At 41.0% G+C, this 72089-nt stretch overlaps 3 protein-coding genes across 5 annotated transcripts; 1 reads left to right on the forward strand and 2 right to left on the reverse strand.

Annotated features, from left to right (window-relative positions):
- Nucleotides 1–7081: 7081 nt before the first annotated feature.
- On the forward strand, nucleotides 7082–22526 carry LOC144713437 (uncharacterized). 3 transcript variants are annotated; one of them, XM_078587989.1, is made up of 10 exons: nucleotides 7082–7596; nucleotides 7885–8311; nucleotides 8912–9247; nucleotides 10621–11230; nucleotides 11322–11469; nucleotides 11838–11995; nucleotides 12107–12201; nucleotides 12582–13273; nucleotides 21047–21268; nucleotides 21978–22526. In XM_078587989.1, exons 1-10 carry the CDS (start codon nucleotides 7109–7111, stop codon nucleotides 22123–22125), a joined length of 3324 nt encoding a protein of 1107 aa, XP_078444115.1. In that variant the 5' UTR covers nucleotides 7082–7108; the 3' UTR covers nucleotides 22126–22526. The 3 variants fall into 3 exon arrangements, with proteins under 3 accessions (XP_078444115.1, XP_078444113.1, XP_078444114.1); XM_078587987.1 differs by having other exon boundaries at nucleotides 11838–12201; XM_078587988.1 differs by having other exon boundaries at nucleotides 11838–12201; nucleotides 21047–21232.
- Nucleotides 22527–23414: 888 nt separating this feature from the next.
- Nucleotides 23415–27432, reverse strand: LOC144713840 (putative potassium transporter 17). The gene is made up of 8 exons (XM_078588555.1): nucleotides 26999–27432; nucleotides 26636–26864; nucleotides 25724–25960; nucleotides 25600–25650; nucleotides 25277–25537; nucleotides 25148–25200; nucleotides 24372–24741; nucleotides 23415–24304 (listed from the first exon to the last, which is right to left on the reverse strand). The coding sequence occupies exons 1-8, from the start codon at nucleotides 27056–27058 to the stop codon at nucleotides 23493–23495; spliced, it is 2073 nt and encodes a 690-aa protein (XP_078444681.1). The 5' UTR covers nucleotides 27059–27432; the 3' UTR covers nucleotides 23415–23492.
- A 9397-nt stretch (nucleotides 27433–36829) lies between these two features.
- On the reverse strand, nucleotides 36830–40563 carry HDG11 (homeodomain GLABROUS 11). Its single transcript, XM_078588301.1, has 10 exons — nucleotides 39974–40563; nucleotides 39765–39882; nucleotides 39508–39696; nucleotides 38963–39424; nucleotides 38789–38887; nucleotides 38496–38705; nucleotides 38253–38430; nucleotides 37895–38169; nucleotides 37719–37808; nucleotides 36830–37652 (listed from the first exon to the last, which is right to left on the reverse strand). Exons 1-10 carry the CDS (start codon nucleotides 40066–40068, stop codon nucleotides 37272–37274), a joined length of 2097 nt encoding a protein of 698 aa, XP_078444427.1. The 5' UTR covers nucleotides 40069–40563; the 3' UTR covers nucleotides 36830–37271.
- Between the last annotated feature and the right edge of the window lie 31526 nt (nucleotides 40564–72089).

Consider the following 72089-nt stretch of genomic DNA (forward strand, 5'->3'; position numbering starts at 1 on the left):
CCAGCCTTCAAATAACACATAAGTGAACCCTGTCCCAACTTGGAAAGAGCTAATGAAAGTGAGAAAGGGAACCTAATTTTCACCAGGTCTGATTAGATGGATAAGAGTGGCATCCCAATTCTTAATGAATAGGAGGCTCTATCATCTCTTAATGAAATTAATACTCTCTCAATAATTGGCTACTTGTGCTAGATACCTCTACAATAATTCTTCCCAAGTGGTTAGGGATTACATACTTTTCTTCTCCTAGTGAATATAAAATATAGGGTAATTACCAATGAAACGAGGTGGTGATGATATGCTTAAAGGTGATTGCTATAGGAAATGAGAGATGAAAAGGATGGATGCCTTTAAGAAAGTTCCAAGAGAGATGAATGATGATGTGTCTAGGGCAATACTACTTCCAATATTTTGGAAATGGAGGCGGTACAAAAAAAAATAAATGAGGAAAAAGGTCAAGAAAGTTCTGATAAAAATGGCTGGAAATCACATGTGCACCGCATGGACAAGCACACATCATACACAGTTCATCAAGAGAGAGAATACACTTTACATCCAAAACATCATATATATTGTAGTTTTTACCTTAAGCTTATTTTTATGTCTTCTTATTTTTCTTTATTTTTGTTGTCTTTCCAAAAGGCAAGAACAAAGATGAAGTGAACTGATCAGCAAATCCCAAAAGTCAAACTGTACGCATATAAATTATGCATCACCATCAAAGAGCTCTTCCCATTGAGAAAGCAAAAATAATGGACAATAATCAGGTTTATACGTTAAATGGTGAAGATATAAAAAGGGATAACAATGAACATATCACAAGGATATCACCAAGAGGGAGATATACAAACTTCATAGATAAGCATATCATTAATATAGTGGGAAATTTTTAGACAGGGGATCCTATAGGAATTAAATCACATGTTGATGGTGTTAGTTGGGCTAGAATATGGCTGAAGAGGATATATATAAGTTTATAAGATAGGTTATAGGTGGATTATAAAAAAGGATATTGCTCTCAGGACTTGAATAAGCACCAACACATTCCATAATCAAGGTTTCATTCAACAAATGAACTAGATACACAAAGTAGGCTTGGGTTTCATTGATGCTCATCGCTCATACCCACAGAATTTCCTCCCTTTGACTTTAGAGGGACCTTTAGATGGCATTCTCTTAAGGGATTCCTCTATGTGAATGGAGATGGGTTGATGAAGGGGTTCATCTTTCACATATGATTTGGGCCTTTTTCCATAAGACATTTTATACTATTCAGAGTTTTTAAATATCTCCGCATGGGATTTACAATTAGAGCCTTCAGAAGTCCTTACCAGGCCGAGGCAGGATAGACTTGACAAATCTTTACCAGGCCGGAGGGCTGCCGAATGAATAAACCACTTAGAGAAGAAAAGTTTTGGGCTTCAGATTGACACAGTTTGAAGCTCCTGTCAAAACGGGCTTTTATAAAAGCATATGTTTTCTTAAAGGAAAACTCTGATTTCTTTCAATATCTTTTTCTCTCTTTTTCAGGCGATAACTTAGCAGCAAGCGCTGACGCAGTTGAATCATGCAAGTCCACTTGGAGTAAAACTTAATTTAATCATAGCCGTTGAACCCCCAAGACTCAGATCAGACGGATGAGGGATAAGATCGTCCTTTCCTACTCTTCACCGTTGTCTCCTTCATTGGCGACCAGATTCTGGCAATGAGAGGAAGGATCTTTGCCCATTCTCTGCCGGAAAGCAGCAGTGAATAGTCCCATATCAACGAGGAAGATCTTAGGAGCATTCCAAGTCTGTTAAATCCAAATTTTCCTGCCTCGAGCGCTATCTTTCTCACCAGATTCGAAACTGACAATTGAAACTAGAAGGTGAAGGATCGACACTTTTCTTTTCATTCCTGTCTTTATTCTTTTGGTCAGCAGTGATGACAGGACCGTGACATAAAGAGAGATCTTTGAGAGAGTGAAAGAAGAAGGGAAGAGATCAGGAGTGGAGAAGAACTCGGCGGAGAACGGGGTTTGAACCTGTTGGTGACTCCAAAAAAAGCCGAGGAATTCTGGTAAGTCTCGATTTAATTCATCTAGGCATCACTTATCGAAACAAGAAGAAAACGTAGAAAATAATGACTTAAAAATTGAATAAAAATACTTGAATCTTTTAGGCATTTCATCGAACAGTTAGTCAGCATTGATTAAGAAAGTAATTTTAATTGAATAATTTCTTAATATTTCAAAAGAAAGCAAACTCTCTATAAATACATAACATTACATTCAATTGATTTCCTAGATATAAAATACACAAAAAATCCTTTGTGTTTCTAATAAAAGTGTCATATAACTACAGTTAGGCATTTCGTCAAACATATCATATATATGGTCACTTTCAAAAGTTTACTTAGAATGTTCTGATATAACTTGAGTTATAAAAATTCAAAACAAATAACCATATACTATCATAACACAAACCTCCATCTTCGAATAAAATCACTGTGGGAAATTATCTTTATAATAACATATATAAGCTCATTTTTCTATTAATCATTTTTACAAACACCGAGTGGTGTTCTTGACTTTCTTCAACTACGGTTTTAAGTTCTTTGGTTATTTCTGATTCTCATTCCCCTAAGTACCTCTTTTTATTTTCCTAAAACATTTTTAGAGATATCTTCCCCATTTTCTAATCTGGATTTTACATAATAATAATTATAAAGTTTCTTATAAGTAGTATTATTCTAGAATCCCTACTTCCTAACTCATTAGTTAATTCTAACTCTAGAAGCCAATCCATGAGGAGTCTACCTTACTCTCTGCTATAAATTTTGAGTGATATTTCAAATTCATAAATATTATTTCATAGAAGTAAAAGTAATAACGACATTAATACACCCCATTTTTGCTCTATCACCCATTGACCAAAACTTTCTACTCCTATGATGTGTTGTAAAATCATATGATCTTTTAGCACTTTAGTTTGAAAATTCTTGACATAATGAAAAAGTGGAGACCAACAAAATCTACTTTCAACTATCTTTTAAGCAATTACCTTTGATAAGAAGTGGACTTCATCTGGGCATGAGAGGCCGAATTCAAGGATCTTAAACTGTGTTCTTCTGGAACACATCTCCTAATAATGTGGTCAACTCCTAGGTAAAATGGTTATGGTTTGCCCAAATTGCAGAATTGAATGTCTACAATGAACTCATTATTCTAGTTAGATGTTCATTAATCGAGATATTTTTCTCTGACAATAAATCTGAAAATCTGCACATACCAACCTTCCTCATCAAACTTTTATTTTTAATAAGAATACAATTTTTAGTGTGTATTATAGATAGGTGATAAGATAAAACATTTCCACATCTCTTTTTGTTCATTATATTTGTAAAAACTCTTGCAAAAAATTAATCCATTTTATTAACTTAGTTAAGAATTTTTATTCTTATGAAAAAACCTATAACGAGCATGTAAAGAAAAAAATGATTAATTTTCAACCAAAAGAACTCCTAAATTCATTATGATATCCATTAATTATTTTTTTATAACTAAAAATTTTAGGGTCTTGATATCATAATAAATATTCACAGGTTTCTTATCCTTCCTCGTCCGCAAGACTTCTCTCATACTAAAATCAGATGTTCCACACATTAGTCTAAAGGTACATTCTAGTCTAAACCAATTTGAATGGGTGCTCTAATTAGTGCATATTCAATTGCCTGAAAATAAATATTGGCATCTTTTTTAATAATAATATGAATATCCTTGGCATAAGATTAGTAAGAGGCTAATAAATTTTGGCTAAATCTTTAGTGTACCTCCCATAGAAGCAGTGTGGCCAAGGGACCATCCATGTTTTTTTAGATGAATGGGAAGAAGTAGGTTCTTGATCAAATTTACTTTGTTGTCTTGTCTGCCTCTATAACATGCCCCTTGACTCAATTTCCCAACGCTATCCCTCAACAGACCAGGAAATAAGATTTTCCAAGCTTGGTACCAAGTTATTATTAATATAAAGCATATGTGCTTGAGAGAGGTTATATAGACACGTGTCAAAATAATTTTTAAAAACACAAAAATAATCATTACACACTTCAAGACATCCACATACAAAATCAAATAATAGGGGGTCACACAGATTTTAAAGTTGTAGGAGCATTACACAAACCAAAAGGCATACATTTAAAAGCAAAGGTCGTAAAAGCACTCTTAAAAGTAGTTTTATTTGTTCTTAAAGGCGCATAATAATTTGATAATAACCTTAATAACCATGAAAAAATTAAAATAAATTATGCCCTGAATGTATTTTCAACTTTCATATACAAATGGAAGAGGATAGTGAACTTTCTTGGTGACCATAGTTGATTTCCTGTAATCAATGAAAACTCTTCGACTTGTGACCATTATATTCTGAATTTCCATTCTGTTTGATTAACCTCTATGGTTAATGAGAAGAAATTAATTCTGGATTTCCTATCAGTTTTTAGGTACCATGTGCACCGTAGTGCCCCATGATCTATCAGAAATGGCATGAATAAAAAAGCATTTAAACATGTAACGATCTCCTTTGTCAAAAATATCTACATATGGAGATTTAATTTTCACTCTCTCCCTAGATAGTTACTTCTTCAAAAAGTATTGTGTTCACATATATGAGATGGCATTCCTCTAAAATTATCAAATTCCCACTGTATAGCCAATCTATGTTCTATTATTACATTTAAGAGGTCATGCTCTTGCTAAGGGGTTAGGGATGAGGAAATGAAAACATGTAGAGATCTATTATAATTATCTAAATAAGGATATTCAAAAGAAGAACGCAAGATTTTGACAGCTAAATTTGGGACAGAGGTTCTTGATATAAATTCTGAGGAATTAGGGGATTCTTCTTATCCGTTAATCTTTGAATTGCAATAAGAGATATATGTGCTTCTACATCATTATCCTCCCCATAATCACAGGTACTAAGATCTGCATGCCTCCCCTAGGATATTTCATGAGCTTACGAATGCTTAAATTTACTTTATCTTCTCGCATCATGAGCTCAATAGTTCCTTCTTACCCATTTTGTCACAACTTTTGCTGTAGCAAGAAATAGACAACCTAAAATGATGCTTGAATGATAAATCTTTAACTTAACCACCTATTGCCTATTATCAGGTTTGAGACAAAAACTGGGTACATCAAGTGTAAATGAAATCAGTTGACCTATCATAAAGTTTGAGCGCATCAGGATGATTGAAGGGAAGAGGATAAAAAAATGATGGAAAGCTTTAAAAAGCTCATTCACTTAATGAGGCATCTAGGTACATGAGGGAACATGTACCTAGATACGTTTACAATTTTTGGTGTCAGCCAAGAGAATGGAACATCATGGTGACATCAATTGAAGGGTCAAAGGACTTGGATGAGATGCTTGTAGATGAGCTTGTAGGTTTACACATTCCCCATGACATGGACAAGGTGAAGACAAGAAGACAAATGATATCACACTAAAGAAATGATGAGCACTCCACTGAAAAGGTAGATCATCCTGCAATGTTCTCTCGCAAACTAGGCAACCTCTTCAATACGTGAGCAAAGAGATTAGCTCTTGAAAAAGAGAAGACTTGTTTTCATCACCGAAAAGAGGGTCCCACCCCTTTGGTGCTGACAAATTTGAATTCCCACCCAAATAGCCTCCTACTCAGGACCAAAACTTTGCCTCAAACTACTTGCACATCCCTTCACTACCTACTGCTTAACACCATCATAGCTAGGGTTTGACAGTCCTAGTTTGGTCCGAAATTTTAACAAAAACCTAAAACTTACCTAAACTTTGGTCCATTTCCAGTATGTTCTTGTTCGGTCCTGGTTTGGTCAGGTTGACTACTCAATGTCAATGTCAAAGTAGAAACTTATATGGCGTCTACATAGTAATGTTAAATATCCTCTACATCAAGTGGGTGTCCAGGGATGATGAAATATATGGCGTCTACATTGAACTCAATAGAAACCTCTCCGGCAAGTTGGATTTGATATTTTTAGAATTTTACAAAAAATATTAAATAAATATTTAATAACATACTTCTGGTTCTGGTCTGGTTTGTTCCTTGTAGACATGGTCGTTCTGTTCTTTTTGTGCAAATTTGTGTGAATTGTTCGTTCTGTTCGATTTTCTGAACAGAACAAAAACAAATTCGAGCTGAACATCGCATGGACCCGGGTGCGGTTCTTTAGTTCGCTTTGTGCGAATTTTGTTATAATTTTGTGCGAATGTGCGAATTTTGTTCGTTTTTGAAAAAAAAAGAACAGAACAAAGAACAAGGCCCTGTGCGGTTCTTTTGTGCGAATTTTTTGTTCATTTAAAATGAACAAAACAGAACGACTATGTCTAGTCCCTTGGATCTAAACCTATCTGACCAACCAGTCTCTGTTCGGTCCTTAATATCTACCCTAATCATATGCAGCACCACCATATAAGCTACGAAGGACATGTCACATAAATCAAATGGGCCTAATAAGGCCCATTATCTGGCTATAGTTCTGGGACAAAGAAATCGTCCCAGACCTATAGTGCTGGGACGCGGACGGGACGGTTTTTTCGTCCCCGGACGAAAAAATTGTCCCGTCCGGGGGCAAGGACAAATTCTGGGACGAAAATTCGTCCGGGGGACCGCCGGATGGGACGGTTCGCGTCCTCTGGGATGAAAAAATCGTCCGTCAGGAGGTCCCCTGACGACGGACGGACGAATCTGGACGGGAAACCGTCGGATTCACATCCGATGGTTGAGATGTTGACACGTGGCCTGGCGAGGACAATTTATAATATATTATAATATATAATGTATTTTTTCGTCTGGGACGAATTTTGGGACGAAAATTCGTCCCGGGAGGACTGGACGGGACGAATTTTCGTCCCGGGATTGTTGGACGGGACGGTTTTTTTTACCGCAGACGAAAAAACCGTCCCGTCCTTCGTCCATACTCTAACATGGGACATAGGACGAGACGCATTTCGTCCCGGAACCGTCCACATCCCGTCCCGAACGCGTCCCTGCACTATAGTTCATTGGTTAGAAAACCCTCCTACTTATATAAGTTCTTGGTGGTCACCCAACAAGCCAAGAACAAATGGAAGACGCCAGAGAAGAGCAGAGCCCAGCAGAGGTTCCCAAGATCTCTTCCTCGCTGTTTCCCCTCTCGATTTCTTCCGATCGTGCTACTGGTGCAGTCGATGGCGCCTCAGAAATCCCTCGGTGGCTCCAAAATCCAAGTTTTATCGGCGGGGGGAAGGAGACGACGGCCTTCCGAGCTTCGTACGATTTGCGCAGTGATGAAGATGGAGAGGAAGAACAGGAAGAGGGTAAGCCTGAAGCGTATGAACTTGTGGGTTCTTCTCCTTCTTCGGATGACCGTCGCTTGGGAATCGCTGGCGAGAAGAAGAGGAAGAAGAAGAAGAGGCGGAGGAGAGAGAGTGAGGAGGGAGGTAGAAGGGATCGTAAATCGAGCAAGGCCAAATTTGGAGCTAGGGCGGCAGCCCAGAGTGGAAAGCTAGTTAAAGATTATTATATTGATACTCGTGGGGATCCAGATAATCTGGAATTCGGATCCCTCTATAGGTTCGACCCTTCTTTCGTGAATTTTTATTTCAACATTTGAACTGCTGCAAGTTTTCTGAGAAAAATTTTTCACATTTGTAATATTTTTAATTGTTTTCTCAAAGTTTTATTGCTTTTCACAGCCAAATGGATGAATGTTTCCATTTACTCGCTTCTTTTCTCATGTCATTTCTTTTGGTATTTAAACGGCTGCAAATTTTCTCAAGAAAACAATTCAAACGCTTGCAACGTCTTTTAATTCTGTTCTCCAAGTTTTTTAGGTTTTCTCAGAGTGAATTTATAGCGCAGGATGAATGTTTCCCGTTACAAGATCTTCAATATTCGGCAGGCTTCTCATTCTCCTCTCAAGTCTCTGTATAAACAACTTCCACAAGACTCATTCCTACACTCTGAGAATGATCTTGACATGTTGGATGACACCTCCAAAACAGTGGCCCGTTACTGTTCAGCAAAATTTTCAGCTTGGGAACGTCAGAAGGGCTTCAAACGTCTGAAAATCATTAGTGCTAAACACTTTGGGGGTCCACCGCCGGAGTTTATACCGTTTGGTGAGCGGAAAGTTTCTCCTGAAAGAGAAGACTCTGAAATGGCTTCCCAAACAGAAGTCGAAGAGTCATGGGAGGATGAGATGCTCAGGCGAACTAGAGAATTTAACAGAAAGACGAGGGAATCTCCTGAGGTGGCAAAATTTTGGATGGAGTTTGCTGATTTCCAGGTACATTTTAACCACTTTGTTTAACCACTTTTGAGATGTGACGTTTTGATAACTGTTCCTCTTTCTTCAAATTTGGGCTGAGGTATTATTTTGTTCTCTCAGGAATATGGCATCTGCCCACCAAATTTGGAATGACTCTAGTTTTGTTTGATTTTGGCGTTCATAGTTTTGATTTCTTTGTGGTAACTCTATTTTTTCTTTAATGACTCAACTCCAATCAAGTTTTTGACTGCCTAGTAATATCTATGAACATAATTAAACTAAACGGTTCCCCACCTTCATGTATGAATAAGAATCTGAAAGACGCAGAATTACTAGAATACCCGTAGGCCTAGTGAGTGATGATGCCCTTTTTGAATTATTATTGGCCTTGATTTGAAATTTTTGTGTACGTGGCAAAACTTAGCATAAAATGAAGAAAATTTCTGGCGAACAACTGATGTAAATTCTACTCTTACTTAGCCTTCACTTGTTTAGCTTAAATAATTTTAGAAGCTTTTGCAGCTTTCGACTCTTATTCCTTTACTATTGTGTAGTGCCTCAAATCTAATCATCATATCTGTTCGATTATGTTGAGTGATCTCTTTTGGGTAAAAATAGGATCAAATCATGAAGAGACAGCCGCAAAAAGCTGCTCGGTTGCAGACACTTGAGAAGAAGATTACTATCCTTGAGAAAGCTGTCGAGTTGAATCCTGAAAATGAAGAACTCCTGCTTTCTCTTCTATGCGCTTATCAGAAGAGAGATAATGGAGACGTTCTCACTGAAAAATGGGTGCAAATACTCTCTCGGCATTCTTCAAGTTATAAACTGTGGATGGAATTCTTACACATGAGGGAATCAGATTTTTCAAGATTTAAGGTGTCTGACATTCGGAGAAGTTATGCGCATGCTATCCAAGCCCTATCGTCTGCGTGCAGCAAGCTCAGTAGGCAGGTTCTTTTTTTCTCCTTTTGATCAGGATTTAATTACCTGGTGAGAAAATTATTTTTGATTAATAATTTTCCGTAAAATATGCTCAGGAAAGTAATTTGAATCATTTTCAAACTTTGCTCAATGGCTTCATTCAGTTTTTGTTTCGTTGATGAGCATATACTCTTTGATCTTTCAGATGATAAATCACAATCTATTTAATTATTCATAAACTTACATTGAAACCATAACTGTCAGTAAATTATGCCGAAGGAACTTGTCTGATCTGTCTCCAATCTTTAATGATTTATTTTAATCTTTCTTTCCTTGATGATCATCTACTTTACATTGATATTTCCAATGTGATATCAGACTTTAATTAATTATCTATTAAGTTGCTTTTTACGAATCATTGTTCTGGAAATATGCTGAAGGAAATAATGCGACTCATCATCAGTACTTAAAATGTTTTGATCCACTCCTTTGTTTGATGGTCATTAACTTTAAATTAACCTTTTGAAGCAGAAATCAGGATTTAATTAAGTGGTGATAAATTTACTTTTGAGAAATCTTTGTTCATAAAATATGCTGAAGGAACTGGTCTGGCCCATTTATACGATCCCGGATCTAGGCTCGTATCGGAGGGACGGTAGAGGACGAGATAAGGTAGAAATTCCCGGGGTAGAGAGGTGAAACGGGAAGGATCAGAGAAGAGGCCAAGCAGAGGGGGTAGGGATTGGCTGAGGTCGAGCCGTCTGAAGATGCGGTGAAGCTGAGACAATCACGAGGACGGGGATTGAGGAGGAAGACGGAGCATGGATATAGAAGAGACGAGGGGAAAGGGAAACCAACTATCACTTAAACCTCAAACATTCAGTCTGCCCTCCTCAAGGGAGGGCTGTGCTATTTAAAGGAAACATAGACGATAATGCCCCCAACGCATCTGGGGAAACCTATCACCCATCTCCAGTCTTGACTCAAGGATTCGATTTCATGTTTCTTTCTTTTATGATTATTTGTTTTACATATATCTTTCGAATGCAAAGTCAGGCTTTAATTATTTGGTGATAAACTTGGTTTTGATAAAAGATTGTCTGTAAAAGAGGCTGAAGGAAAAATGTGACCCATCTCCAGCCTGTACTTAGATGTTCCAATTTGAAATTTTTTCTTTGGTGAATATTTTATTTTTCGTTTAGCTTTCGAATTAAACATCACTCTTTAATTATTTAATGATAAAGTTGCTTTAGATAGATCATTGTCTGTAACGTATGGTGAATCTTTACTCAATATATCAATCTAACCTTTCTTTTTCAATGACCATCCACTTTGCATTGATCTTTTTTAAGCATCTGAAGTTTAACTTCTTTCTCTATTTGCCATTTTTTTAAAAACACCAGATCCGTGAGACTGCTGTTTCTGAGAAAGCCGACCCAAGTCTTCTTCAGCTGGAATTCAGCCTGGTTGATATATTCATCAGCCTCTGCAGATTTGAATGGCAAACTGGGCACCGAGAACTAGCCACAGGCCTATTTCAAGCTGAGATAGAATTCAGCTTGTTCTGCCCTTCACTACTCCTAAGCATGCAGAATAAGCAGCTGCTGTTTGAACACTTCTGGACCGCTGGGTGTGCCAGAGTTGGAGAAGATGAAGCATTAGGTTGGGCTGCATGGTTGGAAAAAGAGGAAGAGAATAAGATGGACGTTGTGGAAGATACGGAGGAAGAGGCTGAAGATGGAGGGTGGTCAGGTTGGTACAAACCAAGTCTGAAGGATGAGGAAATCTCAGCTGAAGGTGGGCCTCATGATGATCTTGAAATGGCGGAATCTCAGGAGGAAGAAGAAGAAGAAGAAAAAGAAGAAGATGTTGAAACTTTGCTTAGGAAGCTCGGCATTGATACTTCTGCTGAGCCCCTGAGTGAAATCAGCAACTCAGAAACGTGGCATAAATGGTCCACGGAAGAATGTTCAAGGGAGTCTGTGCAGTGGATGCCTGTGCACGAAAATTCTGGTGCTTACGTTGTTCTTTTTGCTTTAGTATTGGGAAATTATGGATGTTTTTCTGGAAACCTGAATTTTAACTTTTTCTTCATGAAATATAGGATCTGGGAAAGTTGGGGATGAGCAGCTTTCACGGGTGATACTTTTTGAAGATGTTCGAGAGTACTTGTTTTCCTTATGCACCGAGGAAGCCCGGTTTCGTCTGGTGGTTCGATTCATAGACTTTTATGGTGGCAGAGTTTCTCAATGGTGAGTAAGAAGTAGTGTTGGTAGTCACTTATGACGATGACGCGAAGATGACAATGAAACAGGTCGCATGACAATATCCTGGTTGTCTTCATCATCCTGATTCCTCATCTGCCTCTCGTCCACAGGTGGTGTGGCGATGTCATTATCGTCTCTCATCTGCATGTGGGATAACAATGAAGATTTTGTCTTCTTGTCATCGCCTCTCAGCACTATTCCTGAACCTCAATCAGATAATTCGGGATGATGATGTTATTGACCTGCAACCAGGATTACGATGATAAAATCATCACTTTTCCTCAAGTTCGCAAGAAGAATTTTCAGTATCAATGGTGACTGTTCTTCTAATTCTTCTCACTTTCCTATTAAAGGGCATGTACCAATAGTGCGAGCTGGATTGAAGATACCCTCAGCTTGGGTACAACGCCCACATCTATTTTAAACTTCTTGGGAGACGCTGCTTTGGTGACATCCGTGCCTGATTTTCAATCAAGTCTTTGGAGTTTGAACTTTACTTTGGAGGACGAAGGTGATAAGCTCAGCAGGGCAGAGATGATGAGATTTCTTCGCAATGTCATTATTCAATGTTTGAATTCTTTTCCGCGAAATCATATTCTCGAAGAAGCCTTACTTGTTGCAGAAGAGCAATCTTTGAAGCTGATGAGCAATCGTTCTGAACCTTTGGATACCCCTTCCAGGCCTCTAGCAAAGAAGCTGTTGAAAAATGACCGCCAAGTAAATCCGTTCCTTCCTTTTGCCCATTTTCCATTTTCTCTTATCAGGTTTTGAGTTTTCAGTCTTCTTCAAGCTTCTGGAAAATCATGGCAAGAATATATTTTTTTCTCCTTTGATGCCCCAAACTAGTGTTTGCAGATGATGTTGAGTTTGTCATCTGTGAGTGATGATGATGACGAAAGAATCACCATTGTCATTGTATGGACAGATGAATGATGAGGTAGATGACAACTTTTCATTGGCCCTCGTCATCTGAAAGAGTAAAAAATAGAGAGAATGATGAGACAACAATGACTAGTCATCATCGTGATCTGTCCTTATTGTTGTTGTGCAAACTGTTCCAAAACGAAGGGCAATCCCTGACATGTTCTTAAATACAGGATTTTTTGCTCTGTGGGGTTTATGCAAGGAGAGAAGCTGCCCATGGAAACATAGATCTGGCTCGAAAGGTCTTTGACATGGCGCTGCTGTCATTAAACGGGCTGCCCCCAGACCTTAAAAAAAATGCGCCGTTTCTCTATTTTTGGTACGCAGACATGGAGATGGAGGAGTATATCTCTTCAGGATCAGAGAATTCAAGCAAGAGAGCCGTTCACATTTTGTCGCACCTGGGAAGTGGTTCAAAGTATGAGCCTTTCAAAACTCCAGCCATGAGCCCGCTGCTTCTAAGATGTCGGCAAGGATTCAAAGAACAGATGAGATCCTTGGGTTCTTCATGGGCTCGAGGAGAGGTTGAGAATACTGCAGTTGCTTTGCTTTGCTCCGCTTTGTTGTTTGAGATGTTGACCTCTGGATTGGCTGCAACCAATGAAGTACTGGAAGAAGCCCTTTACATGGTTCTTCCAGAGACGAGAACGCAGAGCCTTCAGATCGAGGCATTGTCTACATACTACATCAGCCTTCTGCAGAGGAATCAACGGCAGCTAAACCTTAACATAGTGTGGAAGATTATTACTCAGGGATTGCAGACCTATCCCCACAACCCTAGGATGTCCTCCGCAATGGTTGATGTTTGTGGTCTCTTCACAGTCCAGCACAAAATCCGTCGCGCCTTTGACGAGATCTGCCGCAGGTCAGTGTCAAACCACTCTTCCCATATCTTTTCAATGACCTTTCTTGTGTTAAAGGAATATCTAAATAATCTGTTAGCCAGCCGTCCTTATTCCATTTATTTCTTGTTTCATGTTTTCCTTCTGTCCTCTATATTTGTATGATGGCCACGTGCTATAAGTGCAAATATGCCCAAACAGTTCTGGGGCGAAGCTGTTATGACAGCAGCACATCTTATTAATAGGATACCTTCAAAAGTAACTAGGAATTGTAGTCCAATTGGTCATATTAAAGACACAACTGGTAGCCATAGTTTTCGGGTGTGTAGAATATGTGCATGTGCAATCTGGAGAACTTGATTCAAGGGCGATAAAGTGTATCTTTGTTGGTTATTCTTGTGATTTTGTGAGCAGGGATACGAGTCAACAACCCCAAGGCTAACAAGCCCTGGGTGACAAGAGGAAGAAGAAACATAGAAACTATTTTACTCACTTAACCTAGACCCACATACCCCTTGTATATGTATAGGGTACTAATGTGGGCTACATAGTAATGGGCCTAAAATAACGGGCCATACACAACATAAAGAAAATACAAGTATATAAATGTAAACAGCATTGGTTGACTGTAGTTAACAATTCCAATATCCATAAAGGATTCAGGTGCTATCACCCTGAATCCAGAAAGTTCCTTCTGCAGACGTCACCTTTTGAAAGCAGGAGATGTACTTTCAAGTCCCAATCAGAAGAATATGAAATTCACCTGAGTGCTCATTGGCAGCGTCCCCACATCCTTGTTCTGCGACATGAGGTCAAATCTGTACAGAATCATATAATTCGGGAGGTCATTCAATCGCCACCAGAGCTGGTGAACACTGACCCTGAAATAGCTTAATCCTCGCAGAGGGTACTGTCAAGTGAGGAAGAAGGAAGATAATGACATAAACTCAAGTGAGTACATGTGTGGGTATATATATACCCTAGGAGAGAGAATGATAAGAGGGCTAATGGGCTTATAGAATAGGGCCCATTAGCCCATGAGTATTAGTATCTCACTAACACCCCCCCGCAAGCGAATTGTGGATGTCATCCATGCCGAGCTTGGACACTGCACGCTGAAGGAGAGGTCGAGAGAGTCCCTTGGTGAGGACATCAGCAGCTTGCTCAGCGGATGGAACAAATTCCAGGTCAAAGATGCCCTCGTCCATGCGCTCCTTGAAGAAGTAGCGGTGGAGTTCCATATGCTTGATCCGGCCCTGTTGACCAGGGTTCTTTGCCAAAGCGATTGCCGACTTGTTGTCGCAGTAGAAGTGGATCGGGCCTGAATACTCCACACGGAGTTCATGGAGGATCCCGTATATCCACTGGCCTTCAAAGGCCCCATCGGCAAGTGCTCGGTATTCGGCTTCAGCACTGGAGCGGGACACTTTGTCCTGTTTGCTGCTCTTCCAACTGACAAGACTGCCGAAGACAAAGGTACAGTACCCCGTGGTGGAACGACAGTCCACAACTGAGCCTGCAAAATCCGCATCAGTGTACACCTTTACGGTCCGCTCCATACTCCGAGGAAAGAGTAAGCCTTTCCCGGGGCAGCCCTTTAGGTACGCGAGTACACGATTGGCAGCCTGACGATGGATCTCCCACGGAGAGTGCATGAACTGACTTAGGAGATTGATGGCGAAGCTGATATCGGGCCGGGTATGGGTCAAGTACAGTAGTTTCCCCACCACCTGCTGGTATTGATAGGCATTCACTGGTGCTGGGTCCTCCCCCTTACCCAACTTGACGTTAGGGTCAATGGGAGTACTCACCGGCGCACACTCGGTCATGCCGGTCAAGGCCAGTAGGTCGACGGCATACTTCTGCTGCGACACAAAGATCCCTCGGGGGGAATAGGCCACCTCAAGGCCGAGGAAGTAACGAAGAGGCCCGAGGGCCTTGATTTCGAACTCCTTGGCCAACGCAGAGCTAAGGCGGCTGGCCTCGGCAGAGTCAGACCCCGTAATGAGAATGTCGTCGATGTACACGGCCAAGATGGAGACACCAGCAGGGCTGTGACGGAGGAATAGGGAGGCATCCCCATTGCTCTGAGTGTAGCCCTCGGCCTTCATGACCGAAGAGAACCGACCGAACCACATCCGCGGCGACTGTTTCAGTCCATAAAGAGACTTCCGCAGTCGGCAGACGGAGCCCGGAGGACCAAGAGTATACCCGGGAGGTTGCTGCATGTACACCTCCTCCGTCAAGTCACTGTGGAGAAAGGCATTCTTCACATCAAACTGCCGGATTGGCCAGCTGGAGTGAGCCGCAAGTGCCAAAAGAGAAGACGGACTGTTTCCATCTTTGCCACAGGAGAGAACGTCTCGAAGTAGTCCACGCCATAAGGCTGAGTGAACCCCCGAGCCACAAGTCGAGACTTGAGGCGTTCGAGAGTACCATCTGCATGATGCTTCTTGGCATGGATCCACTTGCAATCCACCGCCCGCTTGCCAGGAGGAAGGGGAACGACATCCCAAGTGTGGTTCTTGAGCAAGGACTGCATCTCCTCATCCATCGCCGCTTTCCAATGAGGAGAACCAAGAGCATCGGAGAGGCGACGTGGAAGTGGATCCGACGAGATGTGAGAAAGGAAGGACCGGTAGGTAGGACTCAGCCGGTCGAAGGAGAGGTAGTGAGATAAGGGGTAGAGGGGTGTGCGAGTGCACTGACGAACCCCTTTCCGAAGGGCGATTGGCCATCCCAACTGAGCATCGTCATCAGTAGGTGAGGGAGAGTCATCGTTCGACGGAGGAGCGGAAGCAAAAGTGGGAGAAGAGTGTAGCTCCCCGGGGGTAGAGAGAGGCTCCCCGGGGGAAGGAGGTGCACTAGGAGAAGGATACGGTGCACCGGGGGGAGAGGTGGTAGGAGGCAAGGGAGAAGGTGAAGGTGAAGGTGAAGGGAGCTCACACGACCTCTCAGGGGAAGGCACGGGAGAGGCAGACGGGGTGGGGGCGGGAGACGGCGACGGTGGGGTAAGGGGTCCCACAAATGGGTAGGGTTCCAAGGAAGGAGTCGACGAAGCCTCATCTAGCAGAAGGCGTGACGAGGTAGAGTCACCGAAATATGGCTCATGCTCGGCAAAGGTGACATTTGCTGAGATGAAGAACCGCCGAGACGGAGGGTGATAGCAACGATAACCTTTCTGGAGAGACGCGTACCCGACAAAGACGCACCGAAGAGCTCTAGCATCGAGCTTCGTGCGAGAGGGAGCCGTGTCGTGGACGTACGCCGTGTACCCAAAGATGCGAGGTAGAAGTCCAGTCCGCAGCGAGAGGTGGGGAAAAGCCGTGTCCAGGCGATCCAGGGGGCTGACAAACCCGAGGGGCTGGGAGGGAAGGCGGTTTACGAGATGTGTACTCGTTAAGACCGCCTCACCCCTATAAGCCCACGGAACAGAATAGTTCAGCAGAAGGGTCCGGGCGGTCGACGTGACATACCTGATCCGACGTTCGGCCATACCACTCTGTTCAGGGGTCGCCACACAGGAGGACTCGTGGAGAATCCCATGATCAGCAAAATACTTGGCCAACTCAGCGTTGACGATGTTCCGTGCGTTATCGGAGCGAAAGCGCTGGATACCCCTGTCAAACTGAGTGCGAACCATGGTGCAGAAGTGACGGATTGTCGGTGCGACCTTAGACTTGGCGGTCAACAAGTATACCCATGTGTAGCGGGTGGCCTCGTCAACAAAGATCTGAAAGTAGCGGTGGCCCTTGAGACTGGCCTGCGGGGCGGGTCCCCAAACATCACTGTGGATGCGAAACAAGGGAGTCGATGAGTGCGAGGTGGACGGAGAGAAAGATGAACGACGGTGCTTGGCCAGCTGACAGGCTTCGCACACAATAGTCTGAAGGTCCAAGCCAGTACACATCGAAGGAAATAGGCGCTGTAAAACAGAAAATGGTGGGTGACCCAGCCGTTGGTGAGCCAACTGGAGACGTCCCATGCGCTGCGCATCGGCCGGTCGGAGGTGGCAGGGAAGCAGAAAGCACCGAGAGCGACCCCCATCCTCCAACAACAGCAGCCCGTTCTCCCGCCTAATCGGTGTAGTCCGGCCCACCTTGTCAGACATAAACATCCCGTCAGGTTGGAGGTGAAATGAACATGAGAGACTGTCAACCAAACGCTGAGGGGACATAAGGATGGCTCGCAGGGCTGGGACATGGAGAACGTTGCTGACCACTCCGAGGCCATCGACAAAAACTGCCCCAATACCGGCCACACGCAACCGTCCACCACCTGCGGTGAGGACTGTACGGTTCCCACTATGCCTTTCGTAGGATACAAACCGGTCATTGAACGGGGTCATGTGTTCAGTTGCCCCCGAATCAAGAACCCAGCTCGTATCCGATAAGAGAGGCGAGTGGAGAGCCGTGTGACCACAATACCACTGATCAGACGGAGAGAAAGGAGACACACCAAATCCTCCGAAGTGTGCCATGGACTGAGTCGGAGTCTACATGGTAGCCACTTGGTCGCGGAGACGGACCAAATCAGCCTGGAGCTGCTCTAAAGTCGCAGGGCTGGTAGAGGTGGTAGAAGAGGAGGCGACCATAGCTTTCCCTTCGGTGGCCTCCTTCTTCCGGTTGTCGTACTGATGCTTCTTGCACCACTTGCGAAGATGTTCAGGCTTGTTGCAGTAGGAGCAAACTAGCCCGGAGGATGCCGTCTCTGCGGTTGGAGCAGGGGCTGGAGAAGGAGGCCGGGTGAGAAGGGCGGTCGAGTCACGAGCCATCTCCCGGGAGAGAGTGCCAAGAATCTGAAAGTGGCTCTCCTCTTCCTGGAGTTCCTTCACCAAGTCGTCAATTGTGGGAAGGCCTTCCTTGCGGTGTAGAGCACGGCGACGAGTGTCATCGTACTCCTTGTTGAGACCATGGAGGAACCCCAAGAGTCGTAGGCGAAGTGTGTTCTGGAATGACTTGCACGTCGGATCATCCGTCGGCAAGTAGTAGTCTACCTCGTCCCACAACTTCTTGTGTTCCAACGCATAGTCCGAGATGGACATTGCGCCCTGGCAAAGGTTGCTGGCTTTGGCTACTAGCATAAAGAGGCGCCAGTTATCCCCTTCTCGTCCGCAAAAGGTGTTAGCCTGGTCCCAAAAGCCTTTCACAGTGGAGCAGCGAGGGAACCGTTCACGGAACGAGGGTGCCAGGGATGTCGTGTAGAGCCAGCCGAGTACAAAATGTTCTTCGGCTTCCCACGCAGCATAGTGTGGATGAGTCGGTGGGAGAGGAGCTTGCGTACAGTGCTTGAACAATTGGCGAGCTTTGAGAGTGGTCTCGACAAAATGACGCCACTGTTGCAAGTTCGGGCCCTGAAGACACGCCGAGTCGGGAACCAAAGGCAGGGAATGAGTAACCTTGTGTGACAAGGGTTCTCTCTGAAAGTCTGCATCTATGAAGCCCTCGGCGGTGACGACCGGTTGACGAGTCTGGCCCGTGGAGTAAAGTTCCTCTGACATTGGAACTGCGGCGGTGGCTGCGGCGGCGGCTGCAGCTGCTGCTGTGGCTGCGGCTGCGGCTGCGGCTGCGGGCTGCGGCTGCGGCTACGGTTAGTGCTGCGGCTGCGGCTGCGGCTGCGGCTGTGGCTGCGGCTGCGGCGGCGGTGGCGGCTGCGGCTGTGACTGCGGCTGTGGGCTGCGGCTGCAGCTGTGGCTGCGGCTACGGCTAGTGCTTCGGCGGCAGCTGCGGCTGCGGGCGGCTGCGGTTGCCGCTGCGGCTGCGCTGCGGCTGCGGCTGCGGCTGTCGCGGCGGCGGCTGCGGCTGTGGCTGTGCGCGCGGCGGCGGCTGCGGCTGTGCGCGCGGCTGCGGCTGTGGCTGTGTGTGCGGTTGTGGCTGCGGCTGGGCGTGCAGCTGCGGCTGCGTATGCGGCTGCAGGGGTTTCTCCGGAAGCTCCGCGGGCTGGCTACAGCTCGCGCTGTGGCGGATCCATCGGTCACGCTCCGGGTTCACTAAACAACGAGAGGGTGACGTCAAACCCTAGATGTTAAACCCTAGATGGAAGAGCTCTGGAGCTCTGATACCATGTCTAAGTGAGGAAGAAGGAAGATAATGACATAAACTCAAGTGAGTACATGTGTGGGTATATATATACCCTAGGAGAGAGAATGATAAGAGGGCTAATGGGCTTATAGAATAGGTCCCATTAGCCCATGAGTATTAGTATCTCACTAACAGGTACTGTCACAGATTGACCAACCTAGATGGAGTTCATGGTAAGAAGAGCACGCACCAACCAGGGGCACACTTGATGGGACAGGAATGGGAGATTACAAGCCAGAAAATTCTACAATGGTTGGGAATGTCGAATTGGGAGAAGGCGACAATGACTCCTCAGTAGGAAAAAGGCTCCTTTCAGAGACTCATAGGGAATTTGATTTATCTTAATCATAGTCTCCCAAGTAAATCATTTGCCGTAAGTACACTGAGTCAGTTCATGAGTGATCCCTATGACATTCATCTCCAGGCAACATATCGTATCTTGTCTTACCTGAAGATAACTGTTGGAGAAGGCATCTTGTTTACCCATGAAGGTGGGTTGTCAGTTGAAATATATTTGGATGCTGATAGGCGATCCACATCAGGGTACTTGTGTTCATAGGTGGCATTCTGGTCACCTGGAGGAGTAAGAAACAAGAGGTGGTGGCTCGCTCATGTGCAGAGGCAGAATTATGTGCTTTGGTTTATGGGATCTGTGAAGGTCTGTGGATAAGAGGAATACTAGAAGATTTGAAGTTGTTCCAGCCTCAACCGATATGAATCTCTACTGCGACACCCAGTCTGCTATTGCAATTGCTAATACTCCTGTCCAACATGACCTCACCCAATATATTGAAACTGATCGCCACCTCATCAATGAAAAGATTAATGGAGGGCTCATTCTTCGCACGTTATCTTTTGGAGCAGACAGCTGATTTGTTCACAAAAGCCCTATGTGGTCCTCTGTTCCAGCGGCTGGTGTCCAGGCTTGGTATGATCAATATCCATACCCAGCTTGAGGAGGCATGTTACCCAGCCGTCTGACTCCGTTTATTTCTTGTTTCCTGTTTTCTTCCGTCCTTTCTATTTGTTTATGGGCCATGTGCTACAAATGGACCCAGGTGAAAGGCTTTAAGGGTAAGTGTTACAAACCTCCCAAAGAATTATGAGAAACGCCCAGAAAAGAAAGACAGGTGCCCGTTCACCCCTAGAGAGGGAGATTGGGCGAGAAAAGTCTTATATAAATAAATCCCTGCCCTCAAGAAAGGGATTACGGCTTTGCTTTTGGAAGTTCAAGAAGCCAGGTTGGGGGAGAGATCCTCTGCCCAGAAGGGGGGAATGGCTGATGCGGCTGAGTTCCCTCTCTACAATCCTAATTTCTCTCTATTCTATTTCCTCTCTCATCTTCTTGGTTCTTCGTCCTGGTATTCTGCATATCCAATCGTCGGCATTATCTGATCAGAGCGTATTATACGTGTTTTTCTTCAATTCTTGTTGAGAATCTACCTCGGGCCTATATCAGTAAGTTACCTATTCTCTCGCGTGAGAGAATAAGTGACTTCAGATTGATTGGTTCAGCCCACTTAACTGTATCGGCTGTGATTTAAACCAGCTACATTGAGAAATCCAACATGTCAAGTTTCCATTCGTAAATGTTAGCTTCATGAGAGAGAGAGACACACACACACAAGGAGACTCAGGAAATGCTGGCGGATGAGCTGCGTAGGAAGGACAAATTTCAGCATAATCTAATCCCTGAAATACTTTTGTGATCTGCAGGAATCCTTCTGTGGTTGCGTTCCTCTTTGCAATGTCATATGAACTGCGACGGGGCGGCTCAGAGCACCGAATTCGGGGCTTATTTGAGAGGGCTTTGTCTGAAGAGAGGTTGCGGAGGTCAGTCCTTCTATGGCGTTGCTACCTGGCGTACGAGGCATCCACTGTTCAAAACTTCAGCGCGGCGAGGCGAGTCTTCTACAGATCCATCCATGCATGCCCTTGGTATGTACGTCTCTTGTGGAAGTTTCTAGAACCTGCACATCAGGGTTTGTCTTTCAATATATGTCCGATATCTGGTATGGAACAATCCAATATCAAATATTGGGGGAAAATCAAGCAAGTTTAAGATGATGAATATCGGATATTTACACGTATCAGATATAGTGACCGATGCCAAAGGGGTTAGGAAGGTGCCAGATGACAGTATCGGATGTTGGATTCCGTATCTGTAATGAGTATCCTTATCTGGATCTCAGATATTGATATCTAAATGTCAGATTCTTCTATCTGGTTATCACGTTCTTTTGCAAAGAAACTATCCCATTTATATTGTTTTGTTTGTAACCAATATTGAATTATAAACTTCTCACGAATGCACAATAGTCACCTTTTTGATGTCCTAGGTCAATGGGCTGTATAGTTTACTAAATTTCACATTATACCAAATATGATGCGAGAGAAATACTAAAAAATATATTTCGCATTATAATTTTTAATTGGATATCTGAAAAAATCAATATCCACAAACTAATATCCAATATCATCATCCAACCCCTCAGACGAAGGCAGATATCAGTACCGAAGCAACCGATATCTGAAATCTTCATCTGTTATCTGGATATTGGTCTAGACAGATCAAATTTCTCCCTTCTGATTTGTAGGCCTTACGGAATTTGAATTCTTTTTTTCCACTCTTTCTTGCGGTATTCAGGTCGAAAGCACTCTGGCTAGACGGATTCCAGAAACTGAGCAGAGTTCTTACTCCAAAGGAGCTCGGAGATCTGCAAGAGGTGATGCGTGACAAGGAGCTGAATCTGCGCACTGATATCTACGAGATCTTGTTGCAGGACGAGATCTAAAGGCTGACCGGAGTTCTTATACACTCCACAAGTGCGTGCATTGGAAATGAACCGTGAAATCTGAAACTGGGTAGCACCAAGAAAGCACCAAAATAGTACTAACACCTTCAAGAATCAGCAAACGTAATCATCTCAAAGAGATATGTGACGTAGGAGACGAACAAGACGAAGATGAACGGTTTCTTTGGCATCAATAGAGAGCATTGGGCGTCTCTTTGTCATCTCTTTAGCTGGGAGGTGAGATTAGGCGTCTCTTTGGCATCGATAGAGAGCATGAAACTTTAAGAATGGCAGGAAGCTGTCAGAATTCCGTGTTCAAGATTCTTACTTCTCCACTGTAAACCACAGAAACAAGGAATTATCGGTTAGATGATCTTCCCATCTGCATTTGTTCTTCCGCATTGTCGTCTATCATCGATTGAAGATCACTGCAACTCGCTCCTACAAAATTACAGAGATCCCAAAACTGGGGTTCTTCGTCTGAATCGTCAAGCTTCGTTCTATTATCGATAGAAAGCATAAAACGGTAAGAACAGAACGAAGCTGTCAGAATTCCGTGTTGAAGATTCTTAATTCTCCATTGTAAACTACAGAAACAAGGAATTATCGGTTAGATGATCGTCTAATCTGCATGTGCTCTTCCGCATCGTCGTCTACAAAGTTACAGAGAACCCAAAATATCTGAATTCCACCTCTAATATAATCCATAGAAACAAGGAAGCATAGGTTAGATGATCGTATAATCTGCATGTGTTCTTCCGCATCGTTGTCTACAGAGTTACAGAGAACCCAAAATATCTGAATCGTCCACCTTCGTTCTACTATCCATAGAAAGCATGAAACTCTAAGAACAGAACGAAGCTGTCAGAATTCCACCTCTAATACAAACCACAGAAACAAGGAATTATCGGTTAGATGATCGTCTATTCTGCCTGTGTTCTTCCCCATCGTCGTCTACAAAATTACAGAGAACCCAAAATGTCTGAATCGTCAACCTTCGTTCTATTATCCATAGAAAGCATGAAACTGTAAGAACAGAACGAAGCTGTCAGAATTCCACCTCTAATATAAACCACAAACACAAGGAATTATAGGTTAGATGATCGTATAATCTGCATGCGTTCTTCCGCGTCGTCGTCTACAAAGTTATAGAGAACCCAAAATGTCTGAACCGTCAACCTTCGTCCTATTATCCATAGAAAGCATGAAACTGTTAGAACAGAACGAAGCTGTCAGAATTCCGTGTTCAAGATTCTTACATCTCTATTATAAACCACAGAAACAAGGAATTATCGGTTAGAAAATCGTATAATCTGCATGCGTTCTTCCGCGTCGTCGTCTACAGAATTACAGAGACCCCAAAATTGTCAAGCTTCGTAGAGCATGCCGACCTCCATCCGCTGGCGTAGAGGAACGCCTCTGGTGGGAAGACCAGACCGGCAATTGCTACGCAAGAACTCGTAGAACCCAAGCATAACCCTGTCGTAAAGGCTGGTCCCCTTCCCGACGTAGAACCTCGTCTTCCCGCGGACATGCACGACGCCGGCCGACCGCGCCGCGTCGACCGTGGCCGCCTCCGCCGGCGCCAGCCCGTTCGTGAGCTCGTCCATGACCCGCGCCACCAGCTCGCCCCCCTCGAGCCCCTGGTCCGCGTACCCGAACTGCACGGCGCAGCTGAAGGTCCCCCGCGGCCCGAGCGGGCGCACCGCCACCCTCTCCCTCTCCGCCACCTTCGCCACCAGCGAGTACCGCAGAGTGGTAAAGACGGTGACTTCGTGCAGAGACCTCGCGTTCTTTATGTAGTGTCCCAGCACGGGGGTGAGCCCGTCTTGGATGTTGCTGTAGAAGAAGCAGACCCCGGGAACGCGCTGTCTATGCGGTTCCGATAGCAGCAACGCCAAGTCCTCTGCCGTTATCTTGTTCCGGGTCTCGTACTGCATCTTCTTCTTCCTCCCCGTGTACCACCCGAACATGACAAAAGCGAGAATAATCGATATCGTGAAGGGCAGCCACCCCCCCTCTGGGATCTTGGTCAGCACCGCGCTCACGTACGCGCCCTCCAGCGCCGAGAACGCGCCCAGGTAGAGCGCCGCGAGCGGTAGCGGCGTTCTCCACACTATCACCATCACCAATGTCAGCAGTATCGTCGTTATCACCATCACCATTATCACCACCACCCCTGAAAGAAAACCCCGCTTCAGTCTCTCTCCCTTTTTCCGTATAGTTTAACGTCGTGGAGTGAGTACCGAAGGCGTTGCCGATGTCCGGGCCGTCTCCGAAGACGAGGATTATGGCGATGGAGAGGAACATGAGGAGATAGTTTATCTCCGGGGGGTAGACTTCGCCTTCTTTGTTCGGCGAGGTGTGCACTACCTTCACTCTGGGGAAGTAGTCCAGAGAGACGGACTGTTTGATTACGGAGAAGGTGGCGGAGATGAGCGACTGGCTGGCTACCACGGCGGCGAGCGTCGCCACCAAGAACACCGGCCAGTAAACTGCCGAAGGCACGAACTTGTAGAACCCCTCGCTGTGGTCGCCCGGATGGTGTATCAGATACGCCGTCTGCCCGGCGTAGGTCAGCACCAGTGAAGGATATTTCGCGAAGAGAAACGCCATCTGCGGACACCAACCATGATGATAATGACGATAATCATGATAATGTCGATAATGATTATAATGGTGATAATGATGATAATGATGATAATGATAATAATGATGATAATGATGATAATGGATGATAATGGTGATAATGATTATAATGATTATAATGATGATAATGATGATAATGATGATAATGGATGATAATGGTGATAATGATTATAATGATTATAATGATTCTAATGATGATAATGGATGATAATGGATGATAATGATGATAATGGATGATAATGATTATAATGATGATAATGGATAATAATGATAATAATGATGATAATGATTATAATGATTATAATGATTATAATGATGATAATGGACGATAATGATGATAATGGATGATAATGATGAAGGGATGACGACCCACCTGGATGGATCGCTTGTTGAAGTGACCCAGATCCGCGAACATGGCCTCCGCGCCTGAGATTGAAGTATAGTGTAAAAAGAAAGGAAAAAAAATCGTATCTTTGGATTGAAGTCGGTGAGATGTTTGTACCGGTGATGCAGAGGACGGTGCCGCTGAGAAGCTGCCATGCTCTCTTGCCGTTGGCGAGGAAGAAGCGGACGATGTAGTGAGGGGACAAGGCCTTGAAGATGGTCGGCTCGTAGTGCGCTACGGAGTAGATGCCGATGAGCGGCGTGGTGAGAGTCCATATCGCCATGATTGGGGAGAAGAGGAAGCTCATCCGGGAGGTGCCATGCTTTTGTAACATGAACAAGAACACCAGCACGACGGCGGAGAGCGCCTCCACGATTGCTGATCAAGGAAGATCGATTCAGCGCAGGTGAAGGATAATTTTCTCGGATCGACGCTCTTACATTTGTTCACAGACGGAAGCGGCCCTCGCAAGCCGTCCATGGCCGACAGCACTGAAGGAGATTGATATGTTAGCGTGTGGTTTTTTTTTTTTTGAAGATTGATGCGTTGTTGTGTGGGAATAACCTGAGATAGCCGGGGTGAGGATGCCGTCTCCGATGAGCATGCAAACTCCTGAGATCGCCAGGAAGAGCAGTAGCCTTCGAGCGATTAAGCTCTGCTCGAAGAACTTGCCGACTTTGGTGGGTTTTCTTCCGGAGGTTAAATTGTTTGAGGTGTTTCTCGCCGCGTCTTCTTCCCTTGAAGGAAGGATACCCACGTCGGCGTGCCGGCATAGAAGGGAATACAATGCGAAAGTTCCACCTGCCAGATATAGATCAGATGCTACTCAAGACTTGTGTATATAATTGATTGCCGTAAAAATTACAGTGAACATATGTGAATTTCCCTCTGTCTGAATTGGGTTTTTAGGAGATTTCTCATTTTTGAAAGGTAGTGAATTCTATCCGCATCATTCACCGATTTGGGTTTTTCCTGGGTACGAAAGGAACTCGACTTCTTGCATATTTCTCCATGGGCATGTAATACTTTTAAAACAAATGAACAAGCAAAAAAATTATACTTTTGCGCAAAAGGAATCTTATTGAACTCGCTAACGGGGCAGCCTATGAACTAGAATTATATAATTAATTTTGAGAGAAAAAAAGAAACCGAAGCAGAAAGAACCTTTCTCATTAAAAGAGGAAACGCTATACATGATAAAGGGAAAGAGAAGATGCGCATCTAAAAATTTGGAAACTGTTTGAAGCAGAAGGTAATCGAATCACGGATATGTAACCGGTAGAATTCGCGCGGGTGTTTGCCATGATTGACGTCAAAAATATAATCGAAGCCCAAAAAAAAGAGCTCCCAGACAATTTTTATGGCGTTGTTTTTGGTTGTGGAAAACAGACTCGGCGGCAATCAATCAAATCAAAATCACAAAAATAACCAGTACAATCAGAATAATTTTGGGAGGGCATCGATTGCCGGACTTACCTTCGCCATGGTCGTCTGCGTTAAGAGCAATGCAAACATACTTAACGACCCCGATCAGCGTTAGGGTCCAGAACATGATGCTATAGATAGCCATGTAATCGTCCTTCGTCGGAGATTTCAAGTTCATCGATGGATACACATAAAGCGGAGACGTTACAAGTCCTCCAAAGACGATTCCAAGCGTCTTATAAGCAAGAACACAATCATTCAAGTAATCCCGCCACCGCGTCTGCCATGATAATATTTACAGAAACGAATATCAAAAACTCAATCCCATTCGTTGTATTGAAAAGGAATTCATGATTGAAATCAGGCAACTCGAGATCGAAAATTGAAATTCAAGTTGTACTCTTGATCCTTCACCTTCCGATGACTGCTGTGTGATTCGTGATCATCGGCAGGGCAATTCCGTTCCTCGTCCATTGAAACTTTGCCCAGCGGAAAAACCAATGAGAAGAGGAATAATTCAGCGAGAGGGAAGATAGAAGAAGTGGAGAGGAGTTGATCGACGTTGGTCCATGCAAGCGGGCGACCCTTTTTTCTTCGTCGGTGGCGCTGAACTTTCCTGGCCAGGCTTTCTACAAACCACAGAAACAAGAAGAAGACGACGCCGAACCTGCAGCTATCGCAATATTGACCGTGCTATCTTGATCGCTCGATCCCCATTGAATTCGATCTAAGGTCAAACGCACTGTCCGAAACAAATGGCATCTTGACGCCGGTGTTGATCCCATCAAGAGTTCAAGGTGATCTGAACAAGGAAGATATGGAAGATATGTCAGGTGTCTGTATACCTAGACTTATTAACTAGGGTGTGAAGAATAGTGCTGTGTTCTATGGCTTTGATTTGACGACTTGAAACCAAATTTTATGCTGGCAAAATGGTGAAACTAAAATTTATATATATTAAACCCTAGATGGTCACATCATCTTGTGTGAAACAGATTTCAGTCATATTTTTCTCCCAAAAAGAGTTTTTTGAAACAATCACATTTATTGTCTCTAGATGTATCCACGCGATTAATTGACCTGACAATGGGTGTGCACTTAATCTTCTTCAATCTTCTTAGAAGGTGTAGTTGATCTTTCCATCAAAATATCTCAATAAAAATAGGGGGATTTAAAAAGGAGAGAAGATAAGGGGGTTGGCTAGATTGATTTGATGTGCACAGCTAAAATGGGTGTCCCCTCTATATTTACTTATTTGGAATTTTTCACAAAAGCCCTTATAACCTTAGCATATCTAAGCCCATGTATCAGTATATTAAATAACTCTAATGTCCCCATAGCATTTCTTTGCCAATCTTATTAAGTAACTATGTCGACATATAGATTAATTAATGAAATACTGATTTAACCAAATCCATAGGTTAAGTTCCAACCCATGAATACCAATCTACACCTCATACTCTAAAATATATAGAGCATCAAAATGGACTATCTCATAGAAGCTTTACCGTCATCAGTAACCATATATGTATAATCCTTCATCAACACGAGATTTCTGAATGACTTAGGATATGGGTAAATTTAAAACACTATTATGCCATTCTTGTTAGCACGTATATCTGACAAATTTATATGGAGAATGCCGCACCATTATCTCCAGTACCATGGAAATGGATTTTATAGATATTTTTCCTTATTTTGATCTCCAATTATTTCAAGGGTAAACAATACCATCTAGACCACTCATAAGTACTTCATGTTATATATGAGCTAATACATATTTGAATCATGTTATATATGAGCTAATACATATTTGAATCATGTTATTAGGGTCTCAAAAGTCAAAATTTAGCTATTCATTCATATTATGTCTTTGGAGTCTCAAGTTAGAGGACCAAGTTTGGCGATGAATTTCTTTAACCGTAGCACTTCCTAAGCAACATCGACTATTGCAATGTATTCATGTTTTTTCGTTGAATCCATAATGGTGCTCTACTTGCAATTGTTTAAAGTTACCACTCCGTTCAATTTAGGCATACATTTACTATGATCTAGGTCTGACTAGAAATTCAAGTTTGTGTAAAAATATCGCTTCAGCCTCTATCCTCCACAATTTAGAAATAAATAATTAGTCATTCTCAAGTGCTTAATGACATCCTAAGATCTAAGAGTGTCAATGATAAACTCAAAGTGTGGGAAAAAAGACGTCGTTGAGAATTTGAGTACGGTTCGTAAATAGTTAATTAGTAAGCGATGAGTACGGTTCGTCTCCACAGGAAACGGATATTAGGGAAAGTACGATCTCAGTTGGGTGAAGCAAAGATGAGAGGAATTATGTATATGGTACTGAATGCGTGATGAGAGTAGATAATAAGATGATAAATGGCTTATTAGGCTTTTATTTTTTAGGGATTAGGATGGATGAAAAAGGAGAGCGAGATGGGGTTGTAACAACGGCATGGTAAGTGGCATAAACGCGAGTGGATATGGTGATAAAGATAGCGAGAATGAGGTAGAACGATGGTAGAAATGAGGGACGTAGTAATGTCTGTTGGTTGAAATAGGAAAGAGAGATGTGTTACAAAATCGCCATGGTGTAGGGAGCATGTGAAATAAGGGTTAAAGTGAGGATGGGTAGGGGACAATGAAAGAATGGATTGAGAATGGTAATGGGTGAGGGTGGTAGATGGCAAAGATGGATAAACTAACGAAGTCTATTGGAAACGATTCAATGTCAGGCGAAAAGCTAATCTTAGGTCCCTATATTCTGTCTGGATCATGGCATCTTCCTACCGCAGATCAACCTCTCCACTTCTCTGTTGAACCTCCCCAGGCACTAGAGACACGACGGAACTCTCAACGAACTTCAAAACTTCACTTTCTTTTAGTCAGCCTCACTAGGAGGAAGTGAGCTTAAAGATGTTTCTTTACAAAGATCGAGGGCTCAATTTATAGATCCAATCATATCGATGGATAGAGGATGAAAAGACAATATACCTGAGCCAGGCCAAAGGCATCAATAAAAAAACCCAACCACGACCTCCAAACTGCATTCTGAGCAAAAAGAAGAAAGAGAAACAAGTGTGGTGGCTTAGAGAGCCAACTTGGAATGAAGCATGAAACCCGACATGCCTACTTTTAAGTGCATTGTTCTTATCTTGAACATCTGATCTTTAAAAAAAATTGGAGAGCCCAGCTCAATTCCTTTTTCCAATATTTCTTGTCCTTCTTCCAACTAGTGAATCAAGAAGCAATGGCAAGGAGGGGTTACATAAGGAGTGTTGATGGGGATGGAGGACCTGATGGAAATATATGGGGCTGGTAACACAATCACCTATTCCACATCTCATTCCATGTTCAAGAGTATAACATATTCATTAGAGTGCATGTGTGCTGCTTATAATGAAGTCCATAAATACATGGTCGGACTTAATAAATTATGATAAGATCGTAATACGGAGATCACTAGTCTTTAAGCATGCGTTCTAGACATTCCTATTTGAAGGTAGGCAAGAAGGACATTAAAGTATCATGATAGAATAACACTATCTAGCCTTTAATAGCATATCGAAGTATCATGATGAGTATGGTCGATTCCATAGCCATTAGTGTGGAGACACTAAGGATAGGTAGTGGGTTCTCTTTAATGGAAAGGGTTTGCTAAATTGATTCGTACGAATCCCTGAATGGTATTATACCTAACTGTCAATCATGTTGATTCACGCCATGGTTGTGTAAGTGGCCATTAGACTTGAGACACCAAAGATGTCTTGTGGACGGACGATTGTACTTTGACTATGACCTATGTGTCCCTAATCATAGGAGTCTAAACAGTTTTCATCCGGGTGCATCAAGAAGTTCACAAAGATGATTGAGTCCTCAAGATGGGATCATTCACCCTCCGTATAAGAGGTGATAGCTCAAGGAAGACGATGCGGTGAAGTCCTTGGCCAAAGGAGTAAAATATTGGAGAAGAGTTTTCCAATGATTTCCGAATGCATTAATACCAACTTGGATGACCAATTAGGCTTTAACTATTGACCATACTCTAAGTCGTCAAAGGAGCGTCAAGTGGATGAGGGACAATACATACATAGTAAGCGATGACGAACATGTTCCATGACTAAGTCGATACACATTCCTTTGTATCTTCTTGAACACGATATGTAGCTTGGCACCCTACCTATTGGAGAGTCAACCTATCAATTGGGTTAAATCAATCCGACATTAATTGATCTATATGATGATATAGTTAATTATTTTGGAAGGCCAATAACGGTTATTGGGCCACGGGAGTCGTTGACTAGACTGATACATGGGCCTAGAGGGTCACACACAAATGGTCTTTTGGATTTTGGAAGATATACTTAAGTTTTAGGGGTTTTATTAGAAAAATTCGTTTAGTATAAATAGGGGAAGGCCCTGAATGAAATTCACCTAGACCAGAATTCTTCAGGGGCCTTCCCTTTCCTATCCTTTATCCCCACAACCCCTCTCCACTCCCGATGCGATCGGGACAACGTAACAACGATGATAGCGAAAGAACGGGGCTCGTCAATGAAAAGGAGGAGATTCGATGTGCCGAGTATTGTGTGGATACATCTAGAGGCTGTACACTTGAGCATCTCGACACGTCTCATTTCATGGTCTAAAAAATTATGGACTCATCTCATCTTGACACTTGAGCATCTCGATCTAAGAAATCACGGACGTGATTTGTGCAAAGGTACTTCATTGTTTGATCTATGATGTACCATTTCGCTCTTCCACTGTGGATCGTTTCCATTTCTTCAAACAAATCTAGGCCTCTAGAACCCAACATGACCACCATCACTTAATAGATTCCATGGATGTGATTTAATTATAACCGTTAAAACCTCTATAAGGAGAACCCAATGACAAGAGCCAAAGCCATCTATTTCTACCATTGAACTTTGCCTCCTCAGCCAATGAACTTGTTCTGGTTGCAAGAAGTGGAATCTGTATCAAGAAAATGAAAAGGAAACCTCCTATTTATCCCACATCAACTATGACAACTATAAGATCCACCCTTCAAAAGCCATTAATTGATTTTTCTTGAGACCTCTTTCAAACCCCCCTCTTTGTTGGACCTCTTTCAAGGGGCCCATTCCCAGCCCTATATGAGCAATGGAATGTAACAAAAGTCACAACGCTTTTCGTCCACTACTCATTTCTGCCACAATTTCAAGGCGGTAAATGCGGCCTAAGGTTGTATTTGTCTTTAAAGTTTATTTCTTGCCCTAAAATTTTATTAAAATAATAATAAATTATTATAACTTATAATAAAGAACATAAATACGTATTATAGTTATTTAAGATAGTTTTGACTATTTTTTCTATTATTTAGTTGATTTTCTCTTTAGAAGATAGTTACAAATCCAAAAATATATAAAACCACCAAAATGTTATTTCAAAATATATTTGAATTATAATTTACTCTCTCATTAACTGCTCCTTGAGGATTCCGCCCTTACTTACCCTATTCTAACTGACAGAATTTTTATAAATATTTTTGCATAAATTGGAGTCTCAAAACAATTAATTTAACCCAAATTCTGGTTTATCAATTAACACCATTGCCCGGGAGCAGGTTTCATTGAGTAGGTAAATTTATTTTTGAGTTAAAATATTTTCTGATAATTTATTACTTCAGAATTGAAATCAGAGTTTGAATTCAGTGGTATTCAATTTACCTTTATTTTTTTTTGTCGTTTATGAACGGTAGAAGATCTAAAAAGACTGAATTGACTTCTCTTGAGTGAAAAATTAAATCAATTATTTTCAACAAGCAAACTCAGGAAGTTATGTCTGACAGGGTGAGCAGGAAGAAAGGTAAATTCCTCAAAGAAATAGAAGATTAAAAGAGCACTATGAGCCAATTAGAAACAGAAAAATAACTTCAGTGCATGCACCCTTAGGGGATAATGTAGTATTTAAAGTGGATAATACATTTGTAATACACTTGAAACGTTTTCATGGTTTACCTTCAGAAGACCCATATGCTTATTAAGATGAATTTTCATAAAGGTGTTCTTTGTATCAACTTCCAGTGATTTCAAGTGAAGTTATGATAATGAAATATTTTCGACTATCCTTGGAGGAAAGGTGTTCAGGAATGTAACATTTGAATTATGCGATGAAATTGAAAAATGTTTTTTGAAGAAATTTTATTCTATGTCAAATACCCATACTTTGAAACGAGCCATTCTTGATTTCATATGGCGATGAGTCATTTAACGAAGCTTGGCAACGATTAAAAGATTTGCTGAGAAAGTGCCCTCATCATGGATATGAAGATTATCAGTTAGCTCAAACATTTTTTGAAGGTTTGAATGAGCAATCTAGAAATACTCTTGATGTGATTTATGGGGGTACATTTTTGGATACATATAATAATCAATTATTTTAAATGATAGAAAAATTGACTGAATATGATGTGCATAACATTGGACATACAAGAAATGACAGGGTTTCAGGTCCAAAGCGAGGAGTATTGAATGTCAACGGTATGGAACAGGAAATTCAGAATGATGTCAGAAATAGGGAAAATAGATAACTGGGTAAACAGTTGGCATAGATAATAGAAATGCTAGAAAAGAATTTACTTCAAACTAAAAGTTGTAATGTGCAAAATACTTCTTGCCCTGTTTATCAGGTAGTGGCCAATAGTGGCCAAGTTTGTGGTAACGTCTGCTACAAGAGGACTTTTGATGTGTAGTTTAATGTGTTGGACAGATTTTTATATAGCTTATTAATTTAAATAATTAACCAGAGTAAAAGGTGAAAAATATGAACCAAACATATGGGAGATCACTTAGACCTTTAGTCACTTTCCTCAAGGATGGTGCTTCTTTCAAAATATATGAATCCAACTAAAACCCTATCTCCCACAATCTAGTAGAAGAATAATAGAGAAAACATGTTGGAAGCAGAAATCCATGATGTCCTAAAAAGAAAAGGTAGAAGAGTTTGAATATAGGTGGCCAACCCTCCTATCTCGTTAATTATCAAGGTTTGGAGGGCTACGGTATTTTTTAATCCAGCATTGATCTACATCCTTGATTCCTCAAATCAATAGCAGACTGTCCTAAAAAAAATTTATGGTTTGTTTATACAACTCTTGCATTTAAAGGCCTTAAAGGGGCCCTAAAAGTGGACTTCTCGTGGATTAGACATCTTTTATGATTCATATATTGGCTTCTGTTTCTTTTTATAGTTCAGGACAAGGCTTGGGCTTTTATTTCTCCAATTCACATCCAAATTAATTACTGCATTTCAAGTAAAGTACAGCATTTCAAGAAGACGTAAGAAAAATCTGCTCGACTCTAAGGGGTCATGGGGTTAGCATCCTAAATAAATAAAATACAGGAAAAAGTATAATTATCTCATTTTTAAGCTTAAACGGTGAATAGTAAAAGTAAAAACCAACAAATAGTGGCAATATTCAGGTATAAAATAACATTGTTACTAACTTAAGTCGATGTTCTCAATTATTAAATAACTATTTTTAGGCATAAATGAATTGTATAATGATTAATTCAACCCAATCCATATGTTTAATTTCCAGCACATGGGGTGCCAAGCTACAAGTCGTGCTCTAGGTGATCCAAACGTAGTGATGGAACTCTCTCAAGGAAACTTTACCGTCATCATTTACCATAAAGATAGAAAGAGATATAGCTTTTTCACACACGCGGCCTAAGTCTGTTTTCATATGAATGACCAACTGAGTTTGAATTTAAACCAATAAGTTCATGTTTATCATTTTCAATCATAATATCTTGATCAATTTCTCCAATTTAGATAAGTTTTTTGCATCATGGTGTTTCAATACAAAATATGAATATCATTATCATGGTCTCATAAGCAATCGTAGATTTTTTTGATCATACTAGTTTTTCAATTCAACTTAACTCATGCTTGTAAATAACTTATAAGGATTTAACATATGCCACAATAGAGGCTAGAGGCAAGCACGATGGAAAGAAAAGCTAACCACATTCCCCTAAAGAAAGGAGAAACTGGCCAACTTGGTCTTCATCCCAAACAAAAATTCAATAGCCAACTCCAAGATTAAACCCATTTGGAGCAGCAAAGTGTAAAGTATGACTTGCCTTTGTTCTTTCAAAAAGACCACCATTTCTCAATAGGAATGGCAAAAAACTTAGATAATGAAGGGAAAGAACCATGACCCTATAGGGTCTGCGTGAATAATTTCAATGAAGTGGTATGAAAAAAAAAATTATGTTTCCTTATCCGACGAGTCAGCATTTTCAAAATGGAACAAAATAGATACTTATTGGGACACAATCTATATTTTTTATGTGCTACATGACAAGATTTAGCAGGCATACCTTAAACCTATTTTTTGTAATTAGAACAAAATTACTTTTGAGAATTGAAAACCTTTTAATGAAGTCCGAAGGTTCTACTTGGAGAGAAATAAAAGTCAGGTGACAATTCTTTATGAATTTTAACAATTCTGAGAAATAAATATAAAATAATTTACCATATGTATTATGCATGAATAAATACAATAATACCTAATCGGTAAAATATTTTTTCTTAAAGGATGAATGTCTAGTTTCTGTGATGAAGTTTATAGATCAAACCGTGATTTTCATTCCTGCTTCAATTTCATTTTTTTTATGGAGTAAATTACATGTCATTAAAATAATAATGAGATGCATGTTCCATGAAGCGATTGAATATGGTATAATCATCAAATAATGAAATCATGTAATGAATATTAGTCCTTGCGCGGAAGTGCATCTACTGGCTTCAGTTTTTTATCCATTATGATGACAGCTGTTGAAATAATAAACTTGATCATTCTCCAAGAGAAATCGAGGTACCGTTCTATCATTCCAGTGCTAGTCTCTCTCTCTATCTTTCTACCTATCTCGCTCTCTCTCTATCTCTCGCTCGCCCGCTTGCTCTCACTATATCTCTCTATCGCTCTCTATCTCTCTCGCTCTCTCTCTCTCCCTCTCTCTGGCTCCATCTCTCGGTCTCTCCCTCTCTCTCGCTCTCTCTCTCTCCCTCTATCTCGCTCTCTCTCTCTCTCCCTCCACGCAGAGAACGGTGAGACCAGTAACTGAACTACTGAGCAAATTTCATTGTTAGCTCACGCCTCGCGATATTTCTGTACTGAAGGATTAAATCATTATTTTACATGAGTCTTTAGTCTTCACTCGAGCGAATGTATTTTGCCATGTATCTGTCCGTCCTTAATTATTTTGCCGGAGCTCTTTTTCCTTAGCTTGATGGGGATTATAGAGCAACTTTAAAGATGAGAGAGAAGTTCCCTCCTGACGCTCTCTACATGAATCAGAATCACTTTGAGAACTCCATTTTAGTCTCTTCCTATTGGAGACTCTGGCAATGAGATAGCTGTTGTGAATTGGATCTTAATGCAGGTGAATTTCCCTCTCTCTCTCTCTATCTATCTATCTTTCTCTTTCTCTCTCTCTCTCTATCTTTCTCTTTGTCTCTCTCTCTCTCTCTCTCTCTCTCTCTCTCTCTCTCTATTTTTCTCTTTGTCTCTCTCTCTCTCTTTCTCTCTCTATCTTTCTCTTTGTCTTTCTCTCTCTATCTTTCTCATTTTCTTTCTCTCTCTATCTTTCTCTTTGTCTTTCTCTCTCTCTATCTTTCTCTTTGTCTTTCTCTCTCTCTATCTTTCTCTCTGTGTCTCTCTCTCTCTTTTTATCTTTTCTTTCTCTCTCTCTATCTTTCTCTTTCTCTCTCTATCTTTCTCTTTGTCTTTCTCTCTCTCTCCTTTCTTTCTCTCTCTCTCTCTCTCTCTCTCTCTCTCTCTCCCCCTCTCCCTCTTTCTGAATGATCATTGCCCAAATGAAGCAACAACGTGATACATATGAGACGATATCTCGCCTCTCAAGCAGTGTATCATGATTATTCTGTATCCATGGACATATGGTGCGCTTTGAGAGAGACCCGACGATAGCGGAGAACACGCCTGTCCTCAAATTCTACAGTGAACGAAAGCGCCAACGGAGACATGGTTAAGAGGCTGCGATTCAACTTTTAGGAGATCGACCTTTGATCTCCGAGGAGTCCGGACCACCAACTTAATAATACATTCGGTAGCAGTTAGAAAGTTATGGCTAATTCGTCCCGTAGAAGACGGGCCAGGGATTGAGGGGACCAACTGGTCCATCCTTTCTTCAACATGGAACTCCCAACAAAAATAACGCAATCAAGCAGTGATTTATCAATGTATGTTTAAGAGTAAATGCCCGAACCAATTGGCCTTGCCGTGGAATCACTGCGATAGAGAGAGAGCGAAAGAGAGAAACAGCAGCAAGGAGGTCATAGCTATGGTGCGTTCTTGATTCCCTCTTCCAACGCTTACTAGAACGGGAACAAGTGAGTGCTCGTGTGGTGAGGTGGAGGAAGGAAGAGAGAGAGGGGCGTTCCTGTAAGAATTTCTAGGCATGTGTGGGAGTGGTGGCGCCGTCGAAAGAAGCAGCAGCAGCAGTCCCTGCGCCAGTTCTTGATGGGAGGAATTGAAGACCCACCCACCAAATTAAGGCGAACTTCAATACCCGCATCAAGAGCTGTCTCGGTCCACCTGCAACGCCGCAGTCAGAGAGGTGGCGGACGAAGCCCTGCCGGTCAGCGACGCCATCGCCGTCGCTGTCGAAGGTCATAGGCTGGGGCAATTCAAGGCAGCCTTGATTTGCTGCACAGTGGTGCTGATCAGATTGTTCACAGTCGTCACTGACTCTAAGTTTAGTCTTGCGGAGGGCAAGCTGCTAACAAGTATCTGGAAAGCCACCGTTATCAGCGACCCGCCGCCGCCTCCGCTGCTGCTGCCGGCGCTCGTAGAAGGCCTTCCACCGAAGGCATCCTCGTCTGGCTGAATGGTGAATCCCGACGGGAGTAGCGGAATGTATGAGGGGTCTTCTCCACTCATTACAATGTTAATGGCCGGAAGATCAATCGGCGTGTACACCACCATGGACCCTGACGAGTCGGTGCAACTCTCCTGGAGTATCAGCATGTTGTTCTGGCTCGCATTTAGCGCCTGTCGGAAAGCAGAAATATTGTTTAATTTATCCATAAGCGCAGAGCAAGACGGCAGGTAGATTACCCGTAGAAGAGATATGCAGTTGCCCGGATTTTGCCCGCAGGATATATGCGCAACTTCTTGCACCGAGTTGCCATTGGAGAGGACGTCCCACTGGCAACATAGAAGGGAAAAGAAATAAACAGTAAGTCAGATCCTGCCTTTCGCTGCAATATCGCAGAGTTTGAGAGAGAGAGAACCTGAGATCGGGTCTGCTCGTTTCTGAAGAAACCGAAGACGCTGTCAGGGGGAACGGGGAGTCGGATAGAGGTGGCAGCGCTGAGGACGACGCCGCTAGGCTGACCCGGATCGACGCTCTTGTGAACGGTGACCCTCACGCCCACGTCATTCGTTCCGGAGAGCGTCGTCCAGCGATGCCCCGTTGACGCGCCGATACTCGCGCAGAAGTTGCCCGTCATCCTCTGCGACAGCTTCATCATGCTCCTCCTCCCCTCGGGCGATGGAATCCCCGGAACTGCACCGGCAGCGAAGAATAACCCCCCATTATAATCTTCTCTGTTTAAACCACAAGCCTTCTTTCATAGGCCATTGACGAACCTCCAATGTCGCGGCTAGAGCTACCGTGCATCACAAGAGCGGCGAATCGCTCGCACATACGCTCTAAGGTCGCCAGCCATCTCTGAGCTCCGAAAGCGAACCCTTTCAAGACGAGGCCACGGTATAGATGATGGACAGGGCCCTTCTCTTCGATCTCTACGTGTTCCACCCAGGTCACCTGCTCCGCCACGGCCGTCAGAAGATCAGCTGTGGATAACGCCGATAATGAAGAAAAGGGCTCACCTTTGAGTACCCACTGGCCATGTCGTGGATCAGGCAGCCGGATGGGAGACGGCGAGAACGAGACGACGGCGCGAAGACGTTCTCCCGCGACGTATCCACGCTCACGTCGACCACCGCCCAGAGATGCTGCTCGATTTGTTGGCAGTAGCGGAGAAAGAAGAATTCTCGGGTGGGTATGACCGGCGTCAGAATTTGAAATTCCCCGTACATCTGTATCAACACATTGCACGTAGTCAGACACTTGAAAATCGAAATTTTGGCGATAAAAATGGACGCCCACGTCTTTCACGCACCAAGAGCAGAGAACCCGATCTTCCGCCCATGCCCGATACGATAAGTTCGATAGTCCTCGCCCTCGAAATTATCGTCGGAAAAAGCTCCATCCACTTACTCTGCAAACAAAGAAATGTACTGCCGGGTAAATTCTGCTAAATATGTAACGGGAAACTAAGAAAAAGAGGACTTACCGAGTCCATGAACATGTCGACCAAGGCGGTGGCACCCATCATCACCCCACAGGAGGCTCTAGAGGCCTCTGAATGGATGACTGGGCTCTTCGGCTGGCTACCGGCCTTGGGAAAGAGCCGATCATAGCTCTCCATGTTAAGCTTTTCTTTCCCTTCTCCAGCGGATTTCATCCACAGCGGTTCGTCCGTCTGAACTAGTCTTATAAGCTCTGCCATTGCATTGGCAGCGACGTCCGCCATGAGCGACTTCTCCACCTCTGACATTCCCGCTGGGGGAAACGGCAACGGCGGCGGCGGCATGTTGCCCGGAAGAAGGTCGAGATCAAGTGAAGGTCCAAGGCTCGGACTGCCGAATCCCCCCACGGACAAGTCTAACGATGAAGAAGGAATTGACTGGGCAGAAGGCAGCTGAGAAATGGGCCTCCCCAGGTACTTAGAAGCGACGCTTGCTACTCTGTCGAGCTGCCATAATATTGTAGCCAAGCAAGATTTTCAGAAACACTAATCGACTCGAAGAAACCAGAGGTCTGAGGGGGGAAGAGGACCTCTTCTTTCAACCTCACGTTCTCCATGCGGAGTTTCTCCTCGTCGAAGAAGGAGTCTTCCGTGGTCGGCGGACCTCCACACGTAGGGCAGATGACGTTCCTCAGCGCTTCTCTCATGGAGATATTCTCGCAGCGTATCCTGTCATTTTCCGCCCGTAGCGAGCAGTTGTCTGCCCTCTCGTTTTGAACCTGTCTATCAAAAGATCCACTGTGACTACAAAATACAAGAGAGAGAGAGAGGGAAGGGAGAGATGGACCTTCATCTGAGTCCTCCGGTTCTGAAACCAGAACTTGATCTGGCGGGGCTCCAAGGAAAGTTCTCTACTTAGCTGCATCCGCTGCTTCTCGTCCGGATGAGGGCATTCCTTGAACATACTGCGTATTCCAGAAGTCGGTACCGGAGATTAAAATAGGAGGTGATAGAAAATTTCGAGCAATTTTTTTTTGAAAGGAAGAGGGATCGTACGCCTCGAGCGTCTGAATCTGCTTAGGTGTGTGTCGGTGGTACCGCTTCTTCCTCCGCTGACCATCAGGAGTATCCGGGTCTTCGCCGGAATCCATGACTGCCCAAGGAAAGCCCGTCGTTTCAATGACGAATCCCTCAAACCCTACTCTTCTTCTCACTTCCTTCCGCCGCAACTCTTCCTTCAAGCGCAGTCAAGTAAAAGTAAGCAACCCCTCTAGGAAAGGGAAGCGGCGGCGCTGCCCCAAAAGACGGCAGGTTGCTAGACAAAGTTCTTCGCGACGCCGACTGCGGAGGGGAAGAAAAGGCGGGGGCCTTGGCTGTCGTTCCCACAATCTCTACACTTGAATCCCGCAATTAAATGCCAGCACCTTTCTCTCCGAGCTTTCTCCTCTTGTAAATGCCTTCTCTGATCCCGCAGGAGCATTACGGTAGTACGGCGCGCTGGGAGGCCACGATCGGCCCGACGGAAGACTGCAGAAGGCTATAGAGGGGCATCGGCTGCTGCCCGTGCGCCGACTCTTTCTTCTCCGCTTCGAAACTGCACCAGATTACCGATTAGTCGAACTAACCCCGCCCAACCAGTCTGATTCCATATAAAGCCGCTGCCCCAAGAGAGAGAATCTCCCCCTCTGTAACCGACCTCTGCACCCTTTTGAATTCTCACCCCTTTTCTTTCTCTCTCTCTAGCCCTCTATCTCATTCTTTCTCCTACTCTCTTTCTCTCACTCTTTCTATCCATCTTTGTAACTCTCTATCTCTCTCTCCTGCCCTTCATCCGTCTCTTTCTCTCTCTCTCACTCTATTTCATTACCTCTCTTATCTTTTCAAACCTCTCTCTCTCTCACCCTGCCCTCTCTATCGCTCTATCACTCCCTTCAATTCTATTTCGCCCTCTCTTTCTCCAGCCCTCTATTTCTCTCTCCATCTGACTTTATTTCTGATCTCTCTTCTCGTCTCTTTGACTCTTTCTCGCTATATCTCTCTCTCCAATACTCTTTCGCGCTCTCAGTCTCCAGCCCTCTATCTCTCTCTCTCTCTCTGCATCTATCGCTATCTCCATTTACTCACTCTATCTCCCTCTATCTATCTTTTCATCTCTTTCTCCCACTATCTCTCTCACCAATTTTCTGTTCGCTCTGAGTCTCCTGTCCTCTATCTCTCTCCCCATCTATAGTTGTGTCTTCTCTCTTTTCATCTCTTTCTCACTCTATCTCCCTCTCCAATTCCCTAATCCCTATCGCGCTCATTGTCTCCTGCCCTCTTATCTCTCTCTCTCCGTCTATCGTTATCTCTATTCTCTCTTTTCATCTCTTTCTCACTCGATCTCCCTCTCGAAGTCTCAATTGCACTCTCAGTCTCCAGCCATCTATCTATCTCTCCAAATATCGTTATCTCTCACCTATTGTCAATCGCGCTCTCAGTCTCCGGCCCTCTATCTCTCTCTCCATCTATCGCTATCTCTGTTATCTCTTTTCATCTCTCTCTCACTCTATCCTTGTGCGCTGTGTCTTACTGCATGCTACAGGGGTACAGGGTGGGTGGGCAGCGAGAAGTTGACGCTCGTCTCCCGAAGGTCAAACAAGGGGAGTCGTCCGATCCAAGGCCCCACACCGCGCCGTCGCTGCCAGGGCGGAACGCGAAGGATGGGCCAGAATGGACCCACTGGGTCCACTCGGTTGTATCGCCCTTGCATTAACGCGTCCACCTAATCACGCCACCGGCATCGGAGCTCGCAGTGCTGGGCCTGAGCCGCTCCGGCCCCCTCAGTTCGAAGGGCTCGGACCCCGATGGCCCGGTCCGGTCCCGTACAGAACCAGGCTATTTACTCCACATAATGGCACCGGACTGGTGTTTGTTGGGTCCAAGTGCAAATCGCATTCAATCGGCCAGTTACAATTCTCCTCCATATTACGGCTCTACCGGCGGCAGGCCCATCCCCGCACGTGTCCGCCGCGCCTCGCGGGAGCCGCATCGGGCATGCTGATTGCTGAATACCGGTGGCGAGTTTAATGACAATTAACTTCTAAGCAAACCCCCTATCTTTGACATTCAGTGTGGCCCTCCCTCCCACCATCTTTCGATGCACTGCACTTCGTATGTAGTACAGTATTACTCTGAATGTTAGCAATATCCTTCTTCTGTCCCTGCGGAAGCATCGACACCCGTTTAATGAAGACATTAAAAGAATGGAAGGTATTTCTGTCTTCGGGATTTAATTTCAGTAATCCCCTCCATTAAGACGCAATGACGTCATTCAATTATAGACCAGTCTTGTGTTGGAGTTATTGCTGAAGGAGAGATAGGTGGAAGGAACAGCCATCCTTGAGAGAAACAAGCGTATCCATTTGAGTCAATTCCTTCCATATGATTTATGGTGAGTAGATATCATTATTTAATATAAGATGAGCGCTGTAGAGGGCGCATCAAGCCCGAGAGCTTTCGTGTGAACATGGCCGGCAACTAGCTGGGCTGGACGTTGATTGCATTAGCAGAGGGATGGAGAAAGAAAATGAGGTCCATTGACATGTGGGAGCTAGATATTTATGAATTGTACTCCACTACTGCAATTATGGTGTGAAGTCGATTCAGGAACTATCATAACATAGGGTCTTTATGTCTTTAACACTTGATCTAAGAATAAGAGGAATAAAGTATGCAAATACTAAAGATAGGGATAAACTATTAGAATAAAAGGAAAAGAGAGGATCAGGGCTTGAGGTCTAATTGAAGGAGAGACTTTCTCACTCGCACTATAACCTCCGGAACTTTTTTTTATTCTGTCCACGGTCCTCCCCGTCCTTTTTCTGACTCTGTCATCACTCTTCACTCTCACTCTCTCATGCATTGGATATCACCTCGGGGGCCAAAAGCGATAGGGGCCCAGCTCGAAAGTTCACAACGGGAAAATGAGGAATAGATTTCTGGCGACACCGTCGTACGATGCTAATAGTTCATAGCTGGAGAAGAGAAAACTGGCATTCATGGCCTCTGATTATCATCATCGCCATTGTTGGAGCAGCCCCGACCAGAAAGTTCACTTAATTTCTTTCATCATAGCTGCCGAGGACGAATACAGAAAGTGATTAATCCATCAAAAAGGAACCGATTATGGGGGAGAGAGAGAGAGAGAGAGAGTTGAACCACTAAGTGGTTGGAATTTGAAAAAACTAAAGCTAAGTAACGAATCGACAGGGAAAGCAGATAGCTTGAGAGTCTAACTAGATCGGTAGCGGATGCAGTTCGAATGTCGGGCAACCGTGCTTTGAAACTTTATTATTTCATGGAAGGAGATGGACAGATCAGAGAGACGGATATGCATCGTAAGAGAGAGTGATATCCGTGTGACAGGTAGGGCAACAAGGCCTTTGCGTTGAAAAGTGCTTGCCACTAATTTGCAACTAGTCCTTGGCCTCGAACACTAGCATTTCATGCAGCTCGTGCATATAATCCAGATGCATATACTTCACACTCTTCAGCTTTATACCTCATTCTTTTAAACGAGACGGCAAGTTCTCCCCGAGAGATGTATCTGGAGGAGGAGTTATCGACATGGCAATAGTATCAATTCATCGCTTTCCATACATTCATCTGGCTATCTATATATGACTTTTTTTCTGTGATGTATCGGCATATATTGAAATTTGAAAGGTATCGATCGATATGCTAGTAGCATTAATATAAATTTAAGTCTATATCGGGTTGACCACCTTACTACGGTTAGCTCCGTTTCGGATTTTGTCCTCATAACCACTCGAGTGGTCCACTCCGCTCTTTACCTAAGGGGTTTAGGTACTTGGAAATCTGCCACTGGAGGTGAATCTCCGCACCGTAAGAGCGTCTGTAGAGAGAGAGAGAGAGAGAGAGAGAGAGAGAGAGAGAGAGAGAGAGAGAGAGAGAGAGAGAGAGAGAGAGAGAGAGAGAGAGAGAGAGAATTGGAAGAGAGAGAGTGGGAAAGAGAAATAAAGATAGAGAAAATCGTGGCAGAGAGATAGAGAGGGAGAGAGAGAGGAAGACCGAGGATGGATATTTTGATAAGCTCTTATGACATAGAAATCATATGTAATGTCATTTTACCAAAGAATTTATTTTATGAATCGATTAGCAAAATGAAAACAAACTGAAGAAAAACCGATATTTTTACGTGTTCCTTCGTCAATAATAACGAACTTCTCCCCTAGTTCAAGCTCGACCGATCCGATGGAAGGGGCACTAAAATAATGGAGGACGTATCGTCCTGGACGCCACGCCACACATCCGGTTCCCCATCCGAGGTCAGCGATCGGATTAAATGAGATGTGAAGCGCATCCCATCCCGTCCATCATACCTATTTGCGGAGCTATACAATTTCTTTAGGCTCATATATCGACATTAAATACAACCCATGAATTGGATCGAACATGAGAGTGAAAGGGAGAGAGAGAGAGAGAGAGAGAGAGAGAGAGAGAGAGAGAGAGAGAGAGAGAGATACGAGAACACGATTGTAAGGATGTAAATACATTCATACATAAACACATTCATACACACATACACGCATACGCGCGCACACACACACACATACACACACATATGCGCACACATATGCATATACATACGTACATACATATGCACATACATACGCACATGCACAGAGACATATACACACATATATACATACATACACACATACATAGGCTCAATCTTCTTTATGAAATTGTGAGAATATCAACACAAAGAGCAGATTATTCTGTGAGAACCCGTCCGATTGATATGGAGGGCATATTTCTGTAAGTTTCACTGGATACGCTCATGTCTTTTGTTTCTTCCAAATGTTTTCTCGACCCATAAGATTACCTTGGGATTGGCCTGCGGCTAGAGGCGTGTAGATATGCTTCAGCGAGGGCCTACACATTTAACCTGGAATCTTGAAGTCTCGCCAACCGTTGTCGATGGCGGTAACCCCGAGGCCAGAGAATAGTATATGTGAGAAGGCAGATCAGTCGGCCGATAGCACAAATATGATATTACTGATTATCGCTTTTTCACGCAAATTGGATTCCAGTTTGTAGGGAATAGACACTTGGGGAGGCTTCTTTGGAGGTAAATTATCAAAGAACGAACGCAAATAGAAGACCCAAGGTGTCGTCATCTGCCCTGTGACTTCCTCGGGTCGTCCCATCAAGAGTAACCCGCGCTCCAATGGAGAGATAGGGAGAGAGAGACAGAAAGAAGATATGAGAAGTAATCTCCAAAAACAATGTCAAAACACTGACTTTAAATAATGCACAAAAGTGGCCCCAGCGGCCCACGATCCTCAAACATAGGATACTTACGGTCGTTATGCGGTCAAGCCTCCTTTTCCTGAATTGCCGAGCTTGGGGCTTAGACACATTTTAACCCAAATGTAAAAAAGGGAAGACGCAATGGTAGTTATGGGAACTCGAAGTCCAAGCACTATGTCCCTAGTCAAACAACTAGCAGCCAGACGGAAATCAAAAGCTATGTAGATGCGTCCTGTTCTTCACTTGGTGCAATGGTGCCTGTGCATGCCGGTCCCAGTAGCTGTATTCTTGCGTAGAAAAGAATTTGCAAGACCCCCGATACGTGACAAAATATACAGTACAGGGGGAGGGAATCGTCCTGTATTTAAGGAAATCTTTATTTTCTCAATTGATTTACCGAATGATATCTTTGGCTGTAGCGGATGTCAATTTCATGCTGTCTCGGAGGAGTGTAAGTTCGAATATAGAGCAGATTAGGATGCACGCTCATTCATAATTATCAATAAAACATTTAACCGTTTATGGGAAAGGTACCCATTATGGAACTATTAGTGTTATTTTACCATATTTCTGGCGAATATATATATGAATGAGTTGTGTCCGTCATTTATTGAGATTTAATGTGTATAGAAACAATTTGCCCAAACCTTATTTGTCGAAGAGAAATCGAGCTTGGATTGCCTTTAATAGTTATCTTTCTTCTCAAAAATCCAACTAAAAGGAACTTCGTCTCGACAATCATAAAGAGGATGGAGAAAACAAAAATCCAGGGTGTGACTGAATCGGTTGTTAAGGTTCATTAATACCAGGACGTCGGAAGGAATTTCGCTTGCGGAAAGACGCCATACATCATCCAGTTCTCGAGATATGATCAAATGAAATATTTAATAGAATAATTAAATAATGGATGCTCCAAATCTTAGATGTACCATTGTTTAATTCAAAATTAATAATGAAACATTGTTCTTTTTAAGTCGTTGTACGTGGGACACATTCAGGGAGATTAATGCTGCACTATAGCTTGACTATAAACAAACAAAAGTACAACGGTGATTTTATTGCACTAATGGCGACAAGCTCTTCAAGGAAAAGTGGCGGTATATTACTGGAGATTCTATCCAAGTCCTGAAAGAAAGAATTTTAAACGTAGAGACTAATCACCCTCAAAGATAAGGTACGGTGTTGGTGTAAGCAATGAGAAAATTTGGTTGAAAAGATGTGCAAAAGAGGCGAACAAGAATGTAAGAGAGGATATGAGATAGGTCTGGATGAACTTAAAATACAAGAATAATGGTTCTGGTTTTGATCGATCGAGTTACACGTAAATGGGTTGTGACCGGTGGAGAAAGCAGTTTGCAGGGGCAGTCAGCGGAAGTAGTTCGCCTTCTTCATCCTTTTTACTAGTAATGCGTACTTACAAAGTAAATAAGGGAGGAATCTCATATGTAGGGAGAGCGAATGTGAGAAGGGCTGGACGTAATGCCCGCCGATAAACGAGAAAGGCAGAAGAGAGTACATGCGTGCGGCGACTCCCAACTGAGGCGGAGGACCGCTGTAGAGAATAGTATCACCGATTGGTGACTTCCGAAAACATTTTTTTTCTCATTTATACACCTAAATAGTATTACGAAATCAAGATTAGTGGAAACAGACAAGGAGATGGAAAACACCGACTTGCTTGATTCACTGAATTGACAGGCATATTCTGGAAGACGGGCCTACGACAAAGTTTTAAAAAAGGTTTTAAATATTTCTTAAGCATTCTGCCGTTTTTTTGCTGCGTTTCTCCATACCCTCTCCTGTAAATTTTGTTACTCGGGTGAAGAACATATAAAGTCTTCCATAGTATTATCTCTTCCTTTCATTTAATATCTTACACCCCCTTTGTCGTCTGCCTCATCTTCCGTTGATCTTTAGCATGAAGCCAGAGCGGAATGATTCCCCTCAGTAATGATTACGTGACCATGAACGAATAGCCAAGGGGATCAATCTTCAGGCCCAATATACTCAGTTGGAAATATGTGTACCGAGAAAGCTTCCTCTAGCAACGCCATTTATTATCTTCAAATGTAGGGCTCTTTATCAAACTTGATTGCACTATTTTTGAGTAAACACACTTTCCAGATTCATGGAATGCCACGTTCATTATTGTATAATTAATTATAATGGTTGAGCAAGTCTGAAGACAAGAAGCCTAATATTGATCTAGTGGCCAAACGTGACTTACATGATGGAAATGCTGCATAATCAAATCATTATTGCTCTCCGCGGAAGAAAATGTGAAAAGCGAGCACAAGTCTGGTCTCATAAGGCCAATAAATAAATGATAGATATTAATTACTCGAGACATAAATACTTTTAAAACTCAATCGCCTAAATAGATTTTATGGTTTACAACCTGTAGAAGGAGACAATTTTGTTCTAAACTACGGACAATAATGTAAATATGTTGAAGAATGACCATTTAATCATTAATTATCTTCAAATTAATTTGTTTCACATATACCTCCAAACACAATGGGGGAATGGATAATGAGGACTCTGTCTGAGAACTGAGCTATGGTCCGATTCAATGAAAAGGTATGGAAGCTAGAAATTTTTTGTCCAAGATGAAAAACAAATGACGATAATTACAAATTTTTCATACAATTTCTGCAGCTGATTAGTGGACAGTTAAAACATCATTAAATGATTATAATTAGTTGGGGTGTGGGAGTGAAATGTATACTAAAACAAAAAATCAGCAGCATTATTTAATGAATGGAATAGATGTAAGGTGAAAGTAGAAGATTATATACTGCAGGAAACTTTCAATAAACTTTCAACAAATCAAAATTTCTGCATGCAATTTTATGATTTTAATGATTATATCACGTCTAAAAACTTGAATAATGGTGCATGTTTATGTGTTTAATCAATAATCCCTTTTCATGCATTAATTCACATAGTACATAAAATTTCTTATGTATCCTACTTTTTATTTTTTATGCATGAATGAAACAGTATATAACCTCAATATTTTAATGGACCTCCTTGGTTAAACAAAAAATGTCTTGATCATTTTTTGCAGCAATTTTGGCCACTGCAGGCAGGTACATAATATGCAGCCTCCACACGTAGCCGCTCAGCCCTACAACCACCAAGTCCACACCACTGCACAACGCCAACAGTGCCTGCGTCCATGCAGTACCTGCCCATGCCCTAATAATGCATAAATGAAAACATATATATATGTGTGTGTGTGCGTGTGTGTGTGTATGTGTGTGCAAATACATACATACTCCTTGTTTATCTCTTCTAATTCTTTAATTAATTCCACCTCTTAAATTTCAGTCTCTTTCGAGACGAACCCACTCTCTAATATACAACTAAGTGAGATTAAAACTTGAAACATTATTTGATAATAGAAAAATTAATCACGACAATGAGTTAACATCCCTAATTATTTTATATCAATGTCCCATGAACTTTGTTTTATTGTCCTTCTAGATACATACTTTTTCTGTTGGTGTGTACTTATCATTAAAGAAAAAAAAAATAGCTCACTTTAAATTCATGAATCACATATGAATTTGATATTTCTTTTCTTATAGTTTCCCATTGACTAGGCCTATAAACTTTCTTTGGTAAACCTATCGATTTTGTATATTAAAAATATTTACATCATAGACATGTTTCTAAAATAATATGAAATGTGGTAAAAGTATGTGGTAAGAGTGATGACTGATATTTCAAAACAGGTGTAGTTTAATCCTAAAATAAGTGTTTTAGAGAGATTAGATCATTTCTTTATCTCATCATAACTCAACGGAAATTATCAATGATTCAAATTAAAATAATACATGGATCTGTGCAAAAATTAATTGATTATAAATTAAGGGTTTAAATGTTTAGTGATGTGATGAAAACATTCAAATAAATATATCACATATATACTAAAATAAAAAATTTACAAAAGCCTGTCAAATTTAGATATCTGTTTTATCAGCATCCGTCAAGTAAGAAATATGTAAAACATAGATGAAGGATATCAAGCACTTATCACCTCAAGCTTACGCATGTATTTGGTTTTTTAACCTCTGTCCTCGTGCTAAGGTGTGATGATTCTAATTTTGCAGTAAGATGTGTTTTAGGTCAAAGAGTGATAAGAAGCACATCCCCATCTACTATGCTAACAAGACCTTGGGTGAAGCTCAGGTAAACTTCACTACTACTAACAAGGAATAGGTAATGATTATATTTGCTTCAAAGAATTTTCATTATTAGTCATCAGGTAGTAAAATAATTATTTTCCTCAATCATGATGCTTGGAAAATTTTAATTTTTAAAAATAGAAACTAAGCCTATCCTAATGAGGTGAATCCTATCAATGCAATAATTTTATTTAAATACCAAAGATAGGTGGGGTGTAGAGAACATTTTAGGGACAGTCAATCCTCACCTTGGTATGTGCACATAGTTAATTATCTCATTATAGGATTAAATCTAGATGATTGGGATGTCAATTATGGCAAAGTTTTCTTCACTCATATTGAGAAGCCAAAAAATAGGGGTCAATTTTACCAAATTTAATCCCGTAACGTTGTCGATTTTGGCTTAAACAATAAAATTTATAAAACCTCACTTAAGATCTATAATGGTAAGTAGAGGTATCTTCCAAGGAAGCTAGTAAGGAATCCAATTTGATGATCTTCTTGAGTAATTTGACCCTAATTAGAGTTAATTTGATCTTCAATGAAGATCAAAACACCCTAATTAGATGAGGAATTCAAAAAGGGAGGTAGGAGAGATGAGAGTAATAGAAGAAATGTTGGGCTTTAGACTGGATTCCTTGATCCAAAGAGAAGGGTCAAAGGGGTCAATTAGAGAGGTTGAGAGGGAAATTTTGTTTTGGTTTGGTTAATTTTGCAGGTTTGAAAATTCAGAAATAACTACACTATTAGATAATAAAAGGGAAATTTAATATCCTATAAATTGAAGTTTTTTTATATTTTTTTAATATGCACTTGGAATAACTAGGTAAATCTCTCAATCTCTTCTCTCAATCTCAGTAAGGGCTTGTACATTTCGCTCAAGCCTAGCGATTTAGAGGTTCAGACCAAGATCAAGAAGAATGAAGAAGAAATTTAACTAAAACACCATCCAAAATACACTAAAAGTTATAATACAAAGAAAAAAAAAGTGCCAAACAGGTTGATTCAAGCTAGAGCTCCTCTCTGTCTTGCAGCTCTGATAAAGCATCATCCAGAATGAGCTCCCCCTCTCAAAATTCAGCTTTTATACTTAGGTTACATGGTAAAAGTTACCATTTTACCCCCATTCAGTAATTAATTTTTGTATATCAATGTAGGCTTGATCTGAATGATCCAACAATTCCATTTGTACGAATCGCGAACATACCACTAACGGACGTAGAGCCAAAATTAACTGGCAGACCGGGCCAGGCGCAGGTACCAGATCCTAAGAGTCTCGATACATATAGAAGGAGGAAGTCAAGACGAGAAAATCCATAAAAAAATCATCTCAAGCGAACTTCATGATCAAAAGTTATGAATAAATGAATTTAAACCAATTTGAGCCATTGGATTTAAATTCATTTATTTATTAATTTTCTTTTAAAACACGCAATGATGTGTCGTTTTCTCATTGGCTGACGCATTTTGAATTCCTTTTTTCGCGTTTGATCTCTGAGCGCCACGTACCCCCTAGCAAAAACAAAAACAAAGAAAAAAAGATAAAAAACTCACTGTATAAATTTTAAATGCATATAACGCGCGTTTCTCATAGCGTCGACGAATAAAAACACGCCAAGTCATCGCCCGTGCGTGCTTTTTGTATGCGCCACACGGGCAATGAACTTGCCACCCGGTGGCTGCCATCACCAAGAGCCGTCGGATTCTCATCTGACAACTGAGATGAGGCCACGTGGACGCCCGAAAAAATTGCCTGGACATTTTGCACAGAAGTCCTTTTTAAAACGTGAAATTGTCGTTGGACGCCCCCCAGAAGTATTTGTGTACTCGCCCTTCCACACTCTCTCTCCTCTGATTTTTTCCTGAAATCACAAAAAATCCATTACAATTTTCAATTAAATCCCTGCAACTTTTACATAATTGTATCTATGCCCCTACCGAAACGACCGAGAGCTGTTTTTAGGGGTATAATTGCAACATATATTTACGAAAAGCCCCTCGAAGGTTGAAAATTACTTTAACACTCATTTTATCCTTATAAATATATCTTTTTCCTCTTTAAAAAGCAATTTCTTCCTCAAATAAAACCCAAAAAATCCAAAAGAATCATTAAAAATCCTAGAAAATTCCAGAAAATTCTATAAAATGCAGTAATTCATCCACACACTAATTAACCTCAAAATTAAATTTTACACCCGCCATTTTCATTTAAAAATAATTATTTCAAACTTAAATAAATCCCAGAAAATTCATAAAATTAGGGAAAAATCAGAAATCACTTGGAAGCATTAATTATATGTAAATATATGATAACAACCCCATTTTAATCTGGTTAAATGCATAAAATTGTGCTAAATTTCTTGAAATAAAGACCAAATTTAGGGTGTTATTAGATATCCAGTTAACCTTTTATGAAGAACATGAAGTAATGTATCTTGGAGTTAATCATGTCCATAGATGATATGTATCAGAGAAAAACACGTGAGCATTTTCAATTCTTCCTTTCTTCCTTTTTGTGAGGTAATCATGAAAGCAAAACTATGGCTTCTAAGGTTTTACAATTAGGTTTCCTTCACACGAGGCCATTTACATATGCCTTTATGTTTTCTCTAGTTGTATACAGTGTTAAGCTGTGATTAATGTAATAATGACTACATGCGACTCCAACCCATCATAGAGGTAGAAATATTTGACTTATAGGCATTTTATTTATGGGGCCTTTCCTTGATTCAGATGGGCATATGTATATTTTTATTTCTATTCATTACATGTCTCAATGGGTAGAAGATGCCCCTGCTAAAAGAATGATCATAAATTTGTCATTAGTTTATCCACAAAAATATTTTTTGTATGTTCCGGGCGTCATGGGACTGTTATTAGTGATGGAGGAACTCATTTCAATAATTAATACTTACCTTGCCTTTTGAAGATAAATGAATCCGACGTAGGATCACCACTTGTTACCATCCTTAGACCAATGAACAAGTAGATGTGCCCAATAGGGAGATCAAGATGATGATTGAGAAGATAATTAAGCCTGATGAAAAAGAACCATCAACCTCACTTTATCAAGCATTATGGGCTTACAGTACTGCCTACAAAATACCCTTAATAATGTCCCCTTATAAACTCATATTTGGCAAAGCTTGTCATCTTCCGATGGAGATTGAAAATTGTCAACAGATAGCCCAATTCCTCGTTTAATCTACTTGTTTTTCCTCTTTTTTCTTTACTAAACCTTATAACTCTAGTTATTGTATAAATGCACTTATGATGGCGGATCCATCGTATTGGGTCTGCGAGACCCAATAACTGTAAACCCAGTTTAAATATTGGGTTATCTCTATGAACTATTAAGGGTTTTTGAATGTTTGTTGAATCTGTCTCTCCCTTCTCTCTCTTTGGCGGCTAGGGCTTGAACAAGTGGAGAAGCTCCACAACTACAAGATCAGCTAGAAGCTGACATGGTATCAGAGCCTCGCAAGGATCTGCATTCCACAGGCGAGACCCTACATTGACTGCCAACCTATACTTCCACTCTATCAGAAATGTGACAGACTAGGATTCATTTGCAAGGAGGGAGAAGGATCAACCTATGGCTGACTTGGAAGATCGAGCTAGCTCCGGGAAAACACAAGGCGTCAGAAGAATGCCAGAGTTGGTCCAAGAATATGATCGGTCAACACACATCATTTTTTCTTGAGTCCTAGAGCAGCTACGATATGATGGACTCAACACACTACATTGGTGCCAACACATTGAGCTCATTTTCGAAGGTATGGACCTTTCAGATCATTTGTTTGTTTCCAGGAATCCTACAGATCTGGGATACAAAGTCTGGAAACGAGAGGATGCATTGATCCGTGCATGGCTCCTACGGAGTATGGCTGGAGAAGAGTACAAAAAATTCTTGCTCCTTAAGACAACAAAAGACATATGGGATCATGCCCAGAAAGGAAGCTCCACGGGTAGAGACTGGAGGATCTACCGCTTGGTGACCAGGGCAGCCAATCTGACTCAAGGTGAGAGAAATGTAACATCCTATGTCAATGAGCTGCAATCTAAATGGAGAGAGATCGACCACTATCGTCTTGTGAGGAATCCAAATTCTGAGGAGTAGGCTTATGTATTGAAGGACAGACTATATAAATTCCTCATGGGTCTGATTAGTGAGTATGAAGCTGTGAGAAGCCAAATTCTAAACCAAGAAAAGGTACCGGACCTGGAAGAAGCTATTGATACATTTGGAAAGAAGAAGAGAGATTTGATGTGGCTTCAGAACCGCTAGCAGGAGAAAGTGGCACAAGTCTTATGTCCAAGACGGTGCCACAAAATACTCAAGCAACCCAGAATAGTCAGAAGAATCAAAAATTCCAACCAAAGGATGGATTATTCTACAAGTATTGCAAGAGACGAAATCACAACATTGACAAATGCTGGAAGCTCCATGGAAGACCAACACGCACAGGTCAAGCAAACAATGCTACCTCCCAGGAAGAAACCAAGGACGATTTTGAAGAAACAAACTCAGAAGATCGAAAGATCTCTCAAACTACTCCAGGAAGTGAGCTAAACATCCTAAAAGAAGAAGTTGAAAGGCTGAAGAATATGCTCGGCTCTACGTCTATGATGAGATCAGGTAATCATATAATTTCAACAGTATTTTACTCATCTCCTCTCAATCTAGACTGGATAGTTGACTCAGGGGCAATAGATCACATGACCCCAAGCAGGCATATTTTCACCACATATTCCTTGTGTTGCACTCCAAGGAAGGTGATCACTGCCGGTGGAGAAGTACTTTGTAACTAGAATTGGGACAGTCCATATCAATCACCTAGGGTTGCTTAGAGAAGTATTGCATGTACCAGGACTGCGAGCACAACTTATTTCTCCTCAATGGCTAGTGAAATATACTAAATGTGCTTTGATCTTAAATTCTGATGGATGTTTCTTATTTGACACGGTACTCAACCAAAGGATTGGATCTGTTAAGATGAAGAATGGGCTTATTCAAGTGGAAGATAATCTTGGAGACGCTCTGACGGTGGGGAGCTCCAAGTCTACACCACAAGGGAGCATAGTTGCAAAACCTGAGAAGCTGAAAGCAGCTAAACTTTTGCATTCTAGAACTAGACATCCGTCTTTTGATGTTTTGGAAAGGATGTTTCCTAGTTGTGTAAAACCCAATGGTTTATCAAACTTATTTTGTGACGCGTGTCAGTTTGGAAACATACGCGAGCCTCTTTTTCTGGCAGTAGCAAAAGGAGATATCGTCTGTTTGATATGATTCATAGTGATATTTGGGGACCATGTAGAACTCCGTGTGTTACCGGGAAGAGCTGGTTTCTTATTCTCATTGATGATTGTACTAGAATGACATGGGTACACTTATTTAAACATAAGTCTGAAGTATCCAAGATTATTCGAGATCTTTGCACATTGATAAAGAATCAGTTTTCTATCACCATTAAGAAATTTTGATCAGACAATGCCATTTTAACAGTTCATTGACCACTTATTTTTGCGATCAAGGTATAATTCATGAGTCTTCCTGCGTAAATACACCTCAGGTGAATGGGATTCCAGAACGGAAAATTGGGCATGTGATTGCCACTACCAGGCCACTGCTCTTCCACGGCCATGTTCCACGTCAATTTTGGGGAGATGCCATCCTTACAGCTGTATACTTGATTAATCGGCTTCCATTCAGAAAACTAGAATATCACAGTCCTCTTGAATTGATGTCGAAGCATTTTCCAGATGTCAAGATAAGCTCATCCATTCCACTAAGAGTCTTTTGATGTACAGCTTTTTTTCATGTTCATAGCCCTGGTAGCAAGCTCACTCCAAGATCAATTAAGTGTGTATTTCTGGGATACTCACCTACCTAGAGGGGTTACAAATGCTACTGCCCAACCTTGAATAAGTTCTTCATTTCAGCAGATGTGACCTTCTATGAAGACGATACGTACTACAGTCCATCAAGCAACACCAATGAAGTGGAGTTGGGGCATATTCCAAATTCTCTTACAATGGGTGATGAAAAAGAAGATGACTACACCACAGGATTTACATAAGTGCAGGAGAGTCAATGGCAGAATAAAACTCAAGTATCAGGACAAGGATCTGGTCAAGATATTCGTGAAGACAATAATGTAGAGAGTTCCCCTACACATATTTCATGGCCTAGAGGAGGAGCAGAAAGTCCTATTGTTGATGAGGAGATATCAATCGAAGAAGAGTTGTAGGATGAGGATCTGGGCTGGCCAATTGCCCTAAGAAAAGGGAAGCAAAGATTCACTCAACATGGCAGGTATCCCCTATCACATGTTGTTAGCTATGAAAGAGTCACTCCAAGCTATCGTGCATTTCTTTTCGATGTTGACAAAGAAGATATACCAAGTAATGTTGAAAAGGCAATGAAGATACCAAGATGGAGAGAAGCAATGGAAGCATTATGAAAGAATATCACATGGGAAGTAGTGTTTCTGCCAAACAACCAGAAAATAGTGGGCTGTAGGTGGGTGTATACGATCAAATATAATTCAGATGGCTCAAGTGAACGTTATAAAGCTAGACTTGTCACAAAAGGCTATACACAATCATATGGAATTGACTACAAAGAGACATTTGCTCCTATGGCAAAGTTAAACACTATGAGAATCCTTATAGCAGTAGCCGCGAAGTTGGGATGGCAGATGCACCAATATGACGTTAAAAATGCGTTTCTACATGGTGATCTCAAAGAAGAAGTATAAATGGACTTACCCCCAGGATATAATTGTGAACAAGGGGGAAGGAAAGTGTGCCGACTGAAGAAAGCTCTATATGGGTTAAAACAAACACCAAGAGCCTGGTTTGGAAGATTTTCTATGTCTATGAAAGAAATGGGTTATAGGCAGAGTAACTAGGATCATACTCTGTTTGTCAAGCATTCCACCTTGGGAGGAATTGTGGTCCTCTTGGTGTACGTCGATGATATCATAATTTTAGGTGATAATTATGAAGAAATTGAGCACCTAAGAAGCCAACTATGCAAGCTTTTCGATATTAAATCTCTGGGCCAACTACGGTATTTTCTGGGAATTGAAATCGCTTATTCTGATGAAGGGATTTTTATTTGACATAGGAAATATACAGATGATCTTTTACATGAGACAGGGATGGCTGAGTGCAGACCTTCAAGTACTCCAATTGATCCAAACAATAAGCTTGATACTTGTGAGGATGCTACTCCGGTCAACAAAGATCAGTACCAGCATTTAGTTGGTAAGCTGATATATCTGAGTCATACAAGGCCAGACATAGCATTTGCGGTGCGGGTCCTGAGCCAATTCATGCATAGCCCAAAGGAGCCTCACCTCAATGCAACACACAGAATTCTGTCATATTTGAAATATACAGCTGGACAAGGTTTACTATTTAAAAGAGGGGAGATACATCTCTAGAGATGTGCACCGATGCAGACTATGGAGGATCAATCCAAGATAGAAGATCGACATCGGGATATTGTTCCTTTATTGGAGGAAGCCTTACTACATGGAGAAGTAAGAAGCAAGATGTTGTGTCAAGATCAAGCTCTGAAGCTGAACTCGGGCATTAGCCAAAGGAATATGCGAAGCACTTTGGATGAGAGGAGTCCTTGAAGACATGAAAGCTTACCAGGAGGACCTATTATGATTCTCTGCGACAACAAGTCAGCTATCGATATTGCACACAATCCTGTTCAGAATGATCGTACAAAGCATGTCGAGATTGACAGACACTTCATCAGGGAGAAAATTGATGAAGGCATAATCAAGATAAAGTATGTCCGATCAGCAGATCAGGCAGCAGACATTCTTACCAAAGGCTTATCTTGAAGCATATTTTAAAGGCTGACTAGTAAGCTGGGCATGAAGAATATACATCTCCCAGCTTGAGGGGGGATGTCAGCAGATAGCCCCTTTCCTCGTTTAATCTACTTGTTTTTCTCTTTTTCCTTTACTAAACCTTATGACTCTAGATATTGTATAACTGCCCTAATGATGGCAGATCCATCGTATTGGGTCTGCTAAACCCAATAACTGTAAACCCAGTTCAAATACTGGGCTATCTCTTTGAACGATTAAGGGTTTTTCAATGTTTATTGAATATGTCTCTCCCTTCTCTCTCTAGCAGCTAGGGCTTGAACAAGTGGAGAAGCTCTAAACTACAAGATCAGCTAGAAGCTGACAAATCAACCATACTTCTTTGGGAAAGCTTGTCATCTTCTGATGGAGATTGAAAATAAAGTTTTTTGGGCCATAAATAAACCATACTTCTTTATATGCTGCATGGAAGACATTTTTATGCAGATGCATGAGCTTCATAAGCTACATAATCAGGCATATGAGAATTCATGGATCTATAAAGCCAAGATGAAAGGCTTCTATGGATTGAATTTAAAACTGAAGAGAATTATGGGTGAATCAAAACATCTGGCTATATAATTCTCATTTACAACATTTTTTGAGGAAACTGAAGTCAGAAGTGGATGAACTGCATATAATTGTTGAGATTTTTTACAACACAGTTACAATATATGTTCTAAATACTGGAATACAGTTCAAAGTTAATGGTCAATTGTTAAAACCCTACCTTGAATTATCCTTGCTATCTCATCTAACATATCTTGCTCTCTAGCAGATCCCTAAGAGCCTCTTGAACCACCACTGAACTAATAAGCCAAACACATTTGGAATTTACTTCAATTTATATTTTTTTTATTTGCAGTTTGTAAATATTTTACCATGTCTTGTTTTTAGTTTTCCTCTTTATTCATATGCCAATCCAGGGACTATGTTACACATGCACCATCATACCAACCACTTTTTTTTTCTTTTTTTACAGTGTTTTTGTAAAGGATTCTAGTTGTATACACCAACCATTCTAATTGTATACAGTGTTAAGCTGTAAATATTCTGTTGAGACTCAAGTATTTCCTTCCTATAATTGATGTTAGCCAAACCTGCTTTGTGTCACTCCTACAAGTCCCCTAAGATTGCAATGAGTTTCTTTATTCATTTGCCTATATTGTGTTCTATTCTATCTTTCCATCCATAATTCCATCCTGGTAATTACTTATATTTGAGCCTCATTAATGATAAATACAATCCCATATGATATCATGCATCCACCATTACATTCACTTCACCATTCACCTCTTATCGCTGATTTTCTTCATCCATAAAAATCCTTATCAATGCTCTAAGACTCATTTGAAAATATGCATGTTATTTCAATCAGAAATTGTAAAAAAAAGAGAGACAACCAATGTATTTATACAAATTTCCTTCATTCTACCTTATTCTATCTATGTTCATCCCTTATACTTCAATTCCATCAAGTCCTTGTCCACTCCATTCATCAGCATTCTGGGAAAGTAGTTATCATGAATGGTACCCCTCTTTGCTTGTGTTTAAAATATTTTTTTGTCAATACCATGCTATATAGTCCTCTCATCAGTCACCTTCCTTCTCGAGAAATATATTATGAATCTTTCAGCTTCCTTGCTCATCGATTTCCCTCTTGGAGGAAAACGAGTTGGGGGGGAGTTCAAATGTTGTAAGTAGCCTCCATTATGAGTGAATGATAAATCAATACAATGAGTGGATAAGGGTTTATATCCTCCAATGAGAGAGTGAGAATCATTTAATTTCCATAGCATCATACACAAGGACTAGATCAACCTTGATCAGAATTGAATGCTTAGGCTTCGACCATTAGCCGATTATCACTTCCCAAATATGTTTTGAAGAGGTCAGCATAGTTTTAGGCTTCGAGCATTAGCCGATTATCACTTCCCAAATAATACATTATTTCATTCCGCGAATTTTGGGATCAAAAGATAACAAGACTGACCAAGGGGCCAAAAGGCAATTCAAGAGAAAAATCCGTTGCACATTGCTAAGGGAAGAGCAATGATTTGTGTTGGGGACCTTATAACAATCAATCTATGCATGTTAATTCATGATTTATAAGTCATATTCAACTAATTATATTGCCTGTTATCACGAATTAATGAAATTTTCACATCTTTGTTTACTTTTCATGGATGCATTCACTTAAGACTAAACTCAACAAAATGACAAAATATTTGAAGTGAACTCATGCATAAATCAAAAAATGATTTACATAGGGATTAAAATGAAAAAAAAATCACTTACAAAGTATTTATAAATTTAAACTTATGACTGTTGATTTTTAAATAAATTTTCTGGAATTTAATAGAATTGTAATGTATTTTTTAGGTATAAAAATGACAAAAAGGGCCATTATATTGGGAGGCTGACATGGCATGTATCCAGAGCATCCGATTATGGCCAAAATCTAGACTGCATGATCACATTGAAATGGTCCCTGCAATTGAAGCCCACAGTTATGGAGCCACATTACCTTTTGCAATCTGATCGCAATGCGACACAAGGAAAGAATCCCTCCCATTGTGGTCAACCCAATTGTGTTCTGTTTCCCTTTTTTCTTCTGTTACGGCGTGGACACATGGCATAATCTAGTGAGACGCGATCAAGGAACACCCAGTTGAGCATCCCATGATCAATCTTATCATTGAGGAGATGATCAATCTTATCATTGAGGAGATGATCAATCTCATCATCGAGGAGATGATCACCCACCTTTATAGAAGGTGTTAAGATGGTTATTAGACTTTTCCCTTTTATGTTAATGAAACAATGCAACAAAATAATGTCACGTGGAACAGTCTCAGAGTTTACAATGATCGATTACATGATCAACAACTGAAAATGCACCAGATTGAATCAGCTCCCAAAATGGAAGACCATGAATTAGTGGAATCCAAGTGGCTATAACTTTTGGTCCCAAGGGAAGTTTTAGCTGAAACTTCTACTTATTTGATATGCAAATAGGTTGACTCCATCGACTACCAAGTTGACGCAACTGCGTTACAAGTCAACTGGTTTGCACCCACCAAAATCAAGTTGCCTGAACTTAGCCGATGTGGCCTCTGCACCTAACCACAACCTTGACTCCAATATGTTTACTCACATGTGCTCATCACATACACATACACACTCTTGTCCATAACCCCCAACTGAGGCTTAATAATGCTAGAGAATTGGTGAATTATTTTGCTATGTTAATTTGTATTTTTCCCCAAAAAATCCTACAAACCTTCTTCAAATTCATAAATTTAATAAAATTTATCATACATATTTGGATTTATTCAAATTAATTTTAGTTCATTCAAATTAATTCCCAAAAACTGATGAGAAATAGTGTTGAATCTCAAAAGTAAACATCATCTGAAATGTAAATATTATTTCTGAATTAAATTTGATCATATATATTTATATTTATATGTATATATGCTCTCTACGGTTTAACCGATAGTTATCAGTTTATTAAGTACATATTTTTCCATTATCTAAACATTTTTTCCTCCAACTACTTGGTTCTCAAGTAATGCCCATGCCATCCATCAATTTTGAGTGATGAGTATAAGATATTTTTTAATCACATTTTTATTTGTAGAGGAGGAAGCAAAAGAGGTCATTCAGGGTCATATTTAATATTAGTGTATTTTGACTAACCTTTCTGTAAAATTTTTAAGGTAAAAACCAGATAAAATAATTTCATTTTTTTAATCAATGTTTACTGACAAGAACCAAATAAGTAGATTCAAATATTCCTCAATAAGGTAGAATAAAGAGGATGATTGAATGGTCAAACCAAACAAGGAGCTCAAGAAAATCTGACATCAACATTATATTAACCAGAAGAGGTAATTTTTAAATACAATAAAATAATTATTGATTATCATCCAATTTTATGGTATCTCTAATAATAAATCTTCATGTAAAGATATAATATCAAGATCAAATTCCCTATCAATCCTATCTGCATCATCTGCCTTACTACCAACTTTTAAAAATTCTTGCTTATAACCCTACTTATTTTATAAACATAGTGATTAGACAGCAAAAAACAACATGCTGAAATATATGATGGATAGGATGATTAAAATAGATAATGAAATATTCAAAAGATAAATAAAATAGTAGAGGACATGCAAACCGAATGGAATCAAGTGCAATATGAGAAACTGACTGGTAATGGAGTTGAAATAAAATTAAAAATATGATTTTACAACTCTCTCATTTTTTAATAATATGAATGCTTATTTTTTTTTATTTTTAAAGATGATTCTTTAAAATAAATTAGGGCATGAAGTAGCTTAGTATCCCAAAGGCTGGAAACTTAATTAGTTTATCAGTTTAAATTGATCATTGATTAATTAATGTATATGTGATATAGTTATTTAAAAAGTTTATTGCACAAAAGTTTATGTCAGTTGAATAATGCTTATCGGGTCATTCAAATCATTAACTAGACTGATACACTGGCCTAGGCGCATAAGGTTTTTGGATGTTCGTGGATATTCTCAACATTTGGGACTTTTATTAATTGTTCCATAGGACAAGGACTTTTATTAATTGTTCCATAGGACAAGGACTTTTATACAAGTTTCCACAAACAATAAAACTACAGGAGTTAGTTAGAGTACCCCTCTTACTTTTCTTCCTCTTCCAATGGGGCGTAGGTGGAGAGAAAATGGGTTTTCTAGAAGTAGAGTTTGTTAAAAATAGAGCAGATCCAATGCAATGAAAATCACATGGATACATCTAGATGTCGTACATCTGAACAACTAGAAGATTCTCACTTGAGGAACCAACAATTACAAATATTGTGTGTGAGAATGTGATGTTTTTTTTTAGTTTTTCTATGTTCTTAGTTTTGACATCTGTTTTCAAGTTGGTAGTCTGCTGCACAATCAAGTCTGGATATTTTTCATTGAAGCCCCAAACTTTGCCAACAATATTTATCGTAACGGTACCATATCTGTGTAATCCATCTGATGTATGAGACTCTCGAATGACCTTGGGTATGGTTAATCTTCAAACCCAAATTCTCGATTCAATTAGTACTGATGTGTTATATAGATGATTGAAGAACACCTTCTCTAATATCCTTACTACCTTGGCCAAGGATTTAGCTGCATATTATTTTTTAAGTTAATCTCCTCTTATACCAAGGACGTATAATCCAATCTTGATCACTCTACCACCTCTAACTACTTGTTATTATACCGAAGCTAAGACTTACTTTAATCCTATGGTTAAAGACTTGTAAGGTGTAATCAAAACGTAGTCATCCATCCATGAGATATCCTAAGTGTCTCAAGTAAACAGATCAGTGACACAACTGTGATATGAATCAACCTGATTGGTGTTTAGGTACAATTCAAGGCTTCCCAATGATAAATTTGGCTACCTCAAAAGACTCCCCACCATCTGTCCATAGTGTATCCACACTAACATCCACATGATCCTCCATACTCATCATGTAAGTAGGGTCATATAGTGCTATTCTATCCACACATTTTAATGTCCATCTCTATTATCCATTCATCACAATTCACTAGGTCATCACACGTATTCATGAATTTTGTTATCAGAATTTTTTGACATGGGATTGTATCTCATCATTTATTTCAGCTCTTCATTGGGTCTGCCCAGCATGTGATGAGATAGATATTTTCCCAACAAGCTGCAATTTTAAGAAGATTAGAAGAAGAGATGATCAGGCTTCATGCATATTTAGCCAAAAGCCTATGTCGTATCAGGCCAATTTTAAGTTAGACTATGTAATCTCGGCCTTTTGATCTTTTTGAAGAAGATCTGACAATGAGATATTCTTTGTTCTACTAATTTTTCTTTCTTTCTTTTAGGCTTCTAATTGGTCGTGATCGCTGATAAGGATGGCGGGACCCCTCTCTAGACAAATCACACAGACGGGCTTTGACACAATAAGCTGATGAGGATGGTGACATGGAAAATATGGGCACGCTGGATTAAAAAAGGGTCCACGACTGTGATTTAATCGCAACCATTGGACAAGTTACTATGAAGATTGGACAGCCAAGGGCAGATCGGTCCATCACACTATCAACTAACGGGGGGTTTCCGGCCATGAGGGACCTCTAGAAGCCATCTGACAGCTCCTAGAGAACCCCATGGCTGGAACACACCATCCTAAGGCCACCTGAGACCCTCCCTGGTCCTTAAAATGGGCTCAAGCACCTTTGATTCCTCATCTTCTAATGGACACCTTTGACGGTAATGGGAAACCCATCTTGAGGTTTCCTTGGCATTTAGGGGCAATGAAAATCCTCAATAAGCTTGGGAAGTTCAAGACGACACCATTGGAGTTTTGGATTATCGTGGATTCATGCCAACAAGGAAGGCAGGCAAAAACACACATGAATGCAATGGGTGGCTATCGGCACCCCTAGTCTCTGCCTTCCTGAATCAGGGTGATTTAGGTAATATGTTGGTATCCATATGCTAGATTTACACTAATTGATCATACTCATATAGTGGATTGAGCTAGAATATCTTACCGAATTCTATTTTATCATATTTTAATGCATCAGCCTCGTTGAAAAATTTTCACAAACACTTTATGGGCGCCAACAATTTCAACCTATTTTATCCAAATTTTATATTCTGAAAAAATATTTAAAATATCTATTAAATATTTATATCTACATAAATCTTAAAATCTAAAATTTATTAAATATTTTCACCCCTCTCTTTCTAATTAAATAAACCATTATAAATTATCTAACCCCTATTCTCCAACCTATCTCTCCTAATCTTACACTCTAAGCTTATTGGTATATATAAATCTTTCTCTCATGTTTCAATGGATACAAGTGATAAGTTGGCAACAATACAAAAACTTTTGTTAGAAGAGAAGTTTTTGACATGTGGTTGGTTGTAGTTGATATTTCTTGATATTTAATATCTTCCTAGATTACAACCTAGAAGAAAAGATGATACAACATTGAATAATTATAAAAGATGAAAGGCTTAATTCTACGTTATCAATCTGAGTCCAATGTTGTTTTTTGTTGACTCATTCTAACAATCTCTAGAAAAAAATTCATCCAAATGTTTTTCTTGTATTAGGCTGCCAACTAAGAATCTCTACATCTTATGATGGATAGTATGTGGCCGTCAAGCCAACCACACTACAATGTTTATTTAAGTTCATTTAATAAAATATTTACGTTCATTATTGTTCCGGTGTGATGTTTATAATGAAGTCCATGATTACTTGCAATGACATAGTGAATTATGATGAGGTCATAATACAGTGATCATTAGTCCTTACACATGTATTCTAAATATTCCTATTTGATGGATAGTCGAGATAGACATCGAATTATCTGGATAAAATAACACTAGCTGATCTTGCTTATATGATAAGTATAGCTGATCTTGTGGCTATTAGTGTGACGACACTAAGGACATATAGTGGGCACTCTTAGGAGAAAGAGTTAATTGAATTGATCCGTACGAATCCCTAAATGGTATTATACCTAAACGTCAATCAGGTTGATTCATGTCATGGTTGTAGAAGTGATCCACTGACCTAAGACACCAAGGACATCTCGTGATTGGATGACTATATTTTGACTACGACTTACGAGCCTACAATCATGGGATTCAAACAAGTCGTAGCTCACATATAGTGAGAAGCTTACATAGATGATTGAGTGGTCAAGACAAGATCATCTGCCCGCGGTATAAGAGGAGATCAACTCAAGGAATATGATGCAAAAAAATCCCTGGCCAGGGTAGTGAGGATGTTGGAGAAGGCATTCTTCAATGATCCCCGTTACGCATCAGTACTAATTGAATGACGGATTAGGGTTTGAAGATAAACCATACCCTAAGTCATTTGAGAGTCTTGCGTGGATGATGGAGTATACATACACAGTAACCGAGGATGGTAAAGGTTCCATGAGAGAGTTCAACACTACTCAGAATCTTCTAGAGCACGAGGTGTAGCCTAGCACCCCACAGGCTGGAAACTTAACCTATCGATTGCGTTAAATCAATCCTTATTTAATTAATCTAATGTTGATATAGTTAATTAATAAGGTTGGTCAATAATTTTTATTAGGTCACTAAAGTTATTAACTAAAATGATACATGGGCCTATAGGGTCACATGCATAAGGTCATAAGGGCATTGGTGGATATATTTTACTTTAAGGGTTTTGAGAAAAACTTTAAGTGAGATATAAAGAGGGACAGAGATCTCATTTTAAGCACTCATCCAACTCAAATTTGAGAGCCCCTCCCTTTCTCCACTCCTCCACTCATCCAAGGAGAGTGTATTCATGGTGAGAAGATGATGTAATACGGCTCCACCGAGATCGACGGTTCGTATTACAACACAGTATAGCAATGAATTGATTTCAGGAATGGATGCAAGGAGAAAAACCCTGACGAGCAATATAGGACGTCTACGACTAGGGTGAACGGTCAATAAACTTCAATGATGGAGATATTGATCACTCCCAATGACCCTTGAGACTATTGAAGACGACTACGGTGGAAGGGGCGTCTGACAGCCTTGGATTGTCCCACGTCTAAGAATTAGCGAGTAATCGTCCACCACAAAGAAATCCTATCGCTCAACAAGTGGCTATCCTATAGCAGTTATCGTCGGCGTCCTATGTAGAGGAATTGATAGGAAATACGGCACTTGAAGTAATAATTCTGAACTGAAATGGGGGGGGAAGACAAGAAGATTCCTGATGGGCGGTGTCCATGGCAAGATGTCTCGACGGTGAAGTCACAGACGTCAACGAGGCAACAAAGACAGCGAACCCTAGTGACGATGAACTGGCGTGCATTGAGAATGGCCGAGGGGCTTGGACTGTGGAAGGCTTCGCGTAGGCATGGCAGGCCGACGCGCTGACAGAGGGGAACCGCGGGCGTAGGGGTGCCCGAGGCCGAGCGCGCGGTCGCGTGCAGTGCGCGCGGGTCTGGGTCATGCGGGCCGCGGGCGCACAGGACGCGCGTGCGGGGACGTGGTCTGGGTGCGCGGACGCGTGCGATCGAGTGCGTGGCATGCGGCGCGCAGTGCGCGCGTGCGAGGCTGGCGCGCACATGCGTGCGAGGCTGGGCACACGGTAGAGAGCTGGCGCTCGGCTGTGGCGCGTGTCGAGGAGCGTGTGACAGGACACAGCGCGCTGGTGACGGTCATTTTCGAGGTGATGAGCCGAGCGTGCGATGGGAACCAGCGCGCAGGGGGAGGGCAGCGGTGAGATGGTGACCAGACCATGCCGGTGGAGCGGTGGCAGAGCAGCGGGCCGCAGGCGTCGGCGTTGTCGGTGGAGGCGGCAGAGCAAGAACCTTGGGTTCTTGAAATGTAAATGTTCAAGAACTCCAAGAGAAGGATGGCAGGAACTTGAATCTTGGAGGTTCTTGGATACGATGGCTGATTCCCGGCGGGGAATGGTTGAGGACGGCGAATGACGACAACACGTCCTCAGAGTGTTCTCGACGAGGAAGAGACATCGCCATAAGCGCCCAAGTGCTGTAGATCATGATTCTTCAAGAAAACGTTCAGGAGTGATCTCGACGGAGACGTGGGATGACGGCTCACGGAGTGATCTCGACGTGAGGACGTGTGGTGGTGACTCACGGAGCGATCTCGGCGTGAGGGCGGGAACAACCACATTCCCTTTTACTCTCTCGAATTTCTATCTAAAACTCTCTAACACTAGGATAGGAAGAAACACAAATTCAATTCAACAAAAGCCTTTTTCCACTGAGGCATGTTATCCCCTTATATAGTGAGGGTAGGTGCCAAGTGATGTCGTTTAGAGGAGGAACCGTCGCGAGACATGGTTCGTCCTCTATTCAACGGTTACAAGAGAGAAGAAAGAAAGGAAAAATATCATGGACAGGGCCCAAACACCGGCCCAGTCCATAAAGGTCCATGAACGAAAATACAACCAAACAAACAAAATAAAGCGCGAAATGAGAAGATACTTACGCGGGGTACTTGAATCCCGGATGGCGAGCGTCGGCACGAGCAGCCCAGTGTGGCTGGACTCGTCCCGTCCGGGCATCGTCTGGATGGTCCCCCATCAGAAGATCTTCTAGATTTTCAAGAAGAGTTGAAGAAGAAGATGTGGAGATCCAAGCGCCAAGTGATGACGTGGATACTTCTAGAGGCTGGACGAGTGAACGGCTACAGAATGATCTCGGAGTGGCAAAAACAAAGGTGGAATGAGTTCCCCAAAAGGTACATTTGATGTTTGATTTAAAGATTTATTATGAATCGATCGACACACTTCCACATCCATTGAAACGTGTTTTCCATGGACGAACCAAGGCATCGAACTCAACATCTTATACATAAATGATGATCCGGAATTAGGTGGAAGATACTGATATGGGGGGACAGAGTTTAATACCTATCATGGTTTCACAGAGGTAGAAAACTTAAATGAGTAGCCAGGAATAATTCAACTTGTGTCGTAGATCTTGCCCTCCCATCTTCTGGACTTAGTCATCTGATGCTAGATCTTGAATCAGTACTACTTATAAGAATACTCATTCTCTTAGAATTGGTCTTCGGCTCGACTAAAAATATCATTTTCATCCAATCTTCATAGGCTTGAATGCCCACTGCAATGATATGATTAATATACCCATAGTTTCATGCATGTATATCTACTCAAACACAAAAAAATTGATTTTATCATGTTATTAACTGGATTCTTTGAAGATTGTGTATCAATATTATTTTAAGTAAACCACGATTTTCAACTATCCCTTCTAGACTTGGATGTCAACAGGTTTTATTCCCAAAGAATACTTTCAAGTTCTACGTGTGCAAACAATTACATGAATTAAATGGGATGATATCGATGGACTGAAGCATTCCATGATATTTTAAATTTATTTATTTGGGCCATTGGGTCATATTAGAGCATTTTGGTTCAGGGTTTCAAAAGAGCCTTTAGGGTATGGACCACATCATGTATCCTTTCAATAATCTCTCTAGCTTCTGCCTTGAAGAGGAGCAAGAAATTCAAGTTATGGCGCCCTCAATCAATCACAAAAGATATAGAAATGGCATATATTATCTTTCCCTATCTCCCCATTTATTTCCTCTATCATAAAGGAAAATGATAAGATTGCACTTTAATCATTATGCCCCTGTATAAATATTCTCTTTCCCTATCTCTCTTTCCCTAATTATGGACATTCACTAGTACTGGATCTCTAGTAATGGATAGACAAAGATGGTCTATAGAATCCAGGTTGACCATGTTGGATTAATATCCTACGAATGGTCTAAGAGGGGGGTGAATTAGACCAATCCCTATTTTTATTTTACTTATTATATTATTATTTTTCCTAATATCTATACTTATTATCTAATTATATAGAGGGAAGAGGTGGACACCCAGAATTTTTATACAGGTAAGGGCTAATCCCTTACTCCTGTCCCGGGGTATCCAACCGGAGTTATAATATGTCCCTAACCAAGTTTATAGCCCCCCAAGCTAAAACAGCCTGGTAATAGTGATACACGGATACCTCCTATCTAGAAATTGAAAAAAAAGAATAACCTTGAGCCCTCTTAGCCTTTTGACGGAATCCTTGCTTTCACTTCTTCTCCACTCGACCACTCAAGTCCTTCTCAGCTTCCAAAAATTGCCTTTACTCAAGGTAGTATTTCTAGTCTCACAGGTGCTGAAAGAACTTGTGAAATTATTAAAATAAAATGTCTTCAGCTTTCCTGAAAAGTTAGCTAAAATATTCCAATCTCAACAAACAGTTTTCACTTATGTAAGAATATACTTTGCTCCTTATTATGTAATTCTCAGTCACAGTTTCTGCTTTTCGTGCATAGATTCATGAAAGCAATATCAAATCTGGTAACCTCAGAGATCTATTTGAATATCAATTTTTTTTTTATGGTGTTCAACACTCCGCAATCACAAATGCCAAAAAAAATATTTTTTTTTTAGAATTTCAATCTTGCACCAGAAATGTAATCACTAAATTCGGATTAAGGTAACCCAAATTTTGGATTTACTTTAAGACCATCAAATTTTCAAGGCTAGGATTATGAGAGTCACAATAATTGAAATGTTCAACAGTCACGATCTTAAAATTCAATATGAAATATAGGAATTGTAAAACGTAGATTCAACAGTCAAGAATTTTAATACTCAGTTCAAATTTCAGAGAGTTGAAAATGTGAATTTAACAGTAACGATTTTAAGTTTTGATTTCAGATATGGGAATGTTCAGATCTGTAGAATCAACAGTTATTTTAGAATTCAATTCGAAATCCAGAGATTTTCAAATGAAAATTCAACAGTTATGACTGTAGGATTCGATTCACAATTCAGAGATTTTAAAATGAAAATTCAACCGTTATGACTGTAGGATTCGATTTACAATTCAGAGTTTATAAAATAAAAATTCAACAGTTATGACAGTAGGATTCGATTCACAATTCAGAGATTTTAAAATAAAAGTTCAACAGTTATGACAGTAGGATTCGATTCACAATTCAGAGAATTTAAACTCAGAATTCAACAGTTACGATTTTAACTTTCAATTTGAGTTGCAGGAATTTATAAACCGTGAATCAACAATTATGAATTTAAGATTCAATTTGTAATAGAAACAAAATCAAAATTGTCGATCTGAAATTAATGATTCTTGAAAAAGGATTTATAGAATTTTGATCTGCAATCACGTTTCTTGAAAAACAGTTTTAAAATGTCAATCTGCAATTTCGTTTTAAAAAAAATGATTTTAAAAACTATGTCGATCTGAAATTGCAATTCTTGAAAAACGATTTTAAAAATACCGATCTGCAATCACATTTCTTGAAGAGCGATTTTAAAATGCCGATCTGCAATCACGTTTCTTGAAAAAACAATTTTAAAATGTCGATATGAAATCACGTTTCTTGAACAACGATTTTAAAATGTCGATATGAAATCACGTTTCTTGAAAAATGATTTTAAAATGTCGATATGAAATCACGTTTCTTGAAAAACGATTTTAAAATGTCGATATGAAATCGCAATTCTTGAAAAAGATCTGCGATAGAACGATTTCAAAAACAATGAAAGAAGAGAAAACAGATCACAAGCCTGATTTCAAGCTCGAATTTCCTGAACTTTGGAGTCACACTGCAGCCAGACTTTTCTTGCTTTTCCTTGCCTTGATCCACGCTTTCTTCACAAAACACCTTCTCAACTTCTTGACTCTTCTTGCTCTTGTTCAATCTGAAATTTTTTCAAAATACCCCACTACCCTTCCATTCGTCTGTCATCCTTTTTATTTTATCTCTTTTCTTTGCTCTCGTTCAAGGGCATTTTTCATTTTACCAAAATGCCCTTGTAACTCTCATCATAACAAAATGCCCTTATCATTTTGTTATCTTTTCTTAACTTTTGAAATTCATAAAAAACACATAATCTAAAATCTTCAGACCAACCTAGTTGGTATAGATGTTTTGAAGAGCCAGATAGTGCAGAAAAATATAAAGATCCAAGTTTGGGGAGAGCCATTGGTAGCTCAAGAGATGATCATCAGAAATTTTGAAACCATGGGTGTTTTTTCTATCACCCCATTTATTTCCTCCCCTTATCCTTCAATTGTGATCACTTTCTCTATCTTTCTCTCTATGCGCATTTCTACCACTTTTTCTCAATCATACTCTCTCCAAAAATCCTACACTCTACCCCTCATTGATATCTCTAAAATGTCATTAAAAGATTATGTTATTTCCCCTTGTAAAATCCAATTTTCCCACTTTTCTGCCATTGAACACGTGGGCTTTGGTGAAAATCCCACATCTTTTATCAATCGGAGATAAATAAAGGGTATCCATGAATCTTGAAGATCCCCCTGGTCCACGAACCCAAGTCCTCGTGCCATCATTGTCTACAGTTGAAAAGGCACATATAATATTGTTAAGCAATTATAAAAAACTTTAATATCCATGTTATACTTTTTCAAATTAAATTAACTCTAGGAAATATCCAAAAATAAGTAAAATCCAAAATAAATTCCCATCCCAAATATTAGATTCAACTTTTTCTTACATTCAGAGTGCTAAATAAATTAGGAAAATATGTATCTATTACAAAGGTATAAGTGATGAAAATATATGTGTCCGGCAAGGCAATCACACATTCCAGATCTCGTTCTATGTTCGTTAATAGAACATATTCATTATAGTGCACGTGTGATACGTATAATGAAGTCCATGAATACATGATCGGACTTAGTGAATTATGATGAGATCGTAATACAGAGATCACTAGTCTTTAAGCATGTGTTCTAAACATTCCTATTCAAAGGATATGCGAGAAGGACATCAAAGTATCTGAATAGAATAACATTATCTAGCCTCACTCATATGATGAGTATGGCCGGTTCGGTAGCCATTAGTGTGGCGACACTAAGGATAGATCGTGGGTACTCTTTAGTGGAAAGAGTTCACTGAATTGATCTGTACGAATCTCTAAATGGTATTATACCGAACTGTCAATCAGGTTGATTCACGTCACGGTTGTGTAAGTGGTCCTTCAACCTGAGACACCAAAGACGTCTTGTGGACGGACAATTGTACTTTGGCTATGGCCAACAAGTCTCTAATCATGGGATTCTAAACGGTCTTAGTTCAAGTACATCAAGAAGTTCACGAAGATGATTGAGTGGTCAAGATGGGATCGTCCACCCTTGGTATACGAGG

Source organism: Wolffia australiana, chromosome 16 (genome assembly GCF_029677425.1).
Source record: "Wolffia australiana isolate 7733 chromosome 16, ASM2967742v1".
Taxonomy (NCBI): domain Eukaryota; kingdom Viridiplantae; phylum Streptophyta; class Magnoliopsida; order Alismatales; family Araceae; genus Wolffia; species Wolffia australiana.

Excerpts from the sequence above, each read along its gene's own strand:
- LOC144713437 (XM_078587987.1), top strand. The coding sequence starts at position 7,109 with ATGGAAGACGCCAGAGAAGAGCAGAGCCCAGCAGAGGTTCCCAAGATC. Across the intron at positions 8,312-8,911 it reads TGGAGTTTGCTGATTTCCAG|GATCAAATCATGAAGAGACA; the intron begins GTACATTTTAAC and ends GGGTAAAAATAG. Across the intron at positions 9,248-10,620 it reads GCAGCAAGCTCAGTAGGCAG|ATCCGTGAGACTGCTGTTTC; the intron begins GTTCTTTTTTTC and ends TAAAAACACCAG.
- LOC144713840 (XM_078588555.1), bottom strand. The coding sequence starts at position 27,058 with ATGGACGAGGAACGGAATTGCCCTGCCGATGATCACGAATCACACAGC. Across the intron at positions 26,865-26,998 it reads CACACAGCAGTCATCGGAAG|ACGCGGTGGCGGGATTACTT; the intron begins GTGAAGGATCAA and ends TTATCATGGCAG. Across the intron at positions 24,742-25,147 it reads TCAACAAGCGATCCATCCAG|ATGGCGTTTCTCTTCGCGAA; the intron begins GTGGGTCGTCAT and ends TGGTGTCCGCAG.
- HDG11 (XM_078588301.1), bottom strand. The coding sequence starts at position 40,068 with ATGGATTCCGGCGAAGACCCGGATACTCCTGATGGTCAGCGGAGGAAG. Across the intron at positions 39,697-39,764 it reads ACCGGAGGACTCAGATGAAG|GTTCAAAACGAGAGGGCAGA; the intron begins GTCCATCTCTCC and ends TTTGATAGACAG. Across the intron at positions 38,888-38,962 it reads TCGACATGTTCATGGACTCG|AGTAAGTGGATGGAGCTTTT; the intron begins GTAAGTCCTCTT and ends CTTTGTTTGCAG.